The sequence below is a fragment of the Polyodon spathula genome, chromosome 18 (genome assembly GCF_017654505.1).
Source record: "Polyodon spathula isolate WHYD16114869_AA chromosome 18, ASM1765450v1, whole genome shotgun sequence".
Lineage (NCBI taxonomy): Eukaryota > Metazoa > Chordata > Actinopteri > Acipenseriformes > Polyodontidae > Polyodon > Polyodon spathula.
The window spans coordinates 3,656,582-3,722,861 of NC_054551.1; the positions used below are offsets into that span (position 1 = coordinate 3,656,582).

The 66,280-nt window shown below is 36.8% G+C and overlaps 3 protein-coding genes across 8 annotated transcripts in view; all 3 read left to right on the forward strand.

Moving 5' to 3' along the window:
* LOC121330946 (integrator complex subunit 1-like) overlaps positions 1–6,351 on the forward strand; it is a 22,359-nt gene extending 16,008 nt beyond the window's left edge. For 3 of the 6 annotated variants that reach the window (XM_041277944.1, XM_041277948.1, XM_041277945.1), the window contains 7 exons: positions 366–493; positions 958–1,067; positions 2,505–2,618; positions 2,704–2,774; positions 2,954–3,045; positions 3,318–3,427; positions 3,767–4,161. In XM_041277944.1, the coding sequence (XP_041133878.1) occupies positions 366–493; positions 958–1,067; positions 2,505–2,618; positions 2,704–2,774; positions 2,954–3,045; positions 3,318–3,427; positions 3,767–3,885 (744 nt within the window). In that variant the 3' untranslated portion in view covers positions 3,886–4,161. Of the gene's footprint in view, positions 1–365; positions 494–957; positions 1,068–2,504; positions 2,619–2,703; positions 2,775–2,953; positions 3,046–3,317; positions 3,428–3,766; positions 4,162–5,496 lie in introns of those variants that run through there. The other 3 variants (XM_041277947.1, XM_041277950.1, XM_041277946.1) reach the window with 2 other exon arrangements.
* Positions 6,352–14,151: 7,800 nt separating this feature from the next.
* On the forward strand, positions 14,152–18,760 carry LOC121330679 (retinal homeobox protein Rx1-like). The gene is made up of 4 exons (XM_041277382.1): positions 14,152–14,631; positions 15,126–15,478; positions 15,979–16,136; positions 16,893–18,760. The coding sequence occupies exons 2-4, from the start codon at positions 15,238–15,240 to the stop codon at positions 17,310–17,312; spliced, it is 819 nt and encodes a 272-aa protein (XP_041133316.1). The 5' UTR covers positions 14,152–14,631; positions 15,126–15,237; the 3' UTR covers positions 17,313–18,760.
* A 4,825-nt stretch (positions 18,761–23,585) lies between these two features.
* On the forward strand, positions 23,586–44,764 carry LOC121330479 (MICAL-like protein 2). The gene is made up of 16 exons (XM_041277021.1): positions 23,586–24,036; positions 25,147–25,195; positions 31,161–31,302; positions 32,408–32,595; positions 33,651–33,781; positions 34,101–34,676; positions 36,269–36,456; positions 36,902–36,998; positions 37,433–37,623; positions 38,290–38,363; positions 40,375–40,498; positions 41,461–41,551; positions 42,047–42,120; positions 43,150–43,264; positions 43,745–43,791; positions 44,043–44,764. Exons 1-16 carry the CDS (start codon positions 23,891–23,893, stop codon positions 44,141–44,143), a joined length of 2,334 nt encoding a protein of 777 aa, XP_041132955.1. The 5' UTR covers positions 23,586–23,890; the 3' UTR covers positions 44,144–44,764.
* Positions 44,765–66,280: the final 21,516 nt, after the last annotated feature.

Genomic DNA, 66,280 nt, shown 5'->3' on the forward strand with positions numbered 1-66,280 from the left:
CATAATACTTGTATTAGCATAGCACACAGTGTAGATAATATAGTATACAATTTTATTTTGTTTTTGTTGGCTAGTGCCAAGTGTGTTTTTAACTGTTGACATGCTGACTTGTCAGACAGATTGTTTCACTTCAGTTAAGGAGAAGAATAGCAGGATTGGCTTAGTGATTTCCAGTTGAAATTCTGGAACTCGCTAATCAGTTTTAAGTTAGCATTGAATGTATTTACCTGCCTTCATTAAAGTGTTTACTCATGTCATCAGGGATTGAGTGCTCTGCAATTTAGTCACTTTTTAAATGCCACCTGATCACTGCTTATTCCATAATTGCTGTAAACCTGCTTTTTGTTTGTTTGCCCGCCATGCAGAACTTTAGGAGGTATTCCCGACAGCTTTCTCCCCTCATCAGTAAATTTGTCCAGTGCATTCAGAAATATTTAACGCATGATGCTGGGGCTGCAGTTCCATTCCTTCAGAAGCACTCGGACATCCTGCAGTGAGTATAGAGAAGAAACGCTCAGAGGTCAAAGTAAAACACATGAAGTACAGTGGCAGTATGTCCTCAGAAATGAACAGCTCTGGCCCTTGCAGATGAGATAATCTATCTATATCAGTGGTCTCCAATCCTGGTCCTGGAGGGCTGGTGTCCCTCCTGGTTTTTGTTCCAGCTGTACCCTAAATTACTTAATTGGGCCAATTAAGTGCTTATTAGAAGCTTAATTGGTCCAATTAAGGGTACAGCTGGAACAAAAACCAGGAGGGACACCGGCCCTCCAGGACCGGGATTGGAGACCCTTGATCTAAATGTTCTGAAGAGTTGCATATCACAAAATTTAACACACCTGCAGTATGCACTATTTTCTGCACTGATATTTAATAAATCATTAGACATAATGATATGTTTGTTCATTGTGTGTGCTTTATTTGATCATTTCTTATGTTTATTAATTTCCTCTTCAGGGGTCTCTCCTCGGAAAACCCTGACATGCTGCAGTTAAAATCTCTCCTGACTGGCCTTACGCTCCCATTGAAGAGTGAATCAGCAGACAGTGCTGCAGAGGACCGAGAGGGTAGGGGCAATGTTAACGCCATTCTTCTGATGCAACAGCATTTCCAGCAGGTAGCATCGGACAGTACTCCTTCATAATAATCTTATTCATATTTTGCTAGCTTTACATCAATAACTCTTTGCAGTCCATTTATTCAGCGCTTGTCAGGCGAGACAGGTCCAATTTATTTTCACATGCAATGTTTATTTTACACTTGCTGTTTTAAAAAAAAAAAAAAAAAAAAAAAAAAATCAGTGTAAAGCAGGTTTAAAAGGCACTCAATCGCAAAAGGACACTCAGAACTATATCTACAGTCAAGCCCCACCCCTTGTTCATTGTATTTTTCACATACCTCTTTATAGACGTGCATACTGGTAAATCCTCTCCTGATCACTCGTTTTATCACCAAACTCCTCAATTGTGCAATCCAAGTCATTATTTTATTACTATAACATCTCAAAAAGCTCTGCAATTGTTTGTGATAGTCTTTGAGCGCTGGATGCAGCAGCAGCTACCTCCTTTGTTATGTCCGTTTTATCTCTGTAGTGAATTGAGCTATGAAATACGCCCATTTTAAAAAAATATATATATATATATATATGATATATATATATATTATATCATTATATATATATATATATATATATATATATATATATATATATATATATATATATATATATATATATATATATATATATATATATATATATATATATATATATATATATATATATATATATATATATATATATATATATATATATATATATATATATATATATATATATATATATATATATATATATATATATATATATATATATTTTTCGGTTTCATTTTGGCTCCTATCAGCCTCACTTGGCCATTGAAACGTTTTCTCGACCTTTTCCGGAGAAAAAACGACTAGAGACCTGTGCTTTACGTGTTTTTGATGATGTCGGACTGGAAAGGGAAAATTGTAATGTAGGACCGCAAAGGGTTAAATAGGAAATCCATCAGTATGGAAGCAAGCCGTTTTATGGTTTGTCATTCATGCAAACGGTTTCTGTCGTATCTCTCAAACGATTGTGTCTATCATTAACTTACCAATATCGTATGTTCGTGTCATAGTCTGTCCTGGTATAGGTGTTTGTCTTGGAAGGCAGCAACTTTTCTTTCACAATCTGTGTGTGTGTTAGTTTTATAATCCTTAGTACTGATCTGTGTAACAAAAACTAAGATTATTTCTTAGATCCTTAAATTACCACATGTTTAAGTGGAGGAAATCTGAGCACTCTCTTACCAGATCTATTGCCGTGCACTGTTGAGTAACAAGTCTTGCATATTCCTATCAGTCTTGGGGCCGTGGCCGGCTACGGGAACCACAAACCACTTCCTCAGGTGACCACCATGGATGTAGCATTATAGAGACCAGAGGAGCAAGGTGTGGAGACTAAAACCATCTCTTTTTAACAGAGGAGCCATCTACTGGGTCCCTCCCACTGGTCAACATTTCAGCTTCTGCACCCTTGACTGCATCAGACATGACAAAATGCCTGAGAAATATAGCCAGAGGAGAGGCACTGGAAGGTAATCATACCAAAAAGAATGATGGATTTCTTCAACCCAGATTCCTGATCCACCGATTTTGTTTAATTCCTTTGTGTTATTCTAGACATCCTGGAGGTTCTAAGTGAAGTTGATGAGAAATCTAAAAGAAATCCGGAAATTCTACCTTACTTCACTGTAAGTATTATCACATGGTTGAATGAAACTTGTTGCTTGTTGTCTAAAAGCCTCAGCAGCTCTGTATATTCACGTTATAAGAAATACTTTTATATGATATGACCGCAGCTGAGATAGTAGGGTAAGATTGTTTATTGATGTGAATTCAGTTTTTGTATTTTTTTTATTTTTCCTTCTAGAATGATTTTCAGAGCCTGATGAATTCCCCTGAGGAGGTGTGTCGTAATATGGCTTTCAGTCTGGCGCTACGCTGCATCCAGAACAACCCTTGGTAAGACACAAAACCACTGCAGAGATTCGTGAAGAAAGGGTGTTCCCTATACCCATTGTAACCTAAGAGTAGCAGTCATTCGAACAACTGGAGGGAGGGAGCACTTAAGTGATGCATTCAGATTTAAACAACTTAAGCCTCTCGCAATGGATCAAGTTATTATTGTTGGTAATTTTCCAGCTTTAAGATTCTGTGTAACCTTCACATTTCCGAGACCGTTCACAGACATTGTTGTTTCTGATTTAGCTGTCTTTTCCTTTCACGTATTGCAGCTTGGCTGTTGATTTCTTGCCGACATTCATGTACTGCATGGGCAGCGGCAACTTCGACGTGGTGCAGACTGCTCTCAGGAACCTTCCAGAATATGTGCTGCTCTGTCAAGGTAAGGGGAGATCACACCATCATTTAGTCTGCTTTTGTCATTCATAGTTTCAAGTTTAGATGTTTTGCATGTTTTTTTTTTCATATATAATATAGCAATATCTTCCTTTCATAAGTGGCAGTAATGTGAATGACAGTGTGTATATATATATATATATATATATATATATATATATATATATATATATATATATATATATATATATATATATATATCTATATATATATATACATGTGTGTGTACACTGTATGCATTTATGTGAAGTATATGTATATCAGATTGGTCACTTTAGACATGATTCAGTGGTCATTTAATGTATTTTTTTCACTTTTGCATTAGCAGAGCATGCTGATATCCTGTTGCACAAAGCATTCCTGGTGGGGATATATGGTCAGATCGACACCAGCTCTACCATCTCAGAAGCCATGAAGGTCCTCCACATGGAGGCAACAACCTAAAACCCCGTCAGTGTGCTTTTCACTCACTAAAGACTCCTATTCCCAAGTCATGCTCCTCATTAATGTCCAGTAAGCTGCCCCAAACCAACAAGACAATGGACTATTTCCCCTTCAGTGTTTTCTATTACTTGCGTATTTGTTGTGATATTGCTATACCATTTATAAAGTCCTGGAAGATAGTCAGCATTGTACATACGTGTGTAACACATCATAGAACAGGTTTTTTTTGCATTCAAAACTTCAAATAAAATAAAGAATAAATAAATGTCTCTGAAACAATGAATGCTGTCAAATCTGGTCAAATAAGCCATTTTATTTTTTTCCCATTTTATATATATATATATATATATATATATATATATATAGTGAATAAATATTGTCTTAACTTCTAAACAGTGGGGATTAAAACATGAGAATACTAGCCTGGGTATTTAATTATTCATTGAGTGCTGAGCCTTAAAAAATGTTAAAAAAATAAATAAATGTAAAAAAAATTAGACCAGCCCATTAAGGTCTTTCTCTTCCCCTGTCCAAACTTACCAAGGACGTTTGAAAAGTTAATTTCATGAAACAAAAAGTTGTGGGAGAAGCCTCACCCCGTATTTCTACTCACTTAAGTGAATGCTACACTGGGAGGAAATTCAGCATGAAACTGAATTGTTTTGCAGACTGTCGGAGATAACGATCTAAAAGTTGTTATATAAAAAAGAGAAATGCCTGCAGAGCACAGGTCATGTCGGTATATGTCATTTCCAAAGAAATTAAATTAGCCAAATCAGTAATTATTTAATTGAACCGATCAAAACAGTTTACAGGTTTGTGGGGTGGCTATTTTTGAAATTTTGAAACTCATTCTTCTCGTGCCAGCATGGAGTTCATTGTTCACGGCAGAGAGCAGATAGGAGGCTCTTGTTTTTTAAAGAGGGAAATAATATTAGTCCCTCATTGAGGGAAGGGTAGGTGCTGTCATGAAAATAATGACAGGCACTTAAATCTCAACAGATTATTAGTGATGAAAGCTGGTTCCTCTCGATGCTTTTCTTTCTTTTTTTTTTTTGTAGAAAACTTCAGGAGTATTGTGCAAATAATCTTTGCATTAAGATCTTCTTTGAAGACCAGGTATCATTGTTCCAGGTCAATAAGGTTACATGTTAATACAATGAACTGTTTTTATAAAAAAAAAATCTTAGAACACAGTTTAACAGCACTTGGCAACTACTTCACAGATGCTTTAGGAATCTAATACATATACCTGTCTGGTATCTCAGTGTTAGAACGATACAATGTCATCATTGTATCAGTGTATTTAAACACTGTTCCAGTGTTTATAATAGGTGCTGGATAAACCATTGATCAATTGTCAATTTTGTGAGAAAGCAGCAACACTTTAGTTTTGTCAAAGATGTGTACCGACTACCGCCAGCTCACAATGTTAATCTTTTGTTATCTGTGTATGTGTGTGTTTGTTTGGGTAATATTATAAAAATCTAGTTAGTGTATAACATGATGTATTCCTGTTATTAGTTCCCATGATTTTAATACCTTGGGAAATCAAGGTGTTACACAATACACTACATTTTTAATTAGATTTTTTTTTTTTTTTTCGCACAGCTTGCAACAGATCTATCTAGAGCCTGGGACCCGGGCAGGGAGCCAGCATCATGTTCACTGTCTGCCACTGAGGTGGAACGAAGAGGAATGACACCTAGCAAGAAGCTGCCTTTTTTATCAGAAGGGAGGGAAGTGGCAGAGTTTAAGAGGGTTAGTGATGGTCCTGATGGGCTACTGCCACAGTGACAGCCTTGTGTGTTTCAATCACAGCCTTGTTTATTAGCTGTAACATTTGATCTCCCTCTATCATCACTGAGCTCACCACCCTGACATAAGACACATTAATAATAATATGAGACTCTGCCAGAGTCAACTAGAATGGAGCTAATAATAATGATGTAGTAATAATAGAAATAAAACCAGTTTTTAAACACTTAGACTAATTGAACAATGTTTTTTTTTTTTTAATGGTTTCAGTTGCAATGTCAACAGATCCTGTAAAGAATTACTGAGCCGTGATGTTTTCTGCAGAGCTTGTGTACACAAGCTCTGCTCTTCTGCTTTTCGTTTTTGTTATGTTTACAGGAGGAAAACTTCATGTACAAGTAATAATAAATCAAACCTCTTTCGCATTTAAAAACTTGACACCAGTGAGGCTAAATTCCATCAAATGCCAAGGGGGTTGGCCATTACACCATAGCTTGTTTGCTGTGTTCCTAAAACTTAAATGATTTCTTGCCATATGTATTTTAGCTAGTTGGTTACATAATTACCGTTGACGAACAGGAAGTTAGAACAGGATATCCATGTGTGACTAAAACAAACTACTTTGAACTATTTGCCAACAATAAAAAACTTTAATTATATACAAAAACAAAAACGCATTAAACAATATAGTGGCACCAGCAGAATAGTGCAAACAAAACAAAAACAAAAAACATAAAAAATATAAACAGAATCTCATTTGATTTAAAAACTTAAAAAAAAAAAAATGGTTTAAGTAACGTCAGTGCTGCAGTTTCATATCGATGACAGTGCTATCCTTTGTTGGAAGTGGTTATGGGGTGAAGTCACTCATTTCTGTCTCGAATGCTGTGATTCACTTTCAGGGGATGTGCTGGTACCTGCACTGCACACCTGTCTGATTTGTCTCTTTAACTCAACGCCATTTTCACGTTAATTTCTCTTCTGTCATGCATGAGTTGCGCTTGGCTAGCAGAGAAAAATGTAAACTGCTTTTCTCGGCCCGTTTTCCCACTTTGAAGTTTAAAGTGTGATTGCTTTTGGACCTTAGCCTGTTTCTGTTGGAGGTTTTGACATGAAAAGCAGCTTCATCTCTCACATTTAGCTCATCGCCAGTGATCCAGTACTAAACCAGTCAGCCTGATGACTGCAGGATACAATCACACAGTGAAAGAGAAAAACCACAGAAACAAATCTAGAATCCTTTACTTTGTCATTTAACAACATTCTGTTTAAACATCGAATAGAATAGAAGTCTCCCACTGGACAATGCCAGGGTGCGTTTACTGAAATGTTTTATTTTTCTGACTTGAGAAATTTCTAAATACAAAAAACGAGAAAACTCAGAAGGTGCTTATAGAAGTGCAAAGTGTCTGGATTTAAGCAGTTAAATAAAATAGCTTGAAAACAAAAAGTCACCATGATGCATACATTTCTGAGTGAGAGACACATATGTGTTTGTGTTGTTAGCTCAGAAGTATGGTTTCCGAATAGTTAATAAAATGAGACTGCTGTATGTTTAAAGTGTTCTGTTAAATCAACAGCTGCAGACTAACATTTTTTTTAAACAGAAGTTCCAAGGAAATAAACAAAATAGTTTCCCTCTGATAGAGTCAACGATAGTCAAGGTCTTCCTTTTATTGGCTTTGCAATTGAGTCTTAATTTTCCATATGGATAAGGTCACTTTGGTCTTATCAACTGTCATACTTGGTTCTGTTTGTTTTTTTTAAGCATGGCCTCACGTCAAACTCATTTATCTGCCTTACAGCTATGTAAACAAACAGATGGCAGGAATTAAAAAAACAACAATGGTTTCATTTGGGTTTTGCATAAATGTAAATCTAATAGAAACCTAAACCATGCATTTGCAGCCTTATCCGTAAATGTTACCATTGTTTTAATACAATGTTACCATGCTTTCCCATGTTTCCTGAGCTTAACCATTCCTATACTGTGTTTTATATCTAGTTACAAACAAGGCAGGCACACTTTTTAGTCATTTATTTAGTTTCGACCCAAATGTTAACCATGGTATTTCTGCATGTTTTTTTTTTTAAGTTTATTATAGTTTACCCTGGTTTGCCATACTTTTCTATTCTTTACAATGCTTACCTGTGCTTTATCATGCTTTCACTATGATTTATTACACTTTGCTATGCTTTTACGATGGTAAATTTGTATGAGTTTGTTTCTTTTTTCGTAAGATTAACAGTTTACTTAAATGAAGCAGAGGGCATGCTGTTGTTAAGACCTTTAAAAATGTGACCCGAAGTGTTTTATTCATATCCAAGCTAGCACCACATCCAAGTAAGCACATGGTAAATTATCGTAAACTGTAAAACAACCACGTTAAAATGTGTGAACTTACTATAGCAAACTTTCATTAAAGAAACTCTGCTTGATTTCACACATTATCATCATTGTTTCTTAAGAAGGCTTCAGAATGTTGCATCAGTCATTTTGTTGGTCAGGAGATTCAGTTCATCCACCTACACTCTGCCAACATTTACAGTTATTGTGTTAAGTGCTTCAAACAAGAGATTAGTGTAAGCACTGACCACCAGCATAGGCACACACTCTCTTACCAAAACAAACAGCAACTTCCTCGACTGATTGCTGCAACAAAGCAGCGGTTATACTGTAGCAATCACGAAAAGTGTGCCGTGGATTTCACGACAATGTGAAATGGATTTCATTTTGCATATTCACTTAGATACTGAATATCTCTTCTAATCTGTTTGTAAGAAAGTTGTGTGCAGGATTCTTTAAACCTCCATCTTCAAGCTTGCTATATATGAATTCACATTGTATATCCTCTAATGAGGCCCCAGTTTCGATTAAGTTGTTCATTTAATTATGAATGACATATTTAATAAAATGCCTTTACCTCTGGGCCACAGTAATCAACACCAGTGAAACTTATTGAATGAAATCAACAATCAAAGTTGAGTCCAGAATAGTCCAGATCTGATTTTGGCTAGTCAATAACAGTTTCATAAACATACATTTACTAATGCTGTAAAAAACACATGGACCAGTGTATCTACAACTTACTGACAAGTAACTGTTTCATGCAAATCACGTAATCTTTTATTAAAGTTACTTATTAAGTTTGCCCATTTGCCTCACACATGTCTAAAGATAAATGGTTTCAGAAGCTTGTTCCTCTATTTTAAAGGCCAACATCCAGGTTCATGCCTTAGAATGTCTTTATATATTTACAAATCCCAGTTAAACCTATTTCATCTATATCTAATGCCTCAAATGGAAGAAAAAAAAAATCTGGCAGGTATTTAAAATAAGAAAAATGCATGTCACTGTTCCATTTCGCAGTACACTGATATTAACGGTTCCTTCACCTTGATTGTTATTTAAGCCTTTCTGTGGGTTTGAAAGGTTGCAATGCGATACAGAGGGGCTCAGCATACCTCAGTCTGTCTGATTAATGTCAACCTGGACAACCTTATTGTTCCCCTAATACCTCCTTCAATTATGCACATGGAGGTAATTTGTACTTGTAGGTCCTCTATCATTGTTTAGCAGTGCAGGCTTTTTTCTTTATTTCTTTACCCCTGATAACCTGGATCAGGGATCAGGTGGAATTAGTGAACACAGAAGCTAAATATTACATAAAAGACTGCTTATAAAAAAAAGAAAAGACACACTTTCTAAAAATGACAGAGAAAGCGTGAAGGACATTCGCCTCTACTACACACAAAAACTGATTATTTACTGTAGGTTGAGGTTTAGACATTCCAGCAGGGCCCAAATCCTTTTGAGGAAAAAAAGTATTAACATTTAAAAAAAAACACTGGCTGCTCAAAATAGCTGCAATAAATGTAATTCCAGTTCCTTTGGTTGATAAAAATGAAAGGCCAACCATGTTATGTCACCTGCATTGAAATGACCATGTAGGGTTAAGAATATCATCTTTGAGTTTGCTGTCAGAGTTTCCAGTAGAAACATAAATGACATAATTAGTGGTCTTTCAGCTAGAATCAATCAAGTGAATGGAAAAAAAGAGTAAAATTGGCTATTTACCAAACTTCCTGTATATAACTTTCCGTGATTAATGTATAGCCTTACTGTTGTATCACATTAGTGTTGTGAATAAGGTGGTGTAGAAATAAGATACTATTAAACTAGCCTAACTTTTCTTAAGCATGCATGTTTGAACTGCATGTACTTTGTATTACAGCAACAAAACATGTTTTAACACACAATGTAATTGTAATTGTGTGTAATAGAGCTGGCATTTAACCTTTATTAGATGCGATTGTATCATCATGTTTAAATATGTTGCATTGCTGTAATAAAGAGTAAATCCAATTTAAATATGCATGCTTTTGAAAAATTAGGGTAGTTTATTATCTTTTGTTAATAAATATATAGTATGTGTACTTAACTAACCCTATGGCATACCAGTATGTAATAATAACAGTCCAAGGTTTCCAGAACTTCAGGTGTGGAGTCTTCTTTCTGTTTGATGTGTGGAACTTTCCTTTATTTGTTCATATTTGATGTTAGTTTTATTATTTAAAAAAAAAAAAAAAACATTAGCTAATTCTATTTATTGTTTATAGATTGTCTTTGTTTATTGTTTATAGAAAGTCGTTACAGCTCAAGAAGGAGCTTGTCCTGAGATCAAATTCTTAAATATTTTATTCCTTTAATCAATTATACTTGATACTTATTTTCAATGTAATTTACCCTTTGTAGAAAATCCGACTTTCAGGCTTGACAGTTCAATATGACTGCTTTGCTTGCCGTTTAAGCTACAATTTTCAACATATACGACTATAAAAATGTATGACTGCTCGTATCTCACATAAATATCCAAGTGCCTAAGGGGGCTAATGTTTAAAGATGTAATCCTTATAATAGTTTTAAGTTTAAGTGTAACAAAAAGCTGCATATAGGAAGAAGATGATATCTTTAGTAAAGATTTGCTTCCTGCAGTAAAACCTATCCCTTCACGTCGATGTAATTGCTGTTATTTGAAATTGTTCTCATCCACTAATCGTACGTACTACGTGCTCTTAATTACTTGTATAAGCAAATATTGTTACTATAAGTTTAGCTGGTCTTAGTGGAACTTGCTCTTAAATGCAATTATTTATTTGATTGTGCTTTTAATTTAATTTGATCTTTTCTACAATTTTACTGTACTTTATAACTGCTCTTATCTGTATTGTAATATTATGTGATATGTTGTAATGTGATGCTTTGTAACATTTGTAAATTGCCCTGGATAAGGGCATCTGATAAGAAATTAAATAATAATAATAATAATAATAATAATAATAATAATAATAATTGACCTAGTGACTGGCGAGATTAAATGATTCATTCCCAACTGCTAAAACTACCCTTAGGGAATGGAAACAATCTGGACTGTCAATGAGGTCTGCTGCAGTGCACAGTCAGCTGTTTAGGGATGTAGTAAACACACACAATAATATTTAATATCTGAAATTGAAACATAACTTTGTGCTACAGTATTTGTACAGCTATAACCACACCAAATAAAACACAAATTTGGCCACTGTGCACTAAGCAAAACAATTTTACCATCTGAGTCACAAACATGTTTGAAACAGCAATACATTCAGATGTCATGTCTGGATGAGAAGATCAAAGTCAAACAGGTGGTGACAGCAGTGACAATTATATCTGCTCAATTATATTAGCTTTAACTAATTCGCACACCTGCAGGATATTCTGAAGTGCCACTCACGAAAGAGACAAGTGAACGAGCTCACAGAATCCTTCATCACTATTACTGCACCTGAACTGTGAAAGACACTGGCTCGATTCTGTATTGACTTGTGGTGGCAGTAATCATGCAAGGAAGCCTTGGCATTGCAGTACAATCCAAGTTTAACCTGAAAGGACCTGTAGTGAAATCAATGAAGTAAGCTGTTACAACCATGGACCATCATTGTCCTAAACAGCTGTCAGTGTCTTCTGTGGTCAATAAAGAATGGAGTCATGCCTTGAATGCTCAATCAGGATACACATCTCTTACCAGCAGGCAGCTTAATTTACATGGAAATCATATTAAACTATTAGCAGTGATATCACCCCATCATTAATGTTTCCCAATTCACCTTATAACAATCTGCTACTGTTAATTTGTACAGTCAGTTTGAAGTTTTGCCATGTTTTTCCCTTGATCATGCTACTGTGCATTTCCTATAGTTTACCATGGTTTTGGTTACCCTACCTCTCTGGGCTTTGCAGTGCTTAACTTTGCTTTATTATAGCTATGCTTTTACAATGGCACATTTTTATCAAGGTCCAATTTTTACAAAAATAATGATTATTCATTTTAAAACATGAATTTTGAAATTTTGATTGCGCTAATAGAAGATACTTTACATGGCTTGGTTGATGCAAGATTTTAAAAAAAATGACTAAATTAAGCTGAAACAATGCAATAGTTTTAATCATGTGTGACATTTGTTTAGTTAGATTATTTCAGTTTTATCTGTATTATCTAGTTTTATGTTCCCGTTTCCCCCTTTTTTTCTTATGAGGATGTAACAGTTTCAGTTCCAGCCTTGCAGCAGTTGTATTGTAAAGAATTCGATCAGTGGTGGAAGATTAAAGCCCCTGGTGTAGATGGTGTTGCTGACAACTCTACACAGACTGAGATTAGTTAATCCAGGTTGTCTGCATCATTTTGAGGGAGAAACCAATTCAAAGTGGATAAAGAAAAAAAAAAAAAGTAATTATGTAAGACTCTTAAAGAAGAATTAGTTTGTTACCAAGCATTTTAAATTAAATTGTTACCAAGTTTACTCTTTATAAAAATATAAATAGACTACTAAAATCTGTTTCTGTTCCATAAAATATTTAATTCTTAAACCCTTAATTCACAGTGTAACTACAGTTCCAGTATAAATGCGAATACAATAATGTACACGGTTATAGGAGCATTTTGAAAAGTATTTGGAATCCTTCATGCATATGTCAATTACATAATTGAAACTGCGTGATTTGCCCTGATGACTTTGTATAACTTGCTGGGGTTTTTTTTAAGGCCCATGTAGGTGAGCGAACCAAGGTATTGTGGCCCAGCTAAACCGAAGTAATGGAATTACATTTATCTAACTTCTTTCCACAGGTTTGCAGGGGGAAAAAAAAAAAAAATAATTATTGTGAAAGTGATCGGTCTTCAAAGCCGGAAGAGTCCATGACCCTAAACCAACAATGCACTCTGCATGCAACGAGCTCCACGGCCGCATCGGGGTGTATTTTTACAACACAACGCAGTTCTTACAGTTTTGAATGGCTTGCCTGAAAATTATTTATTTATTTATATTGTATTAAGGCCACAGAATCGCACTTTTAATCACTATGGGCATGTACTTTAAATAAATACCATATTCCCCCGTATTTAAATAATGTATTTGTTTTTGCTTTATATATAATCCTACATTTATATTTGTAAAGCTATTTATGAATTACTTAATTTGCTTATTGTTTATTTTTCGAATATATAAAGAAGGGTAGCAGACAGGAAAATGAATATGACTGCAATTGATAATAATAACACAAAATGGGTGCTTTTTAATTCAATTTATAGTACTCGTTTATTTTATTTGTTGGTTAATGGCATCGACGAAAAGGAAAAGTCTGTGTGGCAGTAATACTACAGCTGCGGATTCAGATTGTACATTTCCATTTTCCTTTATATGATGAATTTTGTATGAAAAAAATAAATTGTTGTTTTGCTTTTCCCCTTCATTTAGCAGCTATAGCATTTGAGAAAGATTCTCACCTAACCCAGGCTATAATTAGGATACTTGTCGGTAGACTTTTCACTTTGAGATGATTAATGGATGTAGCCACTAGAACGCAGCGACTATATCCTTAATGCGCTACATTGCTGGGGCAAACCTAAACTTTAACAATTGTTCACTTCTGTAACCAGCCTAGTGCTTCTACTTCCCAATGGAGGCAGAACATATTAACTAAAAGGATAACTCAAACATAATCATTTACATAGATACACGTTATAAATTAACAGTATACCCCAACACAGAACATCTTAGCTCACCTTAGCAAGTTTTATTTTTTATTTTTTCACTGAAATTATGAATAAAACATTTTTAAAAACACAATTTCTTTTTTTTTGAAAAGCAACTTGTCACTAACGTATTTTCAGATATATGTAGGCTATTTCAATGGCTATTTCAATTTTTTAATGTATATATAGACTGAAAAAAAGATTGTTAAATTTTATAATACCCCCTAATTATTTACAGTATTTTGCACATTCAGTTCTAAAATAGTCCATTTTAGTTTTTAACAAACTTTAAGATTGATGTCATTAGCAAAAATTATGCCATTGTATAATTATAAATGTAACTGGAACAAATGTTGAGCAATATTTGTTTTCTTTCTTATAAAAAAAAAAAAAAAAAAAAAAAAAAAAAACATTAGTGCACTAAAAATAATAAATTTTAAAAAGAATCACATTCAAGTCATTTGTTTCCATAATGCATTATTAGGATATATCTGTATAATTCCTGTGCAAGTTTATATTGAGCTGAATGGTAGATGTAGCCTGAGTTCTTACCAATGCAAATATTCATAATTTAGACTTGGGTTGGATATAAATGCTCATGTCCTTACTGCAAGGATAGAGGCCTCATTCATCATTATTGTTTTAATCTTAAAAGAAAAGGGCACACCCTGCATATTTAGCAACATTTACTATTGCATGTTTTGTATATTGGAAAACTGTATTAAGTCGATTCAAGTCTTGAGTGTTGCTCGGGTCAATGAACGTGATGCATTAGTGTGAATATTTGCTCAGAAATTCAATCTAGTCTCTCTGATCAGATATATATTTTTCAGGTTGATTGAAGAGTTTCTTTGAAGCTTTTTTTCTTTGACAACCATGTGATCCGAGAAGGAGGTACCTGGCAGAGGGATTGCAGGTAAGGAACACTTTGCATCACACCTGGTTCAGGTGAAGCAGTCTTTGCTAGAGCTGAGTAAACCTCCTCTCAAACTCTTTTAAATGACCTGTCTCAGGTAGGATATACCACTACGGTCTTATTCTGGGTCTTTTCTGCTTCAGGTAAGAGATAAAGCATCATCTTTTTTGTAGCTTTACAAAAAAAACCATGCATACAAAACTTAAACTGTTTTTTGCACTTAGTTTCAAAACTATTAAGTGACTTATTTTAACACTTTTATAATATTTGTTTCAGAAAGTGGTTTATTTTTGCAAAACATTCTGCATTTTTATATATGTTAATTATTCAATTAATATTGAATTATTTGTTTGCTGAATTAAAACACTCATGTAACCAGGAAAATTGTCAGTTCAACTTTAACATGCACGCATACATGCTGCTGAAACTGATTCTGTACTGCTATTCAATTTCAGCAATCAATTTAGATGTTGGTGCCTAATTCATATTTGCAGTTCAGGTGTACGATTCAGAGTCCTGGTGAAGCTTGCTGTTTTTAAAGCTGTCCTCAGTGGAGCTGTCCCTGTTCAGAGTCTGGCCCAGGATAAAACCTGTTGGACGAGGAGGATGTTCAGCCAAGGGCAGCTGATGTCGTCTCTCCCTCCTGGGGTTTTCCAAGCTGCTGCAGCTCGCTTCTACTCCGCTTTCCCTGCTCGCTTGGGCTCATCGCACATCTCCAGCCTCTTCTTACCCAGCCCGTTATTCAGCTATGAGATTTTACAAAATTACCTTCAACCTGAACCCTGCAAACAGGCTCTGATCCTGGCCACTCAGGCTGCTGGGCTGGCTGGGATTACAGAACACACAGGTAATATATGCTTAAAAGCTTTTTAAATCCAATTGAATTATTCACCCACACTTGTTCATCTTTATTGAAACAGTTTATATGCAAGAATGATAACTAGCTCCGTGAAGGGAATTTATTTGGGTGGTCTAGATTTAAAACAATCCAAATGGCTCCCAGGTGATTCAGTTTTTGCCTGTTTTTGGACTTGTTGGACATTTTCACTACAGACAGATTATGAATATTAAAAATAAATACTGTATCTAGAAATCTGACGAGGTGCTTTGTCAGCGTGAAGAATATGTTGCTGTGATTATTAAAATTAAATAATACTTTAAGGGAGGTTAATTAGGAGTAAACATCTCACAAGTTATGTTACAAGAAGCCTATGAGTGTAATGTATCTCAACTGGATTCCATTAATGTTACTTTTTTAATCTGTCTGTTCTAACTACCCACTTTTACTGCAGGCTGTCTGTCTTGTTTGCCTGACAGTTAATAGGCTGTTGTACTTCAATTTATTAGATGAATCCCGTCCGATGAAACAGAGACGAGCGCGAGCCAATTACAGCAGCTGGCAACTGGAGGAACTGGAAAAGGCTTTTGAAACGACTCACTACCCAGATATCTTTATGAGAGAGGCACTGGCACTGAGACTGGACCTCATTGAAGCGAGGGTGCAGGTAAAAAGGCTTCATCTGCCTGGCACTTTCTCACTTTGCTACCCCCATGAAAGTTTTTGGAGAACGGGGATGTTAACTTGTTCCTGTGCTCCTTTGCAAGGTTTAGAAGTGTCACCTTTCCAAATGTCCAAACCACTTCCACCACCAAAAGTCCTTCTGTTCCCACAATAGAAGTGGTTGTTGAGTGAGCTGTTATTTTGGACGTACAATAAGCGTCCAGAAATTTTACTTTTATCCATATTAAGAAAATTAGCCATATTATACTCTTCACAAATTTAGAGACTCACTATAATTAAACATATATTTGAAACGGATGAGAATCCAAGTTGTACTTAAGTAGCTGTGGTGATGCTTTTTAGTGGTGCTCAACAAGGTTCTACTTTTAAGAAACTTGAAATTCAGGAAGATTATTATTCTGCTCAGTTAGTGCTCTTTGGTTAAAGTCAGGGTCTGTGTCTTTTATTGCAAACACAAAAGTGAAAATATGTCTCCCTCTGTTGGAAACAGTAATGCATTTCATTTTATACTGTTTTTCTCCAGCAGGATAACATCATTGAGTTGTTCATTTTTGGGAAAACATGAGAAGAAAATAAATGTGTTAGACTCTAACCAACATCATAATGAATAATGTCACCCGCTTTTATGATAAATTAGTTTTGTATGGAGCTGTGCAGGTGATTATGACTGTACGTATTTAATTCATAAATAATATTGTTGAGGTTAAATATGAAATTCTGTTTGTCTTGTTACTTATAGGTTTGGTTTCAGAACCGAAGAGCAAAGATGCGGAGACAGATGAAACTGCAGGGAAAGACCGTGGAGAAGCCTCCACACAAGGACCCGGAGGGGCCTGCTGACAAGCCCAATACCAGGACTCAGGACCTGGGCAGCTCTGACAGCGACCACTGGGACGGTAAGCTAGAGAAGCCCAGCTACCCTTGGCCTGGAACTCAGCCTAAAGGAAAGCCAGCCCTGCTCGCTGCCCCCTTCCAGGTAGTGGTCCAGGGGCCAAGTGAACAGGAGAAAGGGCCGAGCACGGAGGAGTTTCGTTCTTGCAGTATCGCTAATCTGCGGGCGAAAGCAAGGGAGCACACAGCAGAGATCCAAAACTCTGCTGCCAAAACATTACCAGAGCCTGAAACGGAGACTTCCTCAGCAGGAATGGAGAGTCACTGATACACACAGGCCTCTCAACTGGCACTTTATTATGTGAAAACACTTCTTCAAATGGACTTGATGACAAGTGTCAGCTGCATGAATGGATTGATTTCTGGGGCAGGGTACAGTTATCGTCAAACATTATATGGAATTGGTTCTTGTTTGCATAGACTTGAATTTGTTTTTGTACATTTACCTCTGACTTTTTTATACGTTGTGTGTTACTCTAACCTCTAACTAGTTCTTAGCTTGATACATTAATTGTTACATACAATTCAGTGACCAGGGGAATTGGAAGTAACCACACGGTGGTCTAAAGACAGTGTTTTGGCCAATGGATAGGACTGCCTTTTGAAACTGCCAGTAAAAAGCTAGATTAGGCAGTGTTTTTGTATGCAGTACAGAACAGCTTTTTTTTTTTTTTTCAATGATTAAAGTGTGTCAATTTCTAAGCATTAACCCTTTAAAGTACAAGGGTCATTTGTGTCCCACAAATAAAATGATGCTAACTTTCTTATTTTTGCAATGAGGTGCACAGACAAGGTTTAAAATTGACTGACAGGTTGGATCTGGTCATCAACTTTGTCAGTTTCTTGTCATACAAGAGTAATGCATTTTAAGAATAAACCGTTAGAGCAATCACTCAATTCCTTGTGTACCTGAAGGGGTTAAGGTTTCTAATCCACATGTAATGAGAAAATATAAAACAAAAGAAAGACAGGAAATATATTTTTACTACGTCAATATTAAATTACACTGTTCTGTATCTAAATATTTCAGTATTTGTATTTTTTTATTCTAAAGTATGCATCTTTTTGTGTGGGTGTAACATTTCAATTGGGTTTGCACAGGAGAGTAACGCAAATCATTTTTAATGAGAAAATCTTCTCACAAGTCTGATGTCTCTATTGTCCATTTTCTGAAGATGCAGAATAATGGGATCATTTAAATATTAAAAAAAAAAAAAAAAACACTCATGCATCATTTAATTAACTCGCATGAGGCTCCATCTTAAATTGTTGATGCTCTAGAAAAGATCCTGGTCATATGGTCACAATAAATGAATATAAAATAATGTTTCTTTTCGTTGTGTAACTAGAACCTATGGTATTAACATGATTTTCTGATAACTGTCCAACAGGTGGCACCCTAATCTGAGCACTTTTCTAACAGTGCTTTCCCTAAAGAAAGAGAAGGCTTTTTAAAATGTAGGTTAATTCTATATATCAAGAGTATATGTCAAGGATATTTTGAACAGACAACACTGAAAAACAGACATTATTCAAAGTTACTTGTATAAAAGTTGAATGGCCACAGTACTTTTATACTATGTGTACTATGTACCATAGTTTACCCTGGCTTGCCATGATTTTTTTTTAATACACTTTTACTATACCTCGCAATTCTTTACAATGCCTAGCTATGCTTTACCATGCCTTTGCTGTACTTTATCACATTTTGCAAAGGATTTACTATGGGTCACTTTTATAAGGGTGAATTTACTATAATAATAGCAGGATTGTGTGCACGATGTATTGGTCATATTAGTTTACAAAACACTTTTTAACAGAAGTTAACAACAAAAATACATTGCATTTTGAATGCTCTTTTATCAACTCTAGTTTTTTTTTTTCTTTCATATCCCAAATCTATTTGGGTATCGTACTTTGTATCTTTAATACAGGTACCGGTAATGCAAACAAGGCAAAGTGATGGCTGTTTATGAAATGTCAGAGCTTTGACAATGGAATTGGAACAATTCTTTCCAGATGTGTGGCTTTTCGAATGGTAAATGCCATCTGTGCTGAAACAGGCATTTCAGAATAACTCCAGTGTTTATTCCTTCCTCCTGTGGGGATTCAGGGATTCAAGACGAGGACCTTTTATTATTTCAGACAGAAGTTTAAACCATCTGTGTGACATACTAAGTATCCATAATTTACTCATTCATAAGATTTACATAGCAATCAGGCACATCTTTTGTGACAGTAACAAAAGACTACAGTGGCTTGCCAAAGTATTGACCCCCCTTGGCATTTTTCCTATTTTGTTGCCTTACAACCTGGAATTAAAATAGATTTTTTGGGGGTTTGTATCATTTGATTTACACAACATGCCTACCACTTTGAAGATGCAAAATATTTTTTTATTGTGAAACAAACAAGAAATAAGACAAAAAAACAGAAAACTTGAGCGTGCACAAGTATTCACCCCCCCCCCCCCCCCCCCCCCAACAATACTTTGTAGAGCCACCTTTTGCAGCAATTACAGCTGCAAGTCTCTTGGGGTATGTATCTATAAGCTTGGCACATCTAGCCACTGGGATTTTTGCCCATTCTTCAAGGCAAAACTGCTCCAGCTCCTTCAAGTTGGATGGGTTCCGCTGGTGTACAGCAATCTTTAAGTCATACCACAGATTCTCAATTGGATTGAGGTCTGGGCTTTGACTAGGCCATTCCAAGACATTTAAATGTTTCCCCTTAAACCACTCGAGTGTTGCTTTAGCAGTATGCTTAGGGTCACTGTCCTGCTGGAAGGTGAACCTCCGCCCCAGTCTCAAATCTCTGGAAGACTGAAACAGGTTTCCCTCAAGAATTTCCCTGTATTTACCGCCATCCATCATTCCTTCAATTCTGACCAGTTTCCCAGTCCCTGCCGATGAAAAACATCCCCACAGCATGATGCTGCCACCACCATGCTTCACTGTGGGGATGGTGTTCTCGGGGTGATGAGAGGTGTTGGGTTTGCACTAGACATAGCGTTTTCCTCAATTTTAGTCTCATCTGACCAGAGTACCTTCTTCCATATGTTTGGGGAGTCTCCCACATGCCTTTTGGCGAACACCAAACGTGTTTGCTTATTTTTTTCTTTAAGCAATGGCTTTTTTCTGGCCACTCTTCCGTAAGCCCAGCTCTGTGGAGTGTACGGCTTAAAGTGGTCCTATGGACAGATACTCCAATCTCCGCTGTGGAGCTTTGCAGCTCCTTCAGGGTTATCTTTGTTCTCTTTGTTGCCTCTCTGATTAATGCCCTCCTTGCCTGGTCCGTGAGTTTTGGTGGGTGGCCCTCTCTTGCCAGGTTTGTTGTGGTGCCATATTCTTTCCATTTTTTTATAATGGCTTTAATGGTGCTCCGTGGGATGTTCAAAGTTTCGGATATTTTTTTATAACCCAACCCTGATCTGTACTCCACAACTTTGTCCCTGACCTGTTTGGAGAGCTTCTTGATCTTCATGGTGTCGCTTGCTTGGTGGTGCCCCTTGCTTAGTGGTGTTGCAGACTCTAGGGCCTTTCAGAACAGGTGTATATATACTGAGATCATGTGACAGATCATGTGACACTTAGATTGCACACAGGTGGACTTTATTTAACTCATTATGTGACTTCTGAAGGTAATTGGTTGCACCAGATCTTATTTAGAGGCTTAATAGCAAAGGGGGTGAATACATATGCACGCACCACTTTTCCGTTATTTATTTTTTAGAATTTTTTTAAACAAGTTATTTTTTTCATTTCACTTCACCAATTTGGACTATTTTGTGTATGTCCATTACATGAAATCCAAATAAAAATCAATTTTAATTCCAGGTTGTAAGGCAACAAAATAGGAAAAATGCCAAGGGGGGTCAATAATTTGGCAAGCCACTGTACCTGTCTAACTGCATTGTTTTTCTTTATTTGGATTAATTACTCACATAAACATAAGCAGTGTAGTTTCAAATCTAAATGCAAATTGAAAAGTATTCGGTAATTCACATCTTGTTCAGGACTTGACATTTAGTGGATGTCATCTTTGTGAAGACAAATAAATCATATCTTTAAGAAACTCACAGCTAGTGTTCAAACTCTTCGTGGATGTGTCTTTGCATCAGGTTTCCCGATTTTACTGTTTAGTTTTGAGGTGCTGCTCAATTCAAGTACAGTGGTTGAAGGCTGATTCCATATTTATATTTAATATCTGGTGTTTGTTCTTTTTTTCATGGGTTTGCTGGTATTAACCTCATGGTCTTCTAATCCATTTAAGGTTGTAGAAAAAAAACAAGATGGCTGGGGTTTGGCACCGGCCTGCTGCAAAAAAAGACGAAAAAAAAATAAAACAGAACCACTAATACTGGGCCTTCCTTTAATGATTGAAAGCATCATGAATAAACAAAGGCAAGCTAATGTACAATGACTGGAACAGCCATATTACTGTATACTGTAATTAAGAACATGTGCAAACAGCTGTCACAATGTTTAATAATTTTGCAAAGCCTGCCAGTAAATTAGAGTAGGGGATTTCAGCAGCAGTGTTTGGAAGCTAGCGTGGGCTGAGAATGCAGACTTGTCCTCAATCCCCAGCAGTTCAGTCACTCACTCTGGGAAATATTAGGATTTTCCTCAGACTTTGAAAACATTTTATTGTTTTTAGCCTGCATTTTCTTTATGCAAGCATAAGCTCCTAGTTCTTATCTGCCAACGCACTCCCAAAAAATGATGATGTTGCTGATAATAAGAACACAATTAGAGGATTCTTGGAAGTGTATGCAGTGTCCCTTTAACATATTGTATGTTGTAACATTTGCTATGTTAGATGAATTGCTAATGAACATAGATAAATAGAAAAATAAGCGTCAAGCATTCTCTTTGTAACAGGTTTTACAGTTTTATTTGTTTTATTGTTGAGTAACATGATCTGAAAACCCTTACTTTTTAGGCTTTGTTGCAAGGTAAAACTTTAAGACACTAGACCAGAATGTTTAGTCCAGTGCCTTCTTCATAGTTTCAGTCTTTCATATCTTTTGATAGAGATAAGGGAACATGACCTTTAGAATTTCACAACCTTACAATGTCAAGGGCTAGCATTATAAATGTTTACTACTGCATTCACGGCTTCTGCTTTTGTCACAGTTTCTTAACGAATTCAGTATTTATGGATCTAATTAAAACGTCTTATGTAGAGAAGGAAAAAAAGGTTACTAGAGAAAGATTTTCCTCATGATAGAATCAGTCACACATTCGTTATTTCTCTTTCTCACTGTCACATGCATTTCAATTCATGGCAATGCTGGTTCTCCAGTTGTATTTATTTTAGATTAGCAAACAAATCTTGGTACAATAAAATTCTGTAGACTTTTGGTACCAGCACTGTTGATTGCTTGTTCCAGTTCAGAAAACAACGTTCTCAGTTTACATTTACTATCTGTCCGAAGAGACAGACTTTTTTTTATTTCTAAAACTATGTCTATTCACTTTTCATTTTCAGTGCAGTGTGAACAGCAAACTCATTTGGACTTTTACCTTGGCCTCTATAATAAATTTGACATGGCCCCACCTAGCAATTTAACTGCATAAATTCTTATTGCTGTGTTATTATTGCACTTTTTATCTTGGGCTTATTGAATAACTCATTAGTTTCATTAAAGCCGTTAATTGTATTATAGATTTCTGTACAAATTATTGTATATTTGTATGTGTGTGTGTGTGTGTGTGTGTGTGTGTCGTCCCCCCCCCCCCCCCCCCCCCCCCCCCCCCCCCCCCCCCCCCCCCAAAAAAATACGACATTAAAGACCAATTTTAATCAATTAAAACAAAGCTTTTAAATAGACAACTATTAACATTGAACAACCTCAGTGGAAAAGCCGGGCTGCTTTCTTAGACAGAAAACAATATGAACCCAATTAAGAGTATTTAGGTCACAGTCTTCATTAGCATAGATACACAGACATGTTGTGAGTGATAAAGGAATATACTGATATTCTCTGAAAAAAAAACAAGGCAATATTCTTCAAATTGAGATGGATACTTTAAAAAACGAAAAGTCACACATTTGTACATATAATCTGTATATGTAATAAATATGTAATACAATGTGTACATGTAGTCAAATGTCTATTGTTATAAAAAGAACATCTTTCCAATAAAATGTTTTTATTTTTATTTTCATGGGTTATGTTAGCTCTTTAAAGATTGGGTGCGGAAGATTCAAAACTTGGCAGATCACTGTTTTCTTTTTTTCAGTTCTCTGTTTACTGTTTTGGTACAATGAACTGCAATTAACACAAATCTAGCTGATAAACGCACTGACACTATACCGCTGTAGTTTTTATTTATTTATTTATTTATTTAAAAAAAAAAAAAAAAAAAAAAAAAAAAAAAAAAAAAAAAAAACTTTGTAGCACATCCCATAAAGTAGAATAAAGCGTTCTATAAAATGAAAAAAGGGTAAAACAAGGAGCATTGGATGAAGTAGTGAATATACATACTTTCCAAAGAAACTGACTAGATTATAAACTTATTTATTTATTTTTTATGACAATGATCAAACTGTTTTACTGAAGTAATTTCTGGGTAAATAAAGTGCGTCTCCGGAACAATAATCTAGCCAATTGCTTTGCAAGCTCCACCCACATGACATCACTCAGGTATTGCAGGGTACTGCAGCGTTATAACCCTAGGCTTATTTTCGTTTCCATAATCAGGGATTTTCCGCAGACAAGAAGTTTGGACCAAGAATCAAAAACAGTCGAGGCAACTTTTTTTGTGCACTTGAGTCTTAAGATTTTCATTGCGTGTTTAGCCGTTTTCTTTTCGTCTGGAATTCGCCTTTCTCTGTAGCATGGCTTCTAGCATTAAGGCGCTGCAGCAGTGGTGTAAAATACAATGTGATGGTTACAGAGATGTGGCTATTACCAACATGACAACTTCTTTTAGGGATGGATTGGCTTTCTGCGCGCTTATCCACAAGCACAGAGCGGCGCTTATGTAAGAAACTATTTGATGATGATACATTTTCAGTCTCTACAGTGTTTGTCATATTTAAGCATTTACTCTGCTGGTAAAAGAGAAAAACACAAAACGTGAAAACAAAAAAAAAGTGCATGTGTCTGTGAACTATGGTAAAAATAAACTCTTAGTGGTTTAGTAAGTTTTTTGTTGTTGTTGCATGCTAATTTGTGTGTTTTGCGCACCAGTAGATAGGGGTAAACATTGTTTTCTTGGCATAAAGATTGAGGGTCGTCGTCAGACACAGTTGTCTCGGTTTTTGCTACCAGTGTAACTATAATTGAGACATCAAAGATTAGCATCTAACAGGACTAATGCGTAAATCGTTTTCATGTTTGCGGTAAGTTCAGTTTGAACGCAATTTAATAACTGTTTTGAGATATAATGTCTGTGTTGGAAAGTTTGATATGGTTTGCGAATATAACTTTGTCAAGAATACTGAAGGTCTAATGAACGGGAAACACTACAAGCAACCGTTGACCGCTACCTTTTCTCCTAACCCATCCCACCAATCCCTTAGTAGTAGGTTGTGGTTTCCCATTTTAGTGATTTTTCCCCCCCCTCTACTTTTAGTGTAAAAAGAATATTGCAAAGGTCACATACTGACGTGTTTTTTTTTTTCTTTCAATGTGCTATTTGGCAGAGTAGATTTTAAAAACCAGAATAAACAGTTGGCGGGTGTGTTCCAGGAAACAATTTGAAGATAAGGAAGGATAGTAAATCTTCTAGAGCTCTGTGTTCATCATTAGGAGAAAGAGATATCAAAGCAAGAGTTTGATGGGATGTCTGTATTTGCTGTTGTGCTGGAGGTCTGGGTTACGGTCAGTTCTTTTTTTGTCCATTTTTAAAATCATTCCCTAGTTCCCATTCCTCTTGAATCAATTCCAATTCCTTCAAAGGACTTGGAACTGGAATTGAAATTGGAATTGACATGAAAGGAACTGACCCCAACCCTATCTGAGGTATGGTATTTTTTATGCCAAGGAAATGGGAGTACACCTTGAGCCATTTAGACAGCTCTTCTATACATGTGCACTTTAATATTTCTTGCCTCAAGGGGTAATAGATTTTCTTGTATCCTGTTTTCAGAGATTTTGATTCCCTCAGTAAGGAGAATGTGTACGAAAACAACAATCTGGTAAGAAGTATGTATTGCATTCTACACAATAGACTGGAAACATATTTTGGGAAGCCCTCTTCTCATCAGTTCTTATAAGACTACTGATAAAAGAACTGTAACCGTGCAGTTTTACATTGGCCATTGAACTAGGGTATTTAAAGAGGCCAAAAAGAAAATTGCTCACTAAGGAGTTGGTCAGATGGCAAAATATAAAACAAAAAAATAAATGTAAAAATGGGATTGTAGGTCAGGTTTGCCTGTTATAACAAGTACAGGGACAAAGACAGATTATTTAAATAAATAAATAAAAATGTTGCCACAGAATCTGATGATATTGGTCAGAGGCCAGTGTAGCTTTCCCCTGAACAATTCGATAATGTAATAAATAACATTGCGCACTAGCAGTTTAAACATGCTGCAATTAAACATGTTTTCCTTCTCATTGATACTTGGAAGTTGTGTTGATCATGTTCATGGTAAAATTCTTTATTAGACCGTTTTTCTCTTCATACATCAGTAATGGTGTTTGTAGCAACCTCCAGTACAAACTACAGTATCATCAGCTCCTCTTACACATCAAACATTACCTGACTCCTGATGTCTGTTGCTGTCCAACGGAAGACTTAAATTGCAGTTCTTTGTGGGAGATATTTTTGCTGTGTACACCAGTAACATACAGTATTGCAGTATATTTGTTTAGAGAGATGGCAGTGTGTTAAATTAAATAAATGGGGAACTTTTTTGACCATTTTTGTTTGTTTTTTGGGGTGGGTCTGCTTTTGATTTACAAAATTCTTTATTTAAATCCTGTTTTTGGCCCACTAAAAGCACACATTTCTGGACAGGGAGAATATCTGTAACCACATATCAATTTGGAAAGAATGTACAGGGTCTGTGTTACTTCCAAGTGGGTTTTATAATCCTATGCTATTTTATGTTTAATATTTGATCTTGCCTGGAGACAGCAGTAGCAAAAAAACAAAAAAAAAAAGCTATTGGACTAATATAATTTTGAACACATCAATTCACCTCATAAGTTACCTACGACATAACACAGAAACTGTTCTTTTTATTTTATAATTTGTTGAAATGAAAGCTTAAATTCGTTTTTTGAATAAACTCCCTCATCACACATATGTAGGGAGATTCCAGATGCTGTTAATGTTTTCAGGATGTTATTTGTCCTGAATTCTGCTTGGGTAGTCTCAGTAGTAAATTATATTTAGAATCTGCCATTCATTTGTGGCTAAAATATTCCCCTTGATTATAACAGGACATTCAATTGTAAACAATATCTCACAACCAACCAGGAGACATTTAGCTGAGTTATCTTTTAAAAGAACTCACTAGCTATTTATAGTGTATCTAGCGAGAAAATCAATAAATAAATAAAATGGAATTAACCAGCTGGTCAATTTATTCTCCATAGAAAAGACTTTCTGAGCAAGTAATCGGTTCATAAAAATGCACCAAACATAACGCTATGTGTAATTGGAAATACGTAAACTCACATTTTGAATCTGTCTCTGTCTTTAACCATTTCATTGCAATCTTGGGGGGGGGGGAATCAAACTTGTAAATGAAATCCAAGAGGCCTGATGGCTGAAAATGGTGCAGTGGGTTGATGTTCTGTTTTGATATAGTTGTTTAACTGCCTGTCGCAAGTGTGTTGGTATTTGAATGTATAGAAATGTGCCACCAATCCAGCTTGGAATTGAAGTGAGCAGTGCAAGCTGATTGCAGAGGAACGCTCTGAAGTGTATCACCCGAGTTACATACGAAATGATATTGAAACTGTGAAGCTGATTTGGTAGATTGTGGAGCATTGCGTGTCCTGACAGGACATCTTTAGTTATTTTGGTTTCATTTTCAAATAGAGGTAACAGGTTTGTCCTGTGATTTAACATTTTCATGAAAACAATTAAAAAATATTTTATTTAATAAATTAATTGCGCTTCACTAGCCACGATAATCCAGGAAAAGATTTAACTAGCTTTTCCCAAGCTAAATTAAACAGTAGTATAGTTTAGGCATTTTGTTGCTAATATACCAAACCACCTGTATTAACTTCAAGTGGCCAGGTTCAGAACAATATAGAGTTACACGTCCCCACGTGTTGCTACAACCGTTTAAATAATGTACCTGTCATCTTTTCATTGTTAACATCCTGGCAACTTTTTACACTTATAACTTTTAAAGTCTGATTCAAAGCTCTTTTCAGAAGGGCTGCTCTATTGCACTGGGTTTGTCATCTGTCCTCTAAATCACTGCAAACCCACTGCTTACTCTTTAGTGCAATGTAGTCTATCACAGGAACTCGTAGGAAAGATGAGAAGCGAGATTCCTATTGTGCTGTTTTAATACATTGCTCATATGCATTTTAAACACTGTTGTACTGTTAGTTGCTTTAAAATGTATCTTTTAGTCTCCAGTTTGCCCTTCCTTAAGTAGAAGAGACAAATACTGTGTTTCCATCAACTGGTTCAAATGAACATTCTACGATACTACTTGTTAGAACTTATTGCTTTCTTAATCGGCTATTTAACAGTACCTTGACTTTTATATGTGTAACTTCAATTAACTAGGAATAAAAGGCTACAAATGCCAAAACCACACCAGCTTGTAATCTGCAATACAGATAACTCCAGTTTATTATTATTAAGAGGAGGTTGGCTGTTCATATGAACCCTTTCAGAGACCTTATGTGTGCTGTAACATCATCTCTCTAAGTAGTTAAACAAGACAGTTCTGTGAAACATAGTCGACCAAGGCAAGCACATATCTGGAAATCATAAAGATTGCAGGCTGTTGCATGTTGTATCCCATTAGTAGAAGTGTTTGGCAGGGAGTTGATCGTTGATATATTATTTGATCTACATACAACCCCCATCCTTTCTTCAGTTTTGCACAAGTTAGGCTTTGTACATAACAAGACCAACCTGTTAAGTATTTTTTTTTTTTTTTTCCTGACGCCGTCAAAGAATAAAAGAGGTTTTATCCAACACTGTTCAATTGAAAGTCTTTGGGAGAAATAGGCTTTCAGTGGCAACAGTTTGCTTAACTGCTTTTTAGTTCTTAAACTTCTGTAAAACACCCTTGTCCTGACCATGAAGCCATTTGTGTAGTGATACCACACATGCTGCACACATGAAGGCAGAAAAACAAATTGTAAGTGTTTGACCTTACAGGACACAAATAGAAAACGTTTCCGCTGGCTTCATGAAAACCGCATGTCTGCCTCTGCTTTACAAGCGAATAGAGATCTCTGACCTCCTGCAGTGACAAACCAGTTGCAACACCCGTTGACTTTCCTTTAGAAGAATCTGAAATGTCGCTATGAGCCCCAACGTTTAACACGTGCAGGCAGAACTGTAAATGCTGCCTGACTCGCTGATTCGCAGTGGAAGCGCTGCTGAATTACAAAGCACTGTCTTTCCACTTTGCATGTTATGATATTCTAACAGATCCCGAGGTAGATTAGACTTGTTCAGTTACTCTAAATAGTCTCAGACAATGTTGCAACACTTGGAACAAATTTTCCAGTGTCTTGAAGATTGCTGTCCATCAACGCTCCCCAAGGAATTTGACAGAGCTTGATCAGTTTTGTAAGGAAGAATGGTCAAATATTGCCAAATCTAGGTGTGCAAAGTTGGTAGAGACCTATCCCAACAGACTCACAGCTGTAATTGCTGCCAAAGGTGCTTCCACCAAGTGTTAACTCAGGGGGGTGGAGACTTATCCAATTGTCATCTTTCAGTTTTGTATTTCTATATATATATATATATTTTTTTTTTCTCAATAAAAAAAACTTTTTTCCCCTTAACAGTGTGGAGTATGGTCTGTAGATGAGTGGAAAAAATAATCATTTAAATGCATGAAGCTCTGAAGCACTGACACAACAAAATGTGAAAAAAGTTCAAAGGGGTGTAGACTTTGTATATAATGACTTTCTATATATATATCTATATCTATATCTATATCTATATCTGTCTATCTATCTATCTATCTATCTATCTATCTATATATATATATATATATATATATATATATATATATATATATGTGTGTGTGTGTGTGTGTGTGTGTGTGTGTGTGTGTATATATATATATATATATATATATATATATATATATATATATATATATATAATATAATGAGGACAGGACTTTAAAACTAACCTTTTACAGCTGTTGAGAACAATCCATGTAAATGCTGGGAATGTTGCATTGTCCTTGCTTCAGCAGTGCTGTGTAATACAAGATCCAGTGGAATAAATCTTTCATGCTGTGGCAAGCACGTACAAGGCAGATGCAAAACAAGTTACGCAATGCTCATGTTCACATTGACTTCTCTTAAAAAAGGGGGTTTCTGTCCTGTTGCTAATTTCCTTGTTCAGTAGCAGACAGTGCAGAGCTGACACCAGCTGAAGAGAATTGTTTCAGAACCCCTAGTCTGGTTAAATGCCTTGTCATTTAGACACAGATCTTCCAGCTTGCTCACAACTAAAGCACTGCATGGGTTTTAGTTTTGCTTCCAGCCACCACATCTCACCCTTCTACCCACAATTTGAGCTTCATTTCACTGCAGAAAAAAAGCATGTTGTCCATAGCTTGTCGGGAAAGATACTATTGAAATATAAGTGTGTGTGTGTGTGTATATATATATATATATATATATATATATATATATATATATATATATATATATATATATATACTGTGTGTATATATTTATTGCCCCTGAATTCAAGTCACACCCCCAAATATGGACATCAAAAAAAAAAAAGACCTTGAATGCAAGTCACGTTTAACTCTTAATGGAAAAAAAAACCACAGTAATTAACAATTAAAGTACTTTTTAATTTCTAGGTGCCAGCAGGGAACACTGTATTACTGTACATTAAAGCATCAGAGTACATCACCTACTATATTACAAATGCAAATGACTTGGGAGTTTACAGACCATAATAACAGTGAGTAAGTGAGAGAATCAAGGAGCGATGGAGAATCTGCCATTAACATACCTTAGTGTTCCTGTTTCTTGTGCTCCTCCAGAGAATTTTTACTTTATTTAAATGTAACGCATCTAGTAACCGTCCATTAGTCTGTCAAATGTCACTGGCTGTAAGGCACTATAAAAACATACAATCTCAAATGAAAAGGTACTGCTGTACAAAATTGTGTAATGGTTCACAGTAGTTTGTGTGTTTCAATTTCCAGCCCTTTATGGATGTGTCAGATGTTACTACTGCAAGGTAATGCACGTTCTTCTGCATGTTTTATTAATAGGCTGCACTGATCCGGGTGCTGCTTGCATTTTAAACAGAGTTCTCGGTTACAAAGACGATTGATTTTGTCCCTGTTTCCCGATCAATGTACTTGTTTCTGTAGATCTCCTAACCCACTTGTGGTGGTAGTAATTGGTGGGGGGGGGCTATATTTAGGCACTGTTCTGTTTTTTGGAGTTAATTCGGTTGCTGTCTTTTGTGTTGGGTAATTCAGAATTAACAGAAAACTGGAGCATTAAACATGATGATGATGATTACAGAGATACGTTTTGTAAGTTTCAAAAAGATGCAGAAAGTTTTTCTTTCAATTAGTTGGTTGACATTTTTCTTAAATGTAGCCATGATACTTTCATGCTGTATTGCAGTTGTCGGTTCAAAGCGTATCGGTGAACAGAAATTTGACAGTAGTTAATAGTAGAAGTCTTGACCAATTTTTCTGTCCCCCACCTGAAATAACCTGCTTTTTTATTTACTGTATACAGCAATGCTAATATGTTTTCTTATCAGTTTTTGACCTTGGATTCTAATCTTTTGGGTGTTAAAACAGCTTGTTCCTAAGCTCTCTTAACTATGGATAATGTCACCGTTGTTATCGCTTTGTATACTTCTTGGTAATAACCAGCATTTAAATGCAGAAATATTTGGACCAACCTGCAGCAGGATTTAATCTGACAATTTTTGATGTTTTGTCCCAGGCTTTCCGTGTGGCTGAGGAGGAGCTGGGGATCCCAGCATTGCTGGATGCAGAGGACATGGTTGCATTGAAGGTTCCAGATAGACTCAGTATCCTCACCTACGTATCCCAGTATTACAACTATTTCCATGGTCGCTCACCCAGTAAGTGCAGCATTCAGGTATTGATTGTCCACATCACACCCTAATCTTTGCTGTGTTCGCTCATGGGTCAGAATCTACAGTCTGTACGTGATGTACCAGGGGGAATTACCTGCCACTATTACTTTAAATGGAAACCGACCTCGCTTTAAATACTCAAGGGAAAAATCCACAGATCTTTACGAGTATCTGTTCATTAGGAAACTGCTTGCTAAGCCAGTTCTTTACTGAAGCAAACAACTGGAAAGTCATTATCTGGCCAGCCTAATGCTTTCTTAATTAATTGATTTTTGTTTGAACAGCTTTTCTGCTTCCTTCCAGAATCTAAAAAAAGACGCCGGGATTCTGTAAAGAATTAGAGTAACGGGCAGCCCCCCTCCCCCAATCATCATCAAAGTCTGTAGACAAAGTCTTTCACATAATTTATTTGTTGCAGACTAGAAAGTTCAAAAGAAACCTCCTTGGGTTTGTAAAAAGGACTCCTGTTTTCTTTTCCTAATTGCTGCAAATCACTGGTGGACGTTCCAAAAAAACACAATCACAAATTATACACCGTATGCATTATTGTAAAATACTATTTTAAGCTTTGTCTAGCCACAGTTTTCTGCACAACAGCCATGCCGGTCACTAAAATGCCTCTGCAGCTCTGTATCAGGATATGCATTGAAAAGGAGTCATAAGATGTCTGCGCACTCTGAAATTCCAAATAAAAATGATTGTTTTTCTTGGTTAGAACTGTCACTAGCTGTTTAGAAAATCAAGCTTGAGTCTGAGCAAAAACAGACTGTGTAAAATATGTTGGCTATGTTCATGCTAATTTAGTATCAAGCAAAGAGACGTTTGGGACTTTGAGCTTAGTGTAAAGGCAAGCTTTTATTGACTGCCTCTCTGATAGCATGCCAGATTGTCAATGAGAATTTACTGTAAGAGGGTGTGTTCTTACTGGAACCTGACTCTGCCTGGTAAACATGAAGGCAGGCCTAGTGACAGATTAAATAGTGAAATATCAAGTTTTATGTTTGAGAGCTTGGAGACAATGCTATTCCATTAACATCTTCCAAGAGGGTTGAAATATTTATCCATCACTAAAACGTACATTTTCTTTCAGTTGGAGGTCTGGCTGGTATTAAACGGCCAGCTGAGGATTCCAAGGAAGAGCCAGCTGGCAAAAAAAATCTTCCAGTGGTGGCAAAACAATACCCCACTAAACCAACAACTGAGACACAGAACCCCCCTGCCACCGTCACCACTGCTTCCTCCAAACCAGCACCGGCTGCAGCAAAAGCAGCCGAACCAGTAAGGAGACCTCTCATCTTGCTGATTTTGATAAAGCCCCCTGTTCAGTACCCCTCACATTCTCGGGCTTCATGGCATGAGTGGGGCTAATAAACATTTGCTTGTGTGCGGTTTATATTTGCACAGGGAATGAATAAAAGCACCTCTTTTTATCCCTGCTTTAGGAGAGATAAACCAACACTTACCTCTGTCTTCGTTTTTCCTGACAGGCACATATTTGCCTGAGCCAGCTTTGGTGAAGAGTTTTTAAATGAATTCTTCAAATAAAATAAAAAAATAACGCAAGCATGCACACTGTTGCCATAATTGCACATGCCACTACAACTGTGTTATGACAGTATGATACTAGGCTTAGTTAAAGCATTGAGAACAATGAGGAAAACTGACAACATGTACTGTAAATACAGCTGTAAACAATACTTGGGTGTGACTCACACTTCCATTGTGTTTGTAGAAAATCATTTTACAATAACAGGATTTCAGAGATGGGTTTGTTTTAACAAGTGAATTGTTTGCATTTGCAAACCTGGCTAAGAAGCCTTACAAAAGCTGCAGCGTAGTAAATCGGTGTGAGAGGCAATTTACAAGATTAATTATGATTGTATAATGCATGACTAAATGTATCAACAGAGACAGTCCTTTTCTTTTTTGCCAAATAACTAAATGGCAGGGGTTTGAAATGTCTTCTTTGTGAATCTCTTGCTCTTGGCTTTTTGCCTCTTGCATTATGTTTCACTTTTAGCTCTTTAGTTCCCTCTAGTGTACATTTTAAACTGTCCAGAGTGAGTCCCAAGACCCCTTAAAACAAAAAAAAAAAAAAACCTTTGAATAAGTATTTAGACTTTTGACCAGTAGGTGTTAGATGAGGAGAAGGAGGTGATCTGGTCCATTCAGTAATTATTTAGTTTGATTTGTTGAATGTACATTATCAAGTGTTTATACTTCCTGAATAAAAGGATTTGCATGTACATGAGGGGATTATTTCAAAAGCTACCTGTTTCGAGCCCAGGTGCAAGTTACAGAGTCACATTTATAAATACATGTTTACTTTTTAGAAGAAAGTTTTGGTGGAAAGCACGAACAAAGCCAGCAGCCTTAGCAGTACCTGTGCTGTGTGCAAGAACCATGTTCACTTGGTACAGCGACACCTGGTGGATGGGAAGCTGTATCACAGAAACTGCTTCAGGTGAGTCACTTTCTGTAAATGAAACAACGTTATTATTAAGGTTACAAACAAGAAGAAGCCATTCGGCCCATCTAATTAAAACCTTGAACTACTGTAAAATATATAATATATATATATATATATATATCTAGATATATATAAGTATTATATATAATATATATATATATGGAAGATATATACATTTTCTTCGAAGCATGTTGCTTTATAGTTTTAAGACATTAAGTGTAAATAAGATCAAAATTGTTCTGTTAACAAACTTAAATAGTAAACACAAAAAGATATGAGTAATTGTTTGGATTTGTGTTTTTACTATTAACAGGTGCAAGCAATGCTCAAATATCCTCCTTTCAGGAACATACAAACCAGGACCAGAATCCGGAACCTTCATCTGTACCACTCACAAGTGCAACCAAAACAAGAGTATGCCCAGTCCTGCAGGTTTTACCTCAGGGGGGACCTACAACAACACCACTGCTGTCCCAGCAAAAACTGGACTGACCTCTGCGACTCCCAGAAACCAAAGCCCTGCTGTAACCCTCTCTACATCGAGTGTGACAACCACCGTTAGTTATAACATCAAACCTAGTGTGGGGATGACTCCAGCCAAACCATGGACCCCAACGGCAGAGAAGACACAGATGGCCAGGGAAAAATTCTTCCAGTCCAGCAATGTGACTCCCATTAACCATCCAACGAACAGCTTGTCTGCTGTGAATGTGAAGATGCCTGGTAAACCTGCAACCTCACTGCAGACTGGCAGTGATAAAGACAAGGCCAGATCCTTTTTAACACAGAAACTGCCATTGGAGGGAAACAATAATAACAACAACCATACGCCATTAGCACCTGCAAGCTCTGGAGTGGTCAAATCAACCGAGTCACAGTTCACCAGCAGGTGTGTATTGAATGGAGAAAAAGCCTGAACTGTGTAACTTTTCTGTTCATTTTTACCCTTGTATATTAGATACTGAAATATGTGGGGATCCTCAGTCACCCTTCTAAACGGTGATAGAAAAAGAAATGGATTGAGGGCCCAGTTCAGTGATCTTTTTAGCTGGCAGTCGAGGAAAATATCTGTTTATGCAGTTTACGGAGATAATGTGGAGATCTGTTTTGTTTGGTCATCCGTTCGGTCTGTGGATTTTTGCATGAACATTCCTTCAGTGTTTGCATCTGGCTAATAATTTAATTAAATCAGGCCATTGGTGAATTAGGCATAAGAAATAATTAGTGCGGCAGCTTCCAAATTATTTTTGTTTATTTAATTTTTTTTGGATCTGTGACACTTCACCGAATGTCTATTCTTTTAAAAAAGAAAGTGATTTGAACTTTTTGAACTTGTGTCCATTATGTATTTGTATATCATAGTGGACACAAGTTAAACATGTAGATTCCCTGCCAATTCCTAGTAGATAGTCTCAGATAATAGCTCTACATGTTTTTATCAGGAACACAGCCAGTTATATTTTTGTCCCTTCCTTGTCCTGTACAGTATCAATCAGTGACAACCATCTATCCTGTTTTTAATGGATTGATTTTTTAAAAGGTGTGGTTTTTTTTTTTTTTTTTGCAGCCTGATACCCAGCTGAGCTATTCAAATAGATTTTAGTATAAACCCTATAAATAGCACTCCTGAATCTAGACAACAAAAATTTAAATTGAAAATTGCTGTGAAAATTAAAAAAAAAAAAAAAAAAACCCAAGCAATCTGCTGAGTGTAGTTGTATAATAATTGAAGAGCAGTTTAATTAGAAGCCCAGTTTTTACACTTCCGAAAAACAATACGGACAGCAACATAACATGCTTTTGTTTATTTATTGCATCAATACCCAGGATGTAGTACGGACATTGCAAGGCAGTGATGGATTAAGAGCATCAGAGTATGTCTGGCCACCTAGAGATGGAAGAGTTACAGACTTGCTTGCTTATTGCTCCATGTTATGATAGCAGGGATGCACGGTAACATGACATTGTTTCCTTTCCACTTGAGGGAGAAAACCTGCTCTTAATATCCTCTAATACCAGCATCCTACCTTTTGAGCATCAGGTTGTTCTTGTCTAGAGTATCAGCTGCTTTAATCAGAGCTGTAATACCTATTTAATGCGTTACTGTTGTTGTCTGCATGTAACATCTTATTTTTAAGTGCTAAGTGGCTTTTAAATGATTTCAATATAGAAAACCCCTTCATTCCTAAAATCACTGTACTGTAGTAACCATTCTAAAAGGAATATCCTTAAGCCTTATTGAGTTACTGTTTTCTATCCTTTTGGTTTAGTCATACAATCAAGATTCAAGGGCTTTGTGGTTTTTTTAGTACACTTTCTATTTTGTTTGATATGGCGCATCAGCTGTCACGGACAGACCAACACTGTGAAAAGACTGCCATACCTGAATATATGGCTTCTGTTATATACATGCCTGTTAAGCCATGGAAGCACTTTGGAGTTCTACTGGTTTGCCAAGCAAAAATCAATTTCCTGTTACAGATTTGATGTCTCCAGTTGGAAAAAAGGCAACAAAAGCTCAGCACTGGTTTCTGCTTATGAACCTTCGAATCCAGTTCAGAAAAATGTATTGGTACCAGCAGGGCTCAGGACATCGTCGCTGAAGATCAGCGGGTCTTCTGGACTTGATCCTTCCAAGAAAGGTGCTGCTCTGCCATTAAGCACCAAAGGTAATTTTTGTGTTGGTTTCTAGTCAAATCAAATCAAAATACAGTATATCTTACTCAACACCTGCAAAAATATACAGGATTAAAAAAGGGAGAGCCACTGAAAACTACAGACTGCTCTAGTAGTATACACTATCGCATATGCTTATTTGTATTTGTTTTTGTGTGCAAGAAACTTAAACTGTTAAAGTAGTTGTCCTCTGGTAGTCTTTCTGTAAAGTTACTTGTGCATTTTGACCAATGCAGCATTGTCCTTGACAGTATGAAAAGACAGAATAGGGTACTTAATTCCATGCAGGCTGTAGCTCTTGCTCTGGCTATTGCTCGAAGTATATTTGCAGTTTATTTATTGCATAATTGTTGTCTACACACATAATCTCCATGCTAAAACTACAGCAAATGATGTGCATCCTGTTTCACAAATATTTAATTTAACATTGGATTCCAGATTCTCTTTTGAACACTGATACCAACACAACAGAATCTCCAGCAGATTGGAGATCCAAACTGAAACATGTGTCAAAGGGACCCGGTATCAGCCAGTAAGTGTTTATTGAATGTTGCACAGTTCCCTGTTCCCACTTCTTGTAGCAAGCACTGTGGAAGACAAAGTGCATGATGACTTTTTGCATATACTGTAAACCACACTGCTTGCTTTTTAGACCTCTTTATGAACAGATTTTATTTTTTTTTAAACTTGGTTCTTTAGCCTGCTTTGACCCCCCCCCCCCCCCCCGTGGTCATCTCTGTAATGACTAACTGGCTCAGCATGCAAGCATTGCCCGCCTCCCACAAGATGACCAAGGAGTGGAGCGCCTGAACCCGCCCCCAAAACCAGTAGGAAATCCTAACACTGAGTTTCCCTGAAGTTCCAACACATCCTATTGTCTTTTCTTTTGAACCTCTTATATATTTTTTTCAAAGAATTCTTCATTTTGTCGCCCCCCCCCCCCCCCCCCCCCCCCCCCCCCCCCCCACATACAGAGGTTAAAGACAAACCATCTACTTCATTCACTTCTGAAGTTAAGGTAGACATTCCCTCTAAACGGAGACCTGCATCTGTGGATGTCTCATTGGCCAGTGCTGGATCTGTGCCTTCTACTCCCAACACTGATTATAATAAAGTTCAATCTTCACCCAAGCAGACCAGCAATGGGACTGGTACCAACAGTAAGTGGTTCTTTATCCCAGCTACATAAGTACTTGGCATCTTTCTGTAGGTGCAGCACTAATGACATGAGGGGCATTCCACTTACCGTCCTCTTTTTCTCAGTACCGAAAGCTATTCCTTTGACATTTTTGCTGACATTTATGAAAAGTCATGTTCTCTTTTGGAGGCAAGTCAGTAGGGATGGTGGCAAGACTCCAGGATCTGAACAAATAAACAAGCCTGGAAATCAGCCAGGTTGTCCTTGAGACACAAAACCAAGCGGGGTTAATAGGATTGTTGAACTCGGTCAACACCAACTCCTTTTAGACTGCTTAGCTGTTTTATTGGCAGTGAATCCGATTTTCTAGGCAGTATTTACAGTTAAGTCTTAAAGTGAAAAGAGAGATTTCTACTGGCATTGCAGTTTAAAAAAAAAAAAAAAGAAGTATTTTTGCACAGTTTTAGGCTAGACACCATTTAAACTCAACGATCCAAAACTTGTACTTCCTGTTCAGGTTCTTGCGTTTTTGGGTCTGCTGCTGCTTCTTTGGTAATGAAATGTATCGGTAGGTATATGCTGTTGAGTTCGCCATCTAGTGGCAGATTGAGTGTTGGGGTGGAATCGTCAATGCATTTAATCCTATTCAGTTCTGTTTTGTTTACATTTTTATTGACACTGTTTTTAGTGAACAGAGATGTGGATTTCTCAAAGAGTCCATCTGATAAGGACATCTCCAGCCCTGAAGCGACTTCAGCAAAGGTAAACATTTGTTGAATGAATAAACTTAAATATACAGTTTCTGAACTAAATATTTTAAATAGAGGTGTGGTTTGTGGTCATTCCAAATTGATGTTGATTTGTATCAATGCGCAGTGAACATTATGTAGCATTAAACAACTGAATCATTTATTGAATTTCCATATTAATGCGAAGCATGACAAACATCTCATCGTGTATCACAAACAAAATATATATCTATATATATATATATATATATATATTCTATATATTATATCTATAATATATATGATACATACATACATACAGTGCCTTGCAAAAGTATTCAGACCCCTGACCAATTCTCTCATATTACCGAATTACAAATGGTACATTGAAATTTCGTTCTGTTTGATATTTTATTTTTAAACACTGAAACTCAGAATCAATTATTGTAAGGTGACATTGGTTTTATGTTGGGAAATATTTTTAAGAAAAATAAAAACTGAAATATCTTGCTTGCATAAGTATTCAACCCCTGTGCTGTGGAAGCTCCCAGTTTGCACCGATGAAAGAAATTGCCCTAACGAGGACACAATTACCTTACCATTGGCCTCCACCTGTGAACCATTAAAGTTACTGTCAAATTTTCTGGATAAAAACCCCACTGTTGAAGGATCATTGGTAAGGCTGTGAATCTGAAGGAAAATGAAGACCAAAGAGCATTCTACAGAAGTTAGAGATAAAATAATACAAATGCATAGATTAGGGAAAGGGTACAAAATAATATCCAAGTGTTTGGATATCCCAGTGAGCACAGTTGGATCAATAATCAGGAAGTGGAAGCTGCATCACACCACCCAGGCACTGCCAAGAAAAGGCTGTCCCTCAAAACTCAGCACTCAAACAAGAAGGAGACTTGTGAGAGAAGCCACAGAGAGGCTAACAATCACTTTGAAGGAGCTACAGAGTTCAGTGGCTGGGAGTGGAGTAATGGTGCACCAGTCAACCATATCAAGAGCTCTGCATAACACTGGCCTATATGGGAGGGTGGCAACAAAGAAGCCGTTACTCAAAAAGTACCATCTGAAATCACGTCTGGAGTTTGCCAGAAAGCATGAGAGTGACCCAGCTGCGATGTGGGAAAAGGTTTTGTGGTCAGATGAGACCAAGATAGAGCTTTTTGGCCAAAACTCAAAGCGCTATGTGTGGCGCAAACCTAACACTGCCCATGCCTCAAGACACACCATCCCTACAGTGAAGTATGGTGGTGGCAGCATCATGCTGTGGGGATGCTTCTCATCAGCAGGGACTGGCATCTTGTTACAATTGAAGGAAGAATGGATGGAGCAAAATACAGGAAAATACTGCTAGAGAATCTGTTTCAGTCCGCTAAAAAACTGAAGCTTGGGAGGAAATTCGCCTTTCAGCAGGACAATGATCCCAAGCACAAGGCCAAAGCAACATTGGAGTGGCTCAAGAACAAAAAGGTGAATGTCCTACAGTGGCCCAGTCAAAGTCCTGATCTCAATCCCACTGAGAATCTGTGGCACTATTTGAAAATTGCGGTCCACAAGCGTCGTCCAACCAACCTGAACAACCTGGAGCAAATCTGCCAAGAAGAATGGGCCAAAATCACTCCGCCACTGTGTGCAAAGCTGGTGCATACTTACCCCAAAAGACTTAAAGCTGTTATTGCAGCGAAAGGTGGCTCTACCAAATATTAATGTGTGGGGGTCGAATACTTATGCAAGCAAGATATTTCAGTTTTTTATTTTTCTTAAAAATATTTCCCAACATAAAACCAATGTCATCTTACAATAACTGATTTTGAGTTTAAGTGTTTTAAAATAAAATATCGAACAGAACGAAATTTCAATGTACCATTTGTAATTCAGTAATATGAGAGAATTGGTCAGGGGTCTGAATACTTTTGCAAGCTACTGTATATATATATATATAAGGTGAATTAAATATATTTGTGTCGTCTCTTTTTTTTTTTAAAACGGAACAAGCTCACTCTCTGCTCCTTGCTCTGTTGTCTCTGTCTCAGTCCCAGCTGGGCTACATCCCCGAGGAGGAGATCCAGGAGGAGTTGAAAGGTATCGAGGCTCAGGTGAATGAACTGGAGAAGAAGGGGGTGGAGATGGAGAAGGAGCTGCGCAGCTGTGAGGGAGGTGAGCGCAGAGCAGCCTGCAATATCAAAACACACTGACTGAAGCTGACAAAGGCAAATGTGAGCCTTAAATTCAAGGTGGACTTGCACATGCATTCCCACACATGCACACACACACTCCAAAGCCTTGCGTTGCCTTGTTTTCACAGTTTAATGTATAGAATGTATTGGACGCTGGTCTGAGTAATCTTATATTGAACACAGGCATTACTTCTAATGTAATTCGAGACGAATGCAATTTTTAGGACACCTGATTTCCCCTTGATATTTCTGGCCCAGTAATACATCTGCTGGTTGTACTGTTGGGCAGTTTCGCTTCTCAATATGCAATGCAGAAGCTGGGGAGGGGGGGGGCTTGATTGGGGTTCCAATACCGCCCGAAGGGGTGTGACCCAAAAAATGTTCAATTTATTAAAGCTAAAACCAAATGGGCTGTGCGGTGAGCTTCGCACTGAAACAGCTTCCTTTTCTGATAGCTTCCTCTCTCCAAGGGATTGAGGTGCAGGATGGAAATAGATTTTTGTGCCAGCTGTAGTGGCCACCTGGAAAGGCACTCTGATTGTTCCTTTGTTGATGACCTTGAAAAGAAAACAGTAACAGCGAAGATTTATTTATTTATTTATTTATTTTAATCGTTGTCTTGCCTAGTGTTTTAGGTCAATTTCGACGAATAGAAACATATAATATGTGTTATTATTCCAGATAATGTTATTGGTACATATACTCCTGTTGGCCGTGACAGCAGTGCAACATCTGCTGGTATAAATATTTAACAAACTTGGGTTTTTATTTGAAATACAAGGATTAATTGTGTCATATTCTCTATTAATTTCGATAAGCAGATCTCCAGAAAGTGTGTCTTTACTTAAACATGTTTTTGTTTTTGCATCCACTTGGCTATTTTCTTTCAAAACAAGTGATATGTGGCAGCATGGAAGATAACTGCTTTTTGGTCTTTTTCAGATGAAAGTGAAGATGTTTTGATGGTGGACTGGTTCAAGTTGATCCGACAAAAACAACTGCTGATGAGAAGAGAATCAGAGCTGGTTTACATGTAAGAATCTGTCTAAAGAACTCCTGTGAGGGAGAAAAAATCTAAAGAAAATATATCTGGAAAATGTTTTGCTGGATGTCAAAGGGATGTTTTATTAAATTAATAGTCTGAATGCCTATTGGGTCATTGTCTGTGTGTGTAGTTTCTGTGTTTTAAATTATTATCAAATAGTTTATTTGAACTCCCAGATAAGGTTCCTTGATTTTTCACAGGATTGATTTTCATAAATGAAATATTTCAGTTCTCTCCAACAAGTATTTTGCGAGTAAATAAAATCTTTAAATATTATTGGTCCCTCCTGCAGTAACACCAGAGTACACAGTTAGACTGTTCTTTGAATCCTTGCTGTCATGCCTGAAGCGAATGCGCTCTATTGATTCTGTAGCATGCAGGTCTATTCCCTGTTGCTGGAGTGTGCTTCAAATCCTGTTTATTGGTTAAATGTGTAAAATGACGGCTTTTCTAATTCTTCATGTTCTCCTGCCATACTCTCAGATCAAAGACGCAGGATCTGGAGAACCAGCAGCCTGGTGTGGAGGGGGAGCTGAGGAGGCTGATGGAGAAACCAGGTGAGATTAGAACTGTGTTTACCTGTGCCAGAATGGAACATATTCAAGCTATATTGACAGTCTTTAAAATATATCTATCATATTCCTTCCAATTGAAGACGCACTTTTTAAAGAATTTATTTCTTCTCAAAAATAGCCTGCTTCTTAAATTCGAGTACAGTATAGTGATGCGTGTAGTAAAAAATCGTCAACACAAGCAGCCACTGCCGAAAAAAGACGAACCAAAACGTTACTGCCCAATCTCGAATCATCCATGACATACAGGCAGCCATTTTCAAAGAAGCGTCATTAGCTTTCTGAGGAATTTGAAGAAAAGCTTTTACAATTTCAGCGTTTTTCATATAAGGCTCAGTTCTAACAAACAGTACCAGCATGGACAGATCGGAAATGCTGATCAGATCCCCATATTTTTCAACATGCCAAGCAATACCACAGTTCACAAAGTGGGAGAAAAACAGGTGTGAGTAATCACGACTGGAAATGAGAAGCAGCACAGAACTGTAATGCTCTATGTGGTAGCAGATAGCCGCAAACTGCCTCCATTTGCATAACTGAGGTTATGTCTTTGTAAATACAGATTTAAATGTAAATTAAACTTAAATTGGAAGGAATACGGTATTCAATTATTCTTCAGCCATTACTTTTATTTTTAGGATGTCAGTGGCAGAGTGTTACTTTAATATTCCTGTTTGCTAAAATAAGAGGATGTTTGAATTGGGTAGCTATAAGAGTTTATTTTATGCTTTGGGTCATTGCATGTTTAGTTGGCATAGCAAGAAGAAAAATGTTTCTCCTGAAATGTTGTTTCAGCCTGGTGATTTTGGCCTTTTTTCATTATGGGGGATGCAAAGAAGGTCACACTTGGATCTAGCCATATCTTGACCTATTGAAGACATTTTTCAGTGATATTTTCACAGTGACACCTGCTTGGCTGTTTAGTTGAAAGCCATTTCCTTTGAAACCGCTTTTCTGATTTTGTTTTCCCAGAATAATACAAATCCATGTTTTTTTTAAACTTTTACCCTGCAGAACACCTGAAGACCGAGGCAGACCGAAAACGGGAAGAGGAGCTGATGTTGAAGCTTGTAGACATTGTTAATAATAGAAATGCCATCATTGATGGTCTGGATGAAGACAGACTCAGGTGGGTAGGGTGTGCTGGAGCTTGGAGCTTAATTATTTTAATTATGGCAAGCATGTATGTGAACATAAGATAGTGCTAAAACAACTTCCTTTCTGTTTTGAATGTGTGAGTAGTGCTGCCTTGTAAAGGCTTCACTAAAGACATTACAGCTGCCTGGCCTAGTTTTTAAATTACACCCCTCCTGTGGGTGTTTGTTTGATTTTAAGTGTTCATCTGTTCTTCATCTCGCTTGCGCCTTTGTGTCTGTGTCTGTTGATTTTTATAATGAAAAAAATGTATCTATGGCAACTAACTAACAATTAACTAAATTTCCTAATTTGATTCTCTAAGGTACAATTTAAAAAATAATTAGCTTTAATTACAGCAGTATATTTAACAAGGAGGCAATCATTGATGTGTTGAGTTCACAATACAAATGCTGTTTTGCCAAAAGTTAACAGATTTTATGTACCGGTATTTTTTTAAAAAATTATTTTATAGGGAAGAGGAGGAAGACCAAGAGATGAACGAAATGATGCAAAGATTTGGTAAATCTTTTTTTTTACTTTTGTAAGTAATTGGGTCTGTACACTAGGTACAGAAATATTTTAAAAGATAAATAAGTACAAGTGTTGGCACATTGGGTTCTAACTTTTTAAAGTGGTTCTTTTTTCAGGGTCTAGATGTACGGAGATGACAAGTTTGCCTTGTTTACTGTATTTGACGTGCAGATCAGTGTTTTCAAATGAAAATTTACAAAGACTTCTCCAACACACTGTCTCTCCTTTTTTTAAAACAGAAATAAAGAAAGGCACCATTGGAAAAAAGAAATCCTCTCCGATTGCCAAATTCTTTAGGCGGAAAAGTAAACGCAACTCTGAGGAAACCGTAAAGAACTAAAGCCTAGGGGAACTCTTCACTCCAGTGTGATACTCCACTTTTCACAAGCATTCTCCTACTGAAAGCAGCCATAGAGAGGTGATACATCAGTTTTTGTGTTCCTGAAATATCAGGTCTGAAAATAAATGTACAAAAAGAGGTGTACAGTACCAGATTCTAGCCACAGCTCGCGTGTGTGAATGGTTGAAAAGTGTGTTTGCTGTCAGTAAGCCAAAATCTCTGGGTTTAGTCTAATCGCTGACCAAAAAATTAATTAAATCCATACGTGATAGTTATTGTTACTGAACTGTATGATTCAGAATGCAGTCATAAATGTGTTTTAAATTTATTAAAAGTAATTTACTTTGTCAAACTTTGGGTGCTACAGTTTAAGACCAAAAAAAACCAAAAAGTGACCTGTATACGTTTGCCTTTAAGACTTTGCAACAGATGGGTTACGTGCAGTTCTGTAATTCTGTCCAGAAATAGCACTAAGCTACTGAAAAGCCAGAAGATGGCAGTGTAACAGCTAATAAGAAATGTTCCTAAACCCATGAAATCGGGTTACAGTGTGTGTGTGTGTGTGTACAGTGCCTATAGAAAGTCTACACCCCCTTGAACTTTTTTCACATTTTGTTGTGTCAGTGCCTCAGAGTTTCATGCACTTGGATTTTTTTCCCACTTATCTATACACCATACTCCACACTGTTAAGGGGAAAAAAGTTTTTATTGAGAAAAAAATATATATTAAAAATACAAAACTGAAAGATCATAATTGGATAAGTCTGAGTTAATACTTGGTGGAAGCACCTTTGGCAGCAATTACAGCTGTGAGTCTGTTGGGATAGGTCTCTACCAACTTTGCACATCTAGATGACTGTTCTTCTTTACAAAACTGTTCAAGCTCTGTCAAGTTCCTTTGGGAGCGTTGATAGACAGCAATCTTCAAGTCATGCCAAAAATTTTCGATTGGATTTAGGTCGGGGCTCTGACTGGGCCACTCAAGGACATTTACCTTTTTCTTCCTTAGCCACTCCAGTGTAGCTTTGGCTGTGTGCTTTGTGTCGTTGTCATGCTGAAAGCTGAACTTCCGTCCCAGTTTCAGCTTTCTTGCAGAGGGCAGCAGGTTTTCTCTGTACTTTGCTCCATTCATTTTCCCTTCTATCCTGACAAGTGCCACAGTGCTGCCACCACCATGCTTCACAGTAGGGATTGTGTTCTTTGAGTGATGCGCTGTGTTGGGTTTGCGCCAAACATAACGCTTTGCATTTAGACCAGAAAGTTCCAATTTAGTTTCGTCAGACCACAAACCTTTTTATCACATGGCTACAGAATCTCCTGAGCGTTTTTTTTTTTTTTTTTTTTTGCATACTTCAAACGTGATTCGAGGTGGTCTTTCTTGAGTAATGGCTTCCTTCTTGCCACCCTACCATACAGGCCAGATTTGTTGTCACATGCACACTTTGACCATGTCTTGGCCATAAAAGCCTGTAGCTCTTGCAAAGTTGCTATTGGCCTTTTGGTAGCCTCTCTGATCAGTATCCTTCTTGCTCAGTCATCCAGTTTGGAGGGTAGGCCTGATCTAGGCAGGGTCCTTCCAGTTCTTAATAATCGTCTTGACTGTGCTCCAAGGGATATTCAAGGACTTTGATAATTTTTTTATACCCATCCTCTGATCAGTGCCTTTCAAAAACTTTGTCCCTGAGTTCTTTTGAAAGTGCCTTGGTGCTCATGGTTGAGTCTTTGCTTTTGAAATGCACTACCCAGCAGAGGGAACCTACAGGAACTGCTGAATTTATCCTGAAATCATGTGAATCACTACAATTTAACACAGGTGGAGGTTACTTAACTTGGTGAGTGATTTTGAAGGCGATTTGGTTACACCTTAGCTAATTTAGGATTGCTATTACAAGAGACACTTGGACACTTTTCCAACCAAGATATTTCAGTTTTTATTTTTAATTAATTTTCTGCAAATTTCTAGAATATTTTTTTCACTTGGAAGTTGTGAGGTAGGATGTGTAGATAAATGAAAAAAAATTAATTCCAGGCTATAAGGCAATAAAAGGTGAACATTTTGAAAAGGGGTGTATACTTTCTGTAGGCACTGAATGTGTGTGTGTGTGTGTGTGTGTATAAATGTAAAAAATACTTTAAAAATAAATAAATAAATAAATAAATCTGTAAAAACTGCTATTTTAGGCCTGCTTGAATGACACTCTTTAACCTAATGTAAATGATTGTGTGTGTGTGGGGGGGGGATACCTGGCTTTGGCTTAGGATATATAAACATATACAGCAATATCAGGCAGTTCAAATGAACTGATTTGTGTTTTCACAATTTTTAGATCTCGTGTGTGCAAAGTGTCCTCATAATAACAAACACTTTTTGTGATTAAAAAAAAAAAAAAAAAAAAAGTTTCACAACTCTAAAATCTGCAATCTTCGCTTTTTAAATGTTTTATATCGTTGTGGTTTTGTTGATGTGTTTTAAGAACTGGAAATGGAAACATGGTTTACTTAGTTTTGTGTAATTTTTGCATCTAATGTGTAATTGTCATGATGTGCTAGTCGATTCTGTATGTACAAGCTGGATAAAGATTTTGAACTGAAAATGCTAAATTTGGCTGTTTTAGACTGTGTGCTTAGTTATACATTGACCTTTCTGTTTTAAAAAAACAACAAACAGAAAAAAAAAAAAACACACTTTTGAATGTGCTATTTTGTATTTACCATGACTATTTTTTTTTGTTTTTTGCTTTTGTAAACCTGCCTGCCTATTTGAGATGTTGGGTGGTTGGTTGGTGAAAATTCTGCTTTTACAGTAAAATTTGCCACAAAGCTACTAGTAAGTAGACAGCTGGGTTTGTACTTGCTTTCTGTTGAATGCAATACAAGCCGACCACAAACCTAATAATAAATACTAATTTACATGGCCCGACCTGATTTCTGTTGTAATTTAAAGTAGTTATTCAAGTCATTGTGTCTTGGTAGCTCTCCTTGTTTTAAACAGTCCATTTGGAAGTCAGACCTGCAGAGTGCAGGTTTTTAACCATTGCTCTGCAGCCATCAATGATTTGTTAAATGAGGGCTGGGGATTCAGAGCTGCAGCGCATTTAAACAGCCAGCAGATGGCAATGATGTCTGTAAAGCTTTGCCACCTTCAATGAAAACAACTGCAACTTCCAGATTATGTGTCATCAGATGTGGAAACGGGGCAGATTTTTGTCAGAAATGTCTGCATATATTTAGTTTTATTAAGAATGTTATTAATAATGAGGCAGTTCTTGGTATGTAAATGTACCAGCTGACATGGAGTATGAAAAGTCCCAGCAGCTCTCTATCATCAAGGCGCATATTTTTACTTTTGTCCCAGAGTAATTGTAGACGTTCGTCACCTTTTTAGTATTAAATTCTGCTGCAGCTCTGACCAGAATCCAGTTAGGTTTATTCAGAAAAGAGCCAACCATCACCTGTGTTGCTCATGAACTAGTTTGAAAACATTCTTTGTGTATACCAGCGTAAAATTACAAAGCTTGAATTGGTGCAATTCTGTGTCGTACAAGGGGGCTGCTTACGAGAAAGTGTTTTATTCTCAAGCTGTGATATAGGCTGGTCCCTTCAGAGCTCAGTCGATTGATTAAGTCTGTGTAGGGGGAATTCAAGTATTGTGCCTGACCAAGCTTTCACTAGCCTGACACTTGCTTCTGTCTCTCTTACTAATCCCTCACCTTTAATTAGATCTGCATTACTTAAAGCCTTTGAAGATAGTAGATTAAGAATATAGAGAACGATTCCTAGGACTTTGCTCAATTGTATACTACTCCTTCTGAAATTGGGGGGGGGGGGGGGGTAGAAATGCTTTTGCAATTAGAAATCAAGAGAGCGGGGTTAGGGGGTGTCTAACACATGGTGTTACAGGAGTAGGGTCTGATTGGTAGAGCTGGTGACCAAACAGACATTCTCAAACAAGCACGACTAAGCACAGCATTAAAAGTACTGTTAAACGGTTCTTCCTGCAAATGTGTGATGTTGAAAATTAAAATCTTTGGGGATCGTGCGCAAGTAACCTGCCCAAGTATTGAAGCTGCCACTTCAGAGATGAGATGAAAGCTTATAGAAGAGGCTGTAAGGGCAATGCTAATCATTTAATTCTAAGATTACATGTTCAGATCGTTGCTTTTAAGATGTTGTGTATGATTCTGGTCTTGATAATTGTCTGGAAGAATGTAATTCAGTGGCCATTACCCCAGTTGTGATGCTCTGTCAGGTACCAACAAGGGCTCAAAAGAAAGTGAAACTCGTACATCAGTAGTGTACATCTTTATGGAGATGACTTTCCTTTGCATGGCTTGTTATGCAAATGTATGCCGTGATGTGCACCTAGTATTCTATTAAACGTAGTCTGTTTTAGTCACAATAGGTAAGAGCTTTCTGAGATCAGTGATGAAGTCCTGTTCCTGGGAACATAGTTTAGTTATGATGTATTGTGAATTCCATGAATAGCAATGCAATTATTAATGACTCATCCCCCATCCTCTTTGAACACTTTTTCTTATTATTCATGTTAGGTTTGGGGATCAGTATGAGTAAAAGGAATTAATATTTAATTCATGTGCATTGTCATTTTCAAGCTGATACTGTTGTTTCAGCCTATACCTCTCGGTGAAAGCATCCCAGCTGGATTCTTTAGAGCATTTTACAGCACCAGGGAATCCCCCTGTATTGCATCTGCCGCTTCATTTTCAGGGTAGTCTCTGGATAGGTGGCTGATGCCCTGGAACTCTAAAATCCATCAGTTGCTTATTCGAATCAATCCTTTAGTAATTACATTGTCATTTTAATTGAACTTAAAATAAACAATTTACCCCAGCAACTTTGCTGAAGGGAAATAGGTGTTTCTGTTTTTCTTTCTAGCCTCTATGTGTCCAATTACTATGTGAAAGAAATCAAGAGTGTGCATCAGTCAGGGCTTCATGGTCTTAATGGTTCTGAAATCACTGATTCTAACCCCCCAAGTGCGTTTGTAGTGCCAGACTCTGTTTCACCAATGGGAGAGTGGCACAGCGGTCCTCAGTTCTGTGAGTTTCACACTCCGAGTGAGATTCTCTGAGTCTCTGCAGTGAGTTGCCATAATTATGATCCCAGAGGTAATTTCATCAGGATCATTAGCACTGTCGCGTAAACAAAAAGCCTGCTTTTAATTATTGGCCATCCAGGCAGAGGAGCCAGCACTTTCATCATAATATTTATACAAAAAAGAGAGAGCAGTGTACTGTGCAACTCAGTACTGGGGCAAGGGCATTTTAAAAGTAATAATGAAAATCCCTTTGAAGCCTGTGTTGCTTTAATTATATCTTGCATTTGAAGTAACAGTGTGATCTGTAAACTGGGTATGAGTAAACTTGCATTCAAATTGTGCTGCATTAAAATCAACATTTTTTAGGAAAAAAAATATTAACTATTTTAATATAACAAGCAACAGCAAAGTTCATTTAATAACACCATCTGAGTTATTATCATATGCTCATAATATCTATAATACAAAAAAAATATTTAGATTTAAAGCTACTAGTATGTGTATGCTTCACAATCAATCCTGTATCTTTTATCTGACCACTGATCAGCTCTTGCATTTCTAGACAGAAACAACTTAGCTTCTGCTCCTTTAGAATTGTATTATTCTATTAAATCAATGTAAAAGCATGTGTGTGTGTGTGTATATGGTACATGTTAGCACTATAATAAAGTCATGTATTTAAATATGAACAAGTGTATGATTACCTATCAAATTCAAATGAAGTAAACAATAATCTATACTTAACCCTTTGACATTGATTATTAATCATGCATAAGCACTCATTTTTAAATTATGACTAACTACATGAGTATTGAATGTATCCTAAATTGATTCTAGCTTTGTGTGAAATCAATAGGAAATATGTTAATAAATAATTATATGAATTATTGACACTTATGTTGACCTTGTGTGTGTGTGTGTGTGTGTGTGTGTGTGCGCGCTAATGAGTCTGGAAAATGTATGAACCACTCACTTAAAAAATTACATGGGGACTGAAAGCAGCCCTGAAGTAGGAAATTTCATTTTGGTTCATCCCAATGTACCAGTCCGTCTCTTTATCTATTAAAGAAGGGCCATGTGGCTAATATGATATCGTGTTCTTGACCTTTAACTAATTAAATACGTACAAGGGCCTTTGACCTTTGAACCATTAAATAATCCTTGACCACATGTATCATTGGATACGAATTGAGACTAGCCTGTTACCACGATCAGGCATCTTTATAAGGCTCTTGCGACTCACTTACAAATTCCATCATTAATTAAAACTGAAGATCCTGCAAAGACAAAAGTGCATTAATCAACATGGAGCATTAGCAATTAGCATTAGATGCTCAAATCACAAGAACTGTTTATTCACAGAATATAGGTAGCCATATATAAATTATGCTACAAATGCAATATTAGTTTAGAATTTAGGCTGAAAAACACACCGACCTTCACTAACTTGATATTTGTATAGAGAGGTATGTGCAGATTTTTCATAACTGTAACATTCTTAAACAGTCCTAATCCAGATATGTTATTAGCTGCGTGCCAGCCATCCATGTGAGCTTTAGCTTGACAGGATCAGGACTTCTTCCATTTACTGGGTACTAAAGTAGATTTGTGTACCATATGTGCTGGCCAGAAACACTCCTGCCCTTATCCCTGCACAGGCTTTATGGATCAGTAAAAAGACCCCTTAACACACATTACCGAGTTCCCGACACACAATGCAATTCTAGCAAATGCTAATGTTCTAATTCTACCCCACCCTAGACTGGCTTGGTGGATTAGTTGTGTTACTTCTGATTTGCATTGCCACAAAAACCCATCTGAGCTCCATATCAATCCATTGAATATGCTTTGCAATGCCCCTTCTTCAGTACACACTCTGCATTTGTACCTATTTTTTCAATTATTAAAACGTAATATATTTAAAAATGTGTTTGTGTGTGTGTGTGTGTGTGTGTGTGTGTGTGTGTATATATATATATATATATATATATATATATATATATATATATATATATATATATATAGACAGTTTTCCTTTTTTAGATATGTCAGAAAAGATTGATCTAGAGTATATTTCATATAGGTTAACTGACAGTAAAAAGCCTCAGAAATACAGATCTTTAAGGGCATCATTGAAAGCACAATACCTACATTAGGGAAGTTAGCCATAGTGTATGCTATTGTATGTCCTCACACCATTTTGTTATTGTGGTTTTGCATTGGTGTATCATACGGCTAACTGTGTTTTTTTTTTTTTAATATATATTGTTTACACTATATTATACGATATTGTAGTCCTCTTCTAGATATGACAACAAAATGCTAGACAATGCAGTATCTGTGTCAACTTTGGAAGACTTGTTGACAGAAGCCTTGCTGTGAAATCTATCAAACACATTGCAACACCACTGTCAAAACTTGTTATGTAGGAAGAATTCAGCACTACAGATCAAGGCTTTGTTAACATGTAAATAACAATGTATAGCCAGGGGTGATAGCTTTACAGATGAGAAAAAGGAAATCCACTACGATTCCATTGGGGTCATGCTGCTTCAGTGTATTTTCTACAATACAAAGGCCTGAGGCGCGCAATGCCAAGTAACTGTCAACACAATAGAATATTGGATGCATTTTTTTTTTTTTTTTTTTTTACAGTTTTTAATGCAACCAGTGACTAACAGAACGCCTTCGTGGTTTGTTCCGGTGTCACGTTATTACTTGTGGTTCTTTTGTTTAAATCAAGACCATCTTTGAGTATCGGGTTTTCACATCAGTTAGGGTGAGCACTGGGCATTGCCCAATTAGAACTGGAGTTCTGGTTTCAGCCAGATATACAACTGGACACCAACAGGGTTGTTAAGAGGGCAAGCAACAGGGAGAGTGGGGTCCGCCAATGTACAAACAAGCTCCAATGTACTGTATCAGTTTTGAATCGGTTTCAACAAATTGCTATTGGAGCCAAAAAGGTTCCTCTTAAGCGAAGTTCCTATTCCTTTAAATAGAGCAAGTACAATGCGAAAATTCTGTTTCACCCCAAGGTTTTTCTGTAAGCTGAAGTGTTCTCTTAGGAGGTGTTCCTATATGCGGAGACTACTGTGTGTATATATAGCTACACCCACGCACACTTAATTCACTACTGCATTACATTTATGCAACTTTCATAAAATTTCTACTCATGCATGGACCATCACTGCATGATGTGAATTAGGGATATAACTAAGGTCGGGCTACCATTTCATAATTGACCATGGGAGGTATAATTTAAATCAATAATTGTTACTACACTGGAATTCAATAAAGATGCGTTTACAGTTTATGTGCATTGTATTTGATTCCTAGCCTAGTCACATGTCCCTAGGAGTTACTAAATGCCATGCTTTCACACACCTTTTTTTTTTTTAGATCAGGGTGTTTGTGAAATATTCAGAATAGCCTGCTACTCACAGACAGCAACAAATTGCATTTATAACCTTTAAAATTGATAAAAGCGGTATCTTGTGTAACCCCCCCATAATAAAAGCTAAAAATGATCTGTATATGAAGAGGCGCCAGTATTCATTTTTCGAGGATGTAGTGAGAGCTAATCTTGATAAGAAATAACCACCAGGGCAAGCTAAACACATCTGTCAAAAGTGGTTATTTAGGCGGCATTCATCAGCACTTCAAACCACAGCTCTTTGTTCAAACTTGAATACAAGTAAAATTGCAGGCTGTGGTAGCTCGGTAATGTGAATATAATATCAGGTAACGCACTAGTAATGCTTTATAGCCTACAGCTCCAGGTTTTTAATATTACAGTGTTCCTTTGCATTTCTAACAACACAAATATTTAATAGGTAAACAGGAGTCAGGGAAATAAATCTAGAGGGTATACATCCCAATGAATTAGCATATAAATGAGTTCATATGATACAAATACTGTGCTATTGCCTATAGCTGTCTGCGCTCAGGAATATATCCTATGATATGGTGTTATGTGCTACTAAAACAAGGCAGGAGAATGTAAATTAATAAACGTTATTGATTTATTAATTTAATTATTTACTATCCTCCTGTTCAACCTTTTTGTATTCTTGTCAGTGGGATGAGGGCAGGGGCATTATTAACACCCTGTGTCCTGGGTGGCTTTATTCAAACGCAGGTCAAAATCTTCCTCCCACCCCCATGAAAAATTAATTTGGAACTGCAAATTCATAATGAATACTGGCTGAATGCCACAGGAATAACATCTGAATATCCTTTGCACGTTCTCTAAGTTCTGAAGCAATTAATTTAGAATTCAGATCTGTTAATTCATGTGGATTTAATTAACTGTATTTATTCTGTGTTTATTTATAACAAATTATATTGATCATAAGTATAAGGTATGCATTCATACTCACCAGGGGATTGTGAGAAGTGTTAATGCATGCATGCAGGTGAACAAGTATATTTCACCATTGTGCCTAACGTAGTTACTCCGTACTCTTATATAATGTCTGTAGAGTGTGCAGTATATACAGTTTAGTAGTACTCCCAGACCCACAAGGCAAAGAAATGCATCTGCAAATTACATACATTCAAAATTGAAAAAGTGAAATACTGTAGTAAAAGACTCTTATAGAGTAAGGACAGTAAGTGGACATTTTACCCCAGTTGTGAAGTTCCAGAATTTGTGAATTATCGAACAGTGAGATAAAAACTCAGCAATGTTATGCAAGAGTAAAAATAACACACTCTTTATGCTTTTTCGTGAGTTATTTTTCTTTTCTGTCCTCTATGGCAGCTTTCTCTCACAGAAAGCTAACGTGATTTCCTAGTTCTGCGTAAAGCAGTGATGAAGACAGATAGACTGAGCGCGAGCAGATTAAACTGTTAATAAGGGTATATTGCAGTGCAGGGTTCGTCTCAGGGAGAGAATTGACACCCTTTCAAAGTACATTAGGGCTTAATCAGATTTTGTCTTATTCTGTTGCAAATTGAAATAATATAATATTCCTAGTTTTATAAATTAAAAACCTAAAACCTTTTAGTTTTGCTTTTCAAATGCTCTTGTAAAACTTCATCAGCGGTTCTAATAGAATTATTTTTCAATATCGTTCCTTTCCTCCTACATTTATTTACAAGATCCGACTTCCTTGAAGGAAAAGTGATTACATTTTCAGGAGGATGCATCAAGCACTTAAGGATTTTGCACAGATTCATTGATTTATTTTTTATCGTGTTATCTTGCCTGGAGTAGTTTGATAGGGCCGCTCTCTCTTGCTCTCTCTCTCCCGCTCTCTATCTCCTATTTCACATAATTTTGTCCCTCTGAGCTTTTAAGATAGCTCGTTTTTTTTAAATGTGCGTGTTAGACACAGATAGGGATAGATAGCCTTGTCCATACAGGCAGACAAATTAAGGAGAAAGAATTCCAGTTAAGAAATTCAAACCCATACCATATTTCTGAACCACTGTAAACTTCAACAATGTATTACAGTAAATGGTGCAAAAACATTTCAGTAAGCTGTCTTGTCTCTTTCTTGAAACGACGCCTCCAGTGATAAGTCATCACAGCTGAATCCCCTTATTAAGAACTCCAGGAAGATCAATGGCAACCAGGAAGGTGAAACATCTACAAGTCAGGGATGTACTTGACCCTCAAAGTCTGAAGGTATCTAAAGAAGGAACAAATTAATTCAGAGCTAACTGTTACTGGCGCCAACATATTGTGTAATGGGTCTATTTAAAGTAATACTACCTTTCTTTAAGTGATCAGCTGGAGGTCTTGTAGCATCCAGAACTGAGATGTTGTTTAAGTGATAGGTCGAGATTATTAAAAAGGCCTTAAGGTTCAACCATGTGCTCCTTTCGTACATGTTTGTGTTAAGCACATTGCTCACAAGGTGTACAAAAACCAGCTGTTGCCATTTTTCAAAGGAAGGTTTTAGCAATGAACTAAGCCAATTGCTAAACATTTTCATGAGCACGGATTGTCACACCTTCTCACCATTGAGCATATCATTTCGAAGTTCTTTGCAGGTACGTTTTTTAAAGCGCACCCCTCTGCTCCATGATGGTTCCTCAATTCCCTCTGTGCTGATCATGGTGTTCCTATGAAAGGAAATATTTAGTTTGGTCTCTCAATCCCCTGTCCCACATATTCAATAAAACAGGACAGAGTTCAAAGCAAGCACAAGCTGTTCTAATAGATGCAGATTGCCAACCAAGAAAGAGGACAGAGCTGCAGTATTGTACCTTTGAGTGATTTTTCAAAGTGAAGATAATATTTTAGAAATTAAAAGTCTGACTGTGTGATGATAAGGGGTCAGTGAGAAATTGAGCTAATAGAGTGATGGCTATTTTGAACTATATATGTAACTTACCAAAAATACAAAAGAACCTGAAACAAGCAACAATAAGACCAAGATCAATCACCAACAGATTTTCTGATAAAATAAATACAGTAAATACATCAGTAAAAAATCTTATGACATTATAGCAATACAATTCTTCTTGAAGGGTTAACAGGCATCCCAGGAACCGCGCTGACCCCAGTTAAATGTCATTTAGACGAGAACCGGGATAAGGTCAAGATCTCTCTCCAAATATAAATTTAATCACACTGGTCTTGCCTTGCATCATATGCACCTTAATTAGCACTTAGCCACTGCGAGTCTGATTTGACCTGTTCTAACCCCAGGACTGGTTTTCACCATTCCCTGCTAAAAAGTGTTAGCTTTCTGTTGCCAGGCTTGTGCCGCCGCTGTTAGAAAGTACAAGAAAGAATTTACATAAGAAAATACGTAAATTATTTCACTTTAAAATGAGTAGTTAGCTAATGGTAATATGAAGAATAATACTATGCATAGAGATGTGCCAATTTAAGTGACTGAGTTGCTGCCTTGTGTTGAGCTTTGGAGCATAGTGCAGTAGGGTATTGTCAAGCAGAGGCAAGCTTATTGGTTTCTTCACTGGATGAAAAGGAGCCTCTCAGATGGCACACACTGAGCCCTATAGTCTGTGGCTTGGTGGTCACATGACCTGTCATCTGACAGCAGTATGACGCAGCCAGCAGCTGCCGAGCGCTCTCAAAAAATAATGACAAAAACAATTAGCAATCCAAGCAGTAGCCTCTCCTTAATTATCTCCTCAGAGTTTAATTAACCAGCTAAATTATCAGCAGTAATGTAGGCATTAATTATGTCAAATTACAGTGTAAAAATCATGAAGTGAGGAAAATGTCAATTCAGCGCTGTTCACCTGTCGGGCTGAGACTGGTCTATGACAGCTGAGACATTTAAATAAAGAAAAAAATATTAAAATAATGATTTGTCATTTAAAATGAAAGTAACATAATATTTTTTTTTTATTTATTTATTTATTTTTTAAATATATTCCATTGGAGCAGTTAGGTGAGGTTTTTCAGTTTATGTCCTGTTAGGACAATCAAGGGAAAGTTCCCTTTCCACAACACCTGGTGTATTAGCAAACTAAATATATATATATATATATATATATATATATATATATATATATATATATATATATATATAAATAAAATTTGGCTTTAGTACTGAGATAGTAAGGTATGGTGCTCTCAAACCAGATGGACAGATGCTGAATTATTAAATTATGAATCTTTATACAAATCAAGCACGAAAGAGGTAATCATTTTGCTGCCCTACAGAAATAATTAACATAATTTTGATAAATTACATGATAGCAGAATCTCAAAATTGAGGTAGATTTATCTTAATTAATATCTTGGACCTGTTTCGGAAAAGGTAAATGGTTCCGCTGGGGACAGCGCCAGGGCGAGAAGCAGAGCTATCTGCCTGTTTGAGACTTTTTTTCATGGTTTAGCACACAGCAGCAGCCTGAACAAAGTGCAGGCTCTCTCCTGATACTCAATTAACTCACTTCAGACACTTCATCAACAGCCTCGCGAAAACCAACACCCAAATTACACACATTCATACACACTCTCTCTGCTTTACCCATCATATGTACAGTTCATAGAAACATGCATATGAATAACCACTGACAACAGGCATGGATTTGCGGATGCATACGACATATATAGGCACACAAAAACTGCATGCATGCATGCATGTGACGTAAGCAAATTGATTCCAGTCTAGAATGGTTCAGATAATTCTAGAATTGTTCAGAAGGCTCCAACATATTCAATAATTCTAATTTGGTTCAAGGGAGTTTTAATAGTTTAGGGAGGATCAAAAAGCAAGTTATAATTTCTTTCACAGCTTTTATAGACTTACATAATTTTTAATTGAATGGTGCCTAGTATCTGAAGCTACTAAAACAACAGAACTACATTTAAACTTTCTCAGAGATATAGTTAATAATTTAGTCACACAGAATATTTTGCATATGCCTTGGAAAAGATGTGTTTATTTTGAACACCAAAGATCAATTTAAAAAGCCACATTTAAGCAAAATTACTTCATATCCTCAGGGCTACATTACTGAATGTGTGTAAATCAGACTAATTTAAATTGATGTATTATAGCTTCTCATCAGCCCACTGTATAATATATATGTTTAAAATTACTGAGAACCTTTTATTCTAAGTGTTAATTACTTTTTGTCAGGAATATAGACATCTAATTGATAATAAAGTTTTTTTTTTTTTTTTCCTGTTTTAGCGCTAGAATATACTTTTTGGTGTTATATTAGTCTAGTTAATTCTCCAGGACTTAATTTAGTTTTGATAATGCGCAAATCACTTATACAAAAGCATATTATAAGTCACAGAAACACTAATAAAGAATATATTTTAATTAGAATTTTTAACAAAATATACCCATGCGGCGACTGTTTGCACGCATATTATTTTAGATTTTAGCTTTTATTTAAAAATTGTCTTGTTGAAGTGTTTGTTTTGTAATGCTTTATTAAGAAAATGGAGCTACCAACGACCTTCTGTCAACGAGTCAACATTATGTTACAGGGAGGGTGGGCACAGTGAACTATAGCTATTCGAAACTGAATCGTACGGCATTGAGTGGTAGGTGAGAGGGTACTAGATAAAGGGAGCAGAGTACACTGGACTAAAAGGCATGACACTTTATTCCCATGGGTAGGTGGAAGTCAGCCGGCTAGAAAAGGGATTGAGCTACGGTACCCAAACTCAATGACCCGAACAGGAAACTGCATGACATCTGCGGATTGGAGAAGAAGATGCCCTCGTTAACTAAGGGGTCATGAGCGAGGGTATAAAATAGGGGCGTAGCAAAATAATCTGTTCTTTTGTAATTGATTAGAAAAACAACCTAAAAGGAGTTCCTGCATTTAAAAGAAACCGTGAGTGTTCTTTTAGTCTGTCTTGTAAACGTTGTTTGTTTGTTTCGTCTGTTTTCAAGATTACTAGCACGATCCGGAGCTGCAGCCACAGGCCAGCATTAAACCCGGACACCAGCACTTCACTTTCCACTAGGAACCGTCTTTTCACCACAAGCATTTGATTCATGCACTGTAGGAACTGTGTCTGTGTCTTTGTGTTTTGTGTGGGTGATAAAACTGGGCTTTTGGTTGCGGGTCAAACCCGTGGGATTATACAAACTGAAGTGATACACTCCGCTGTCGCGATCGCTTCCATCATTTATTATTTATAGGTATTCACTCTGGACATTGTAAACCATTTCAATAAACACCCTTGCACCTGTTTGTAATCGCCTGTGTGATTTGTACCTGCACTGCACTCACCTGTATCTACTCACCACTTTGCCACAGTCATATATAAGAGAAAATATGTTAATGGAAAGAACCGCAATATACTAATTTTAATATGTGTTGAGTCTTCTTAGCGATATCTCTATATATAAATAAACAGCGGAAGTAGAATTGTGGTTTGCTGCAGTAGAAGTATGGAACAACATCTGAGTCAAAAACACGTAATTTAGTTCACATTCTCATTTGATTTTAGTACGTGTTGTAATTCTAATTACTAAGCATACTGATTTGGCCAATCTGATCCCTGAAAATGAATCCAATTAAAAGTCGCCTTGCATCTGCTATTCCTGTCCAATTCCTGGCGGCTATCTGGACTTGGCATTGGATAAAGATATGAAAAGATAGATAGGCCTGAGCCCTCCAAGACAAGCATCAACTGGCGGTTTCAGAGCTTTAGAAATTGCTTTAATTCAGTGGTAACCCTACTGAAACTAATATCTAATTTTAAACAAGTGTTGAAAGATTTGACATTGCATCTAATACTAGCTATAGTAACTCAATATTTTAGTGTAAAACTGAAATAAATATAATAAAAAAAAAAAAAAAAAAAAAAAATGATTGTGGACATTGTTATTACAAACTGAACCATTTCACAGTCAGCAATGTCTGTCTCAAGAAGTCGGCAGCACTCAGCACCGTAGAAGAAAATCTTTCTCTGCCGTGAAATGCAATTTTCTTTCAAACGTAAATTTTTAAACGTATTTCATGTCTCAAATTTAAAAAAAAAAAATCTTATCGCAAAGGTGACTGGGCTACTCTTGGGCTGCATGACTGTAAAATGACCAGCCACTATGTAGAAAATGCGTAATTAATTTACATTTATTTAGAATGCGTGGCTTTTTATGCATTCTGATTGGTCCAAATCAATACGTCTACTAAATTATAAACGTGGTTGCTTTTCTGCAACCAAGTTTACAGAAAAGTTGACCGCTTAGAGATGGAGGAAGGGCTGCCCTCAGCCACGGATTACCTGAGGTTTCCCCTTAAAAAGTAAAATATATGTGAGTCTGTTTTTTTTCCCTTACCTGAGTGCTGTGCGGTTCAAATTTAGTTCTGTCGGGTTGGAGAGGTTGGGCTCGCCCCCAGCGCAGTCAGTCTCGGGGATGGGCCGTGTCTCAGCTGCTGATTTTCATTAAATTCAATATTTGGGGGGATAGGTGGAGCATGTTAATCATTTATTATTATTATTCATGGTTTGGCGGCCTCGTCTTTTTTGGGGGAGGTGGCCACAGCCTCTTTCTATCCGCGGCACTGGGATGCATGTAACTGTTCGTGTTTTTCCAGCCAGCCTCTTGCAGGTAGTCGTCGGGCACCCACGGATGAGGCCTCCGGCCAAATTTATCTTTCACTCGGGCCCTGAGTGTCTTCCACAGTCATCGAGCCCTGAGCGCCCTCACTGTGCCTAAATCATCAGCAATTGAAATCATCATCATTCATTCAATCACCGCAGATTCTGCGTGCTGAATAACGCATTCTGTTCCGTCTTCATTTTACCTATTTGATACTGTTATGTATAATAAATCCTAACAGATTATATAGTGGGGCTCCCCACCTTCACCCCCAAATAAAAAATGTTTCTATCAAAAAGCTTTTCATAATCATACAATAACCCCTCGCTAAACCGGATATGTTTGTCCAACATCAGCAGGTGTCAGGTTTTAAAAAAAAAATTACAATACAATCGCACACACATACATTTATCGTGCTCAGTGTATTTTAAATGTATACATCATTGCGCTGAAATAACACCACTGTGTTTGGGGTAGGCTACATATTATATTATGTAAAAATATAAAGCTGTACAGTATGCCTATACAGTATACACTACTGTAGTAAAATCAAATGAAGGCCTAGCGTACTTTCTTTTAACTTTAGCCTAGGCTACCGGTATGGTAAGACAAATCATGCTGCTGCATTGTACACATTGGTGTACAATGCAAATCAAAAATAATTTTTAACACATAATAGACCATAGTTATGTAGTTAATAGTTATGATACTTACAGGATGACAGTCAGTTCTCGTTAATACGAATTACAAAGGACCAGCAACAAATTTTGCATTATGCCACTAATTCGCATTATCATTAGTAGCCTATAAACCAAATGTATACTGTCCATTTTTATTTTAGTTAGTCAGGGGTGCAGTGCTAAATTGTACACAATTTCAAACTACCTGCACATTAATAGAATAGGTGTTTTTCCTATTCCTATACAGATGAGTTGGAGGGGTTAGCTGCACATGTGTGCAGTATATTGCTCCCAACACGTTGGGTAAACCAGAAATGCCACAGAAATGAGTTTTCTAGGCTTTTAAGTACACCCTGCTTTTAGGGAAAAATAGGTATTTAGCTGTTCGCCTCAAAAATGCATTGAGCACAACTGGCAACGCATGAGAAAAAGCGGACTGGGAAATGCCAGCAACAATTGCCACTATTTAAAACATGCTTTCAAAAGTTCTTAACAAATTGATGCAATTGTACGTGTTCAATTGCTTGCAGCTTTCGTACATCTCATTATAATATTTGAGAACCCTTATTTGCATTACCTCCAAACTCTTTTTGCAAATTAACGCAGGAACGCCCATAATTACCTACTCATCTGAACCGCAAACAGAAACTGCAGCCGCAAAGCATTCCCTAAAAGGTCTAGCTTTGTGCTTGTCTAGTACATTTCACCCAAGACTGTCGACTCACTTGCGACTATTGTGACAGGTGCAACAATTAACCCTTTAACCCTTAAGGTTGAACTCTTTCCACTGGAAGTCAAACAACTGAACCACAGCAATTTGCATTCAGCTTTACTAATAAGAAAACATAATTCATGAATACTGCAAGGCTGCGAGCCATAGTATGCCTTAACAATGTGGTTCCCCATAGTTTCTAAAAGTCTATTTTACACACTGAAGACATTATAGTTTTTGAAGAAACCCTGATGAAAAGATCAGATTTTTACGTATTTTCAATAATGTCAGTATAGGGAATACAACATCTGGAACAAATGTAAAAGGAGCTGACACCCATAACCTCCTGCTGCTGCAAGTAGTGTCAAGAGTGTGCCTGTTTAGTTCCTATTTTAATATAGGATTGAAGTTGATTGAGAGGCACAGCAGCTTTAAGTGTAACATTATTCCAGTGCATAAAAATATTTCTTTAAATTGAGTACTTTGATTCTCACAGACTATCTTAAATGAAACCTAATAAAGTATTAACTAGCAGAATTAAAACACTAAGACAATAGAGAGCCCAAATAAATTAATTTATCAAGTTGTTTTAATTAATTCATCTGGAGTCCTACTGTGTTGCATGATTATGCTAAAGTGTTTAATTACAAATTTAAATGTGATGATGCTCCTTAATTACTCTGGACTAATAGTATATTATTAACTTTCCTCCCATGATTCCAGGTTTTGTGCTGCAGCAGGAGACATATAAAGCATTAGATCATGTACTGTCAGAATTCTGGCAGTTATCCAGTCCACAATCCCCCATAAATCCCTGTTAACCCAGCCAAAGCTCTCCACAGCAAAAATATTAATACAAAACTAACGGACAACATGATATTTACATATTAATTAAAGCTGGGCAATTGGGACTGAATTCAAATGAATGTCCCCTACCATCAACATGTGCTTGTGGTTCCATTTGAGCAGATGTGGGACACACCACCAACTCTTTGATTTGAATCTTGACCTAGCCCAAATACTGGTGACCTTTACTCTGATATTTCGCTGCTATTTACATAACGGCAAAGGGAACACATACAAACTGTTATACCTCACCTCTCTCCTTCAAAATCTGATGCTGGTGCCTCAGTGCTTTCTTGATATGTCCACTTCATCTGAGCTGTTCAAACATTAAAGACTGGCATTTCTACCATTCCCAACCAGCTAGATGTGCATCTACATAAACACACTAGCACAATGCAGGTCGGGTGAGCAGAGTTGTAAGGTCACAATCTTGTTTTTTTTTTTTTTTTCTGGAATCAAATGCAAAGACAGTGATCAAATAAATAAGTACTGCAGCTGTGAAAGCCAGTTTTTCAACATAAATCACAGGGTCAGCTGTACATTTGATCTGCTAATTTTAAAAGCTCCCTCTCTTTAGAAAATCTCTTTGAATGATCATTAAAATAAATGTCAAACCCTGACTATAAAACATAATTTGTAAAGTAACACTCAAAGTTAACTCTAATTAGTTATAAGAATATTACTTTTTCATGGCTCATATAGTGCCCTTGTCTTCCCTGTATGACATTTACTGGGTGATTTATAAGCAAAAAACATTATTACAGACTATCAATGAGCTCTGTCAAGGAAAGTGGGGTGGGGAAGCATATTAGTGTCGTGCTGTGCTCTGAAGCCCAAAGGTGAAGCATGGTGCCCTGGAATTAAACACTGAAATGCTCCTTTAACTCAACCATCTAACTTGAAGAGTCTTTTCAGAAGGCTTTTTTTGCTGCAATAGTTAGAAAGCTTAGTAAATTATAATCTAAGCAGAAATAAATATAGTGAATTTAACACACATTATAGGATATTAAACGGGAAAGAAAAAGCAAATGACAAGGATCTGTTGTCAGCTGCTGCATATTACAACTAAGGACATAACCTTAAAGCACGATCACTCCGAGGCAGTTTTTTGAGAGAGGTTGTGGGTTATTTTCACGTCTCTGAAAAACAATGTGAGAATAAAGGAATGTTTTTGAACTCCGCTTTCATGCAGACAGACAGGATAATGCCATCTCAGTTCTTTCCTTCAGCGATATTTTCCCGAAACAGAATATATTTTTATAGCTACCACAAGGCATATGCACAAAGGTTTGCAGTTGGGAATTTTGCCTTATGTTTTACAGCCAAAAAGTAGGCTAAAATAATTAAGACAAGGTAAACTGCTAACTATTTGGCAGGGGATCTAGTGTGAAAAATCAAGCTTTTGTTACTTTTTTGTAACTGGATATAAATACATTTTTATGGATGAATGTGTATTCAATTTAATTACTCTTGCTGTCACTTATTTTCTGCAAAGTCTATTGAAAACAATCCCACATTTTTAATTTTTTTTTAAAATGAAAAACATTAACTTTATCAATGTTTTTAAGGCTTTGTAGAAGACTGTATTGAGAATAGATCAATCGTAGAGAAGTACAAAAAGCTTCATGAAGCTAGTATTTCTAAAACACTGTGCATGTATTAACACCAATCTGCACTGATATAACAAGCAGGGGGTTACAATGGGTGCATTTAATTATCCTAATTGGGGCACTTTATGCACGTAAAACTGATTTGTTTCAGTAATGTATGTATATTTTAACATGTTTTAAATGTACTGCTAAGGTACTAAACACTCCTTCATTAACTTACAGAAGCAATCATTTCTAATTAGACAGGCATAATTATTAATTTAGTTAGCAGATCCAGTAATTTACCTAGAGGAAAAAAAAAAAAAGTTATGTCCTTTATAATTAGAAAAAAAAAATTACATTGTTTTATCTGTAAAAGAAAGGGTGTCACGATGAACAGTAAATGTATTCAGAAAGAGTTTTATCCCTCCCCCTGTCCTCGTTGTTTGTAATTCGAGTGATCAAAAGCTTCACTGCACTGCCTAGCATTCAAGTACAATACTGAGGTCTTCAGTTCTACCCATGCATGTGTTTGTTTTACAGGTGTGGTGAGGAAAAATTCTAGCTAAATGTTCCTAACAGATATCCCTGTTCCTGACAGATGGTGTTTGTGAGTGAAGCTTGGTCCCAGCTGAACACAGCCCTGGGAAACACTAACACAGCCCACTTCTGCAGAAAGCCTCATCCAACTCGATGGCATATGATCTGTTCAGGTCTACACCTGTCGAAAGAATAGTCTACATCATCCTCCCCTCGTGCCACCTTTAACAGTAGTGTTAATCCCTGGGCACTTTTTAAAACAGGTAAATAACTGAATACGAAGCAGCTAGCGCTCCCGCCAACTGGATATGGGACCCTGGTTTGTAGAAGCAGGATGGTGAGATGTCTTAAACGAGGTTGAAACAAGAGGCAGATGTAAACCCTGCCCCCACCAGCACCAACACCACTACACGAAATGCAAATACATTTTGAAGGGTACTGTACTTTACTGTATGTATTTACATGTATGTATTTACTGTACTGTATGTATTGCAATTTACACTAATTTTGAAAATGTACTCATTAGATTTGTATACCACTCATTTTGTCATACATGGTAGCATTTCCTCACCTATCCCGTACATCACAATGTGAACAAGATAGTTCCAATTACTTGTGTGCTAATGTTGGATGCTGAATGCATTTTGTAGAATGCAGAATACCAGAAAAATACTGCTTAGAGTTCCATTTTTAAAGAGTGAAAGATAGTTTTGAATCTTGGCTGATGCCTCGTCATGCGTATTGTTATAAATATTGCTATTTTATACACGCTTGTGTAGGTGGCCTGACTTGCATTGGCTAAAGGGAGGAGGAGAAGCCATGGGCTCCTCCTGGAAGCAGGGTCTGCCATTGCTAATTCCTGACCTGCAGCCAAACTCGCAGTTGGGACAAAGGATCTGTCAGTTTCCATTCAACACAAGGCAATGACTTGAATGGCTACAGTATAAAGAGGCGCTCTGCAGTCTGTGATCACGATCTGGGATCAAAAGTAAAGGCTGCTCTGGATTACAACCTCACTCGCAGAGCTGCACATGGACACACTATCTTCTGCTGCAGAAGGTCACATTATCAAAGAACTCATATGCTGCTGAAAAACACTTGCCAGCCATTCCACAGAAGGCTAATGAATCAGAACCACACTTCAGATGACAAAGACAATGGATCTCAAGAAGTGTCTTACAACCTATTGTGAACAACAGTTGCACAATTACCCTTTTTTCTTACAATTCTTGTGTCATTCTGGTGTTTCTTTTCTTTTTTAAAATTTCCCAATGAAATGCACAAAATACACCCTGAGGTAAACAGTTTTGGTAAATATGGTTTTACACATGCAACTTTAACTCATTGAATTCAGTTGCTTTTGTCTGTTGCTGTGGCAGTCCAGAGGCTTTTTGCCTGATGAAATTGAAATAGCCAGTTAATGGGTTTGAAGATTGGCAAGCAATGGCCAATGAGATATCCCACTCCATACTATAATTACAATCATTCCTGACATATTGGTAAGCCTTGAAGATTAGAAAAACACTGTTGGAGAGCTTCAGTAGCTTCTTGCCTAGTTCTTGATCTGCAGTCTGCATTTTGAATACCACTTTCTTTTGCCAGTTCACTATTAGCTACCATTGGGTTGGGATACAACAGAGGGACACCGGTCTTCCCTCACCTTATCTGCCAATGCCTCTCAATAACAATTCAAGCAAGACAAGTC

Excerpts from the sequence above, each read along its gene's own strand:
- LOC121330679 (XM_041277382.1), top strand. The coding sequence starts at position 15,238 with ATGTTCAGCCAAGGGCAGCTGATGTCGTCTCTCCCTCCTGGGGTTTTC. Across the intron at positions 15,479-15,978 it reads TGGGATTACAGAACACACAG|ATGAATCCCGTCCGATGAAA; the intron begins GTAATATATGCT and ends TCAATTTATTAG. Across the intron at positions 16,137-16,892 it reads TCATTGAAGCGAGGGTGCAG|GTTTGGTTTCAGAACCGAAG; the intron begins GTAAAAAGGCTT and ends TGTTACTTATAG.
- LOC121330479 (XM_041277021.1), top strand. The coding sequence starts at position 23,891 with ATGGCTTCTAGCATTAAGGCGCTGCAGCAGTGGTGTAAAATACAATGT. Across the intron at positions 32,596-33,650 it reads CAGCAAAAGCAGCCGAACCA|AAGAAAGTTTTGGTGGAAAG; the intron begins GTAAGGAGACCT and ends TTTACTTTTTAG. Across the intron at positions 42,121-43,149 it reads GAGGCTGATGGAGAAACCAG|AACACCTGAAGACCGAGGCA; the intron begins GTGAGATTAGAA and ends TTTACCCTGCAG.